Source organism: Notechis scutatus, chromosome 13, assembly GCF_049901735.1.
Source record: "Notechis scutatus isolate UNSWTSFEM ecotype Mainland chromosome 13, rNotScu1.2, whole genome shotgun sequence".
Classification (NCBI taxonomy): Eukaryota; Metazoa; Chordata; class Lepidosauria; order Squamata; family Elapidae; genus Notechis; species Notechis scutatus.
The window spans coordinates 6,940,000-7,010,106 of NC_142021.1; the positions used below are offsets into that span (position 1 = coordinate 6,940,000).

At 43.3% G+C, this 70,107-nt stretch overlaps 4 protein-coding genes across 4 annotated transcripts; all 4 read left to right on the forward strand.

Annotated features, from left to right (window-relative positions):
• Positions 1 to 5,378: 5,378 nt before the first annotated feature.
• TOP3B (DNA topoisomerase III beta) lies at positions 5,379 to 26,109 on the forward strand. The gene is given in 20 exon segments (XM_087942438.1): positions 5,379 to 5,730; positions 7,788 to 7,906; positions 9,199 to 9,330; positions 10,814 to 10,920; positions 11,274 to 11,348; positions 12,432 to 12,628; positions 13,695 to 13,851; positions 14,483 to 14,596; positions 15,898 to 15,988; positions 16,775 to 16,929; positions 18,893 to 18,998; positions 19,394 to 19,540; positions 20,364 to 20,537; positions 21,863 to 21,991; positions 22,812 to 22,961; positions 23,659 to 23,759; positions 24,645 to 24,697; positions 24,699 to 24,844; positions 25,567 to 25,731; positions 25,734 to 26,109. Coding segments are annotated over 19 exon segments (2,586 nt in total). The 5' UTR covers positions 5,379 to 5,730; positions 7,788 to 7,836; the 3' UTR covers positions 26,051 to 26,109.
• A 2,347-nt stretch (positions 26,110 to 28,456) lies between these two features.
• LOC148129611 (protein phosphatase 1F-like) lies at positions 28,457 to 36,054 on the forward strand. The gene is made up of 3 exons (XM_087942832.1): positions 28,457 to 28,620; positions 34,596 to 34,720; positions 35,843 to 36,054. The coding sequence occupies exons 1-3, from the start codon at positions 28,457 to 28,459 to the stop codon at positions 36,052 to 36,054; spliced, it is 501 nt and encodes a 166-aa protein (XP_087798958.1).
• A 479-nt stretch (positions 36,055 to 36,533) lies between these two features.
• LOC148129612 (DNA topoisomerase 3-beta-1-like) lies at positions 36,534 to 39,006 on the forward strand. Its single transcript, XM_087942477.1, has 3 exons — positions 36,534 to 36,656; positions 37,546 to 37,747; positions 38,473 to 39,006. Exons 1-3 carry the CDS (start codon positions 36,558 to 36,560, stop codon positions 38,802 to 38,804), a joined length of 633 nt encoding a protein of 210 aa, XP_087798603.1. The 5' UTR covers positions 36,534 to 36,557; the 3' UTR covers positions 38,805 to 39,006.
• Positions 39,007 to 41,082: 2,076 nt separating this feature from the next.
• On the forward strand, positions 41,083 to 59,117 carry PPM1F (protein phosphatase, Mg2+/Mn2+ dependent 1F). Its single transcript, XM_087942444.1, has 7 exons — positions 41,083 to 41,496; positions 47,711 to 47,835; positions 49,510 to 49,709; positions 50,718 to 50,906; positions 52,577 to 52,720; positions 53,993 to 54,086; positions 57,517 to 59,117. Exons 1-7 carry the CDS (start codon positions 41,333 to 41,335, stop codon positions 57,882 to 57,884), a joined length of 1,284 nt encoding a protein of 427 aa, XP_087798570.1. The 5' UTR covers positions 41,083 to 41,332; the 3' UTR covers positions 57,885 to 59,117.
• The last annotated feature ends 10,990 nt before the right edge of the window (positions 59,118 to 70,107 follow it).

A 70,107-nucleotide genomic window follows, 5' to 3' on the forward strand; every position in this document is an offset into this window, starting at 1 on the left:
GTCTTTTGGGATTTAAGTAGCTGGAATTAAATTTCTGCAAAAGCTGCCTGGTTTCCTTGGGAGAAAGTAGATTCAGGAGCAAACGGTTTGCATTTAAATTGCCAAACTGAAGGGGAACTGCGATTCCTGTTCAAAGCTCTGGCTCATAGGGGACGACAACCGAGTCAATGGATGGAAGGATATTACAGGCCATTGACTATCTTGAGGGGTCCTTGGTGCTCTCTGATTGTTTTCTTGCAGACGTTTCATTACCCAACTAGGTAGCATCATCTGTGCTAGAAGAGGGTGGGGTTTGTGGAGAGGAGGAGGAGGACTGTGGAGTCTTTGGTGCATTCTGAGCTTGGTTGTTTCTTGCAGACGTTTCATTACCCAACTAGGTAACATCATCAGTGTTAGAAACCCTGCACCAAACCTCACTCCTTACTAGCACTGATGATGTTTGGGTCAGTGGTAGGATTCAATTATTTTTTTTACTACCGGTTCTGTGGGCGTGGCAGGGGAAGGATACTGTAAAATCTCCAGTCAGAGGCGGGATTTGCCGGTTCTCTGAACTACTCAAAATTTCCGCTACTGGTTCTCCAGAACTGGTTAGAACCTGCTGAATGCCACCTCTGGTTTGGGTCGTGAAACATCCGCATAAACATAGCCAATAATAAGAACTTCTGGACTGGCCTCTAGAAGTTGTGGGTGCTCCAACACTGGAAATTTGAAAGAAGAGATTGAACAACCATTTGACTGAAATGGTATTGGGATTCCTGTTTGAGCAAGGGTTGGAGTAGAAGACCTGCTATTCTTCTTTCTTTCTTTTATTTATTTGATTTCTCAATCGCTTACAAGATAATAGGTATAAGTATATACATAGTTATGAATACATGAAATGGGTACATGTAAGAAAAATAAAAGAAACAATAGGACAGGGACGGTAGGCACGTTGGTGCGCTTATGCACACTCCCTACAGGCCTCTTAGGAAAGGGGTGAGGTCAACAGTAGACAGTCTAAGGTTAAAGTTTTTGGGGTTTGGGGAAGAAACCAGAGTCAGGTAGAGTATTCCAGACATTGACCCCTCTGTGGCTGAAATCGTATTTCCTGCAATCAAGTTTGGTGCTGTTTACCTTGAGTTTGTATCTATCGTGTGCTCTTGTATTGTTATGGTTGAAGCTGAAGTATTCATTGACAGGTAGGACATTGCAATGTATGATTTTATATACTATACTTAGATCGGACCGAAGGCAGCATAGTTCTAGGTTTTCTAGGTCTCAAATCTCAAGTCTGGTGGCATAAGGTCTTCTGCTATTCTTCTTTTGTAACAGGGATGTTCATTTTTGCGAAGCTTGTTCATTTGGGGAAATTTAAGGTTCAGTATTTGGGATCAAGGAGAGGTTCATTGTCCTGATCTGTTGTTTTAAGTAACTTTCCAATAGAAGGTTGCAAGGAAATCTTCTGGGTTTAAACGAATTATCTTCTACATTCTAAAGCAATGGTACAATTACACAAGCATGAGTCCATGTGGGTTAGGTAAGGGAAATTTCAGTACCTAACTTAATTGTGCTTAAAACTTCCCATATGTACGCTCTTGCTGCCCTCTTGTGGACTACGAAAACAATGTGCAAATGTATTTTTGTGCTTGACTACAATTTATAAACTCCTGGCTTGCAGCTAAAAATAACAGAACTTAATCTATTTTATTTTTCTACAACTTTTCTTCATGACCAGTTTACAAAGAAAGGGATAATTTTCTTAGTTATTTGACGCTCTCCCTTAGATGACTCATAAATATATGGTTGGTGTCAAAAGATTTAAGTCCCAAATTTGTTCAACTTCCTCTGTGTAAGAGGGTGTATAGTTCTGAAACAGCTTTTTGAAATAATAATTTTTGGATTTTGAAAAACATTCTTAATCCGTGTGCTATATTTTTGTGATTTCTCTAGCATCAGTACAAGTGTAACAAAAGCAGGACTCCGTGTATTCAACAGAACGTCAGAGGAGATTAAAAATAAGAGTTTGAACATATGCAGTCAGTGGTTTCTTCTTCTTTTTTCTTTTTCCTTTTTTAATGATATATGAAGGTGATTTCACTGAGAAATATTGGTACATAAAGTGTATTTTGCATCGGTGAACTGCATTTAAACGGTGAGCTGCGTAGAGTTGCTGTGGAGTTGGGTGGCACCAAAACAGAATGAAATAAATATATCTGAAACTGTATAAAACCGTAGATCAAATTGATGTTTATGTGCCACCAAGTTGTTTTTGACTCTTCTTGAAATTTAGGTTGATTTTCTTTGTGATCATCGGTCCCTAATCTGGACTTTCAGCTATATGCAGCTCTGGACTAATCACTCTGAGTTCTAATCCTGCCTTATGCATGAAAGCTGGCTGGGTGACTTTGGGCCCATCACTAGGAGACTGTGAGTTCTAGTCCCATTTTAGGCATGAAAGCCAGTTGGCTGACTTTGGGCCAATCCCTCTTTCTCAGTCCAACCCACCTTGCAGGGTTGTTGTTGTGGGGTAAATAGGAATAGGAATAGAATAGAATAATAGAGTTGGAAGGGACCTTGGAAGCCTTCTAGTCCATCCTCCTGCTTAGGCAGAAAAGGAAGGAGTATCATTCAGGTTTGCCACCTTGAGTTACTTAAAAATAATGGTGGGATAAAAATAAAATTAATTCATAAAACTATATGAACTCATATATGAAATCAATACTTCCCAGTCTCAGATTGGCTTCCGACATTGTTGTTGTTATTGTTGTCATTATTATACTTTTATTAATTAAACAAGAAACTCAGTCAACTGAACATTTAAAAATGTATCACAAATATCATTAACTGGCACTGATAATTGATACAGGTTGCTGCCAGCATCCTAGGTATCAATCAAGTATCTTCTTAAAATGTACGATGTTCTGAGTAGTGCAGTTTTTTGCAGTTCTGCTCGTGTTATAGCAGGAAGCTGTAATTTCTTGATTTTTTTTTATTACTACTAATACTACTACTACTACTATTAATCGCACAGACAGCCAGATGTTCAGACTGGGTTTGGCATTTTTGTCTCCCTATCGAGTCCTTCCCAAGGACCTGGGATAGGTAAATCTGGATGTTTGACGGTGTTACGGATCTCGCTGCAGGATGGAAGCTGTTCCAAGGAAAAAGCTGCCTTCTGCAATTGATGGATGGCAAATGTGTCAATGCCACTTGAACACCTTAAGTGGCATTGACACATTTGCCATCCATCAATTGCAGAAGGCAGCTTTCCTTGTTCAAGTGGTGCTCCAGTTGATTTGGGACTGCACCCAAGGCACCTATGACTATTGGTACTACCCTTGCTTGCCTTTGCCACAGTCGTTCCATTTCTATTTTTAGGTCTTTGTTGTTGTTGTTATTATTATTAAATCTTTGGTGAGATTCACAGCCTTTGGGTCTGGTTGGTAGCTCAACAGCTCGAGTCCTAACCCAAGGACCTAGGAACTGTTCAGGTAGCGTCGGAGGATATAAGCTGTTCCAAGTAGGGTAGTTTTTTTTATAGAATCAGGGTATTCAAGTCTGATAAATTCAGGATTTCCCAATAGCGAGGCAGCCCTTTAGGTATTGCTCCAAGGGCTCCAATTACAATTGGGATAAGACACGATTCTTTTTCCAAAGTTGCTCAACTTCAATTTGTAAGTCCCGATACTTTGTGATTATTTTCTTGCTGTGTGTCTACAATTCGTGCATCACCAGGTATTGCAATGTCAATGAACCAAACCCTTTTATATTATTATTATTATTATTATTATTATTATTATTATTATTATTATTATTATTATTATTATTATTATTATTATTATTATTATAAACAGTGTAAACAGCAAATGAGATAACTATGCTGCGTTTCTTATCACAAATCACTAGTCGAACACTTCCTAAGCATTTAGGACTGCGGGATGTATCGGCAGATTATGTGAGCAGATCCCAGTAAGGTGGCCTTCTGCAGCTGACCAATGGTGATCTTGTCAGCGCCAATTGCTTTCAAGTGCTTGCCTAGGTCTTTAGGCACAGCAGCACCCAGTGTGCCCAGTACCACTGGAACCACCTGCACTGGTTTATGCCAGAGTCTCTGCAGTTCGATTCTCAAGTCCTGATATCTGGTGATTTTTTTTTTTCAAGTTGTTTCTCGTCGATTCTGCTGTCACCAGGTATGGCAATGTCGATGAGCCACACATCATCATCTTCATCATCTCTTTTATTCATTAAGCATGAAACTCAGTCAATTGAACATTTAAAAATGTATCAAAAATATAACGGTCTGGCGCTAACAGTTGATACGGGTTGTTGCCAGCATTCTAGGTATCAACCAAGTAGTTTCCTTAAGATGTACTATTATTATTATTGTTGTTGTTAGTTTAATTTTTTCGCCGCTGTCTCTCTCTCTCTCTCTCTCTCTCTCACACACACACACACACACACACACACACACACACGCACTTTAATTGCACGCGCCCTTTCCAGGTAAGAAATAAATGAAGCTGGGATCAGAGACTCTTCTTCCCGCCAGGTTTGGAACGAACGCCTCGCCGGGCGAAAGGATGCTGCGTCTCCATGGCAACGCGCGCGGAGGACCAGCCGGCAGGAGGGGATACCAGAAGCCGGAGAGCATCTCCGGCCGGCTCGGGGAAAAAGGCGGAGGCGGAGGCGGCGCTGGGCTTCGGCCTGACCCGGCAGTGGAAGCGGCGGAGAAGGCGGCGTCGGAGGCCACCTCCTCTTCCTTCTCCTCCGCCTCCTTAAACCCGCTCTTGGGCTCCGCCTCGCTGGCGTGCATTGAACCAGCGGAGCAAAGCTGGCGGGGGTGCCCCTCTCGGGCTTGGGGAGGGGGCTCCGAATCCAGCGGGGAGCCGCCTTCCCTTGCGCACACCTGTCCTTGCACGTTGCAGGGAGGTGAGCGAGCGAGCGAGCGAGCGAGCCTGCCTTTGCACCTTTCCCACGACTGGTTGGTTGGCTTTCCCACGAGAGACACGCGTCCCCGCGAGTGTACACACCTGTCCTTGCACGTTGCAGAGAGGTGAGCGAGCGAGCCTGCCTGCCTTTGCACCTTTCCACGACTGGTTGGTTGGCTTTCCCACGAGAGACACGCGTCCCCGCGAGTGTACACACCTGTCCTTGCACGTTGCAGGGAGGTGAGCGAGCGAGCCTGCCTGCCTTTGCACCTTTCCCACGACTGGTTGGTTGGCTTTCCCACGAGAGACACGCGTCCCCGCGAGTGTACACACCTGTCCTTGCACGTTGCAGGGAGGTGAGCGAGCGAGCGAGCCTGCCTGCCTTGCACCTTTCCCACGACTGGTTGGTTGGCTTTCCCACGAGAGACACGCGTCCCCGCGAGTGTACACACCTGTCCTTGCACGTTGCAGAGAGGTGAGCGAGCGAGCCTGCCTGCCTTTGCACCTTTCCCACGACTGGTTGGTTGGCTTTCCCACGAGAGACACGCGTCCCCCGAGTGTACACACCTGTCCTTGCACGTTGCAGGGAGGTGAGCGAGCGAGCCTGCCTGCCTTTGCACCTTTCCCACGACTGGTTGGTTGGCTTTCCCACGAGAGACACGCGTCCTCGAGTGTACACACCTGTCCTTGCACGTTGCAGGGAGGTGAGCGAGCGAGCGAGCCTGCCTGCCTTTGCACCTTCCCCACGACTGGTTGGTTGGCTTTCCCACGAGAGACACGCGTCCCGCGAGTGTACACACCTGTCCTTGCACGTTGCAGGGAGGTGAGCGAGCGAGCGAGCCTGCCTGCCTTTGCACCTTTCCCACGACTGGTTGGTTGGCTTTCCCACGAGAGACACGCGTCCCCACGAGTGGGGTAGCTCAGGTGGGGTGGTGGGGCGGGACTCCGAAGGGGGAGAGCGGGATCTGTGCGCGAGAGCAATTCTTGCAGAATTAAATCTTTCTCCGAATGTTGCTCAGGTTTGATCTCTGGCTTCTGAATCCTTTTTTTTTTTAAATAAACAAGCAAACCTTATTTATTAGGATTTTACAAATCTATAAAACGTAAAAATTAAGCTGGAGAAAAGGACACTAGAAAAGAAGGAATTAAAAAAGAAAAAGAAAATTGTAGATATGCCCTTTTCCCCCCATGGAATGATTGGCATCTTATTTTTTGTTCTCTCCTTCCTTTTAACCGTTTTTAATTCTCACCCGGTTCCTGGATTGTAATGGAGAGGAATTGGCAAAAACCTTGGTGATGGCCTATTTTATTCTAAACCAGAGTTGTAGCTGGACCAATGTGCAAGCAATAAATTTTGTAGGGCTTTCTTGGTTTGTGGCAGTTTGATGTCTGTCGCCAAATCTCCAATGCTTGGAAGATTTTTGATGCTGGTGAAATTGATCATAGGCTCTTCTTTTGCCTATTGACATTTATATAAAAAAAAATTATCAAAACAATTCCTAACAAATAACTAACATTTCTAACTAACATAATTCAATAGACATTATTTGGGCAGTGTGATATGTAAAGATCCTACAATAACTTTTGCCGTAGCTGTATTTCTAATTGTAGCCTGGGGAATTCACGCTTTATTAATAGCAAAGCTATTAATTTTTTTTATTACCTATGGTTATGCTTTGTTTTTTTGTCTGAACTGGATCTGTAACCTAGTTAATGCTTATTCCAGAACAAAAATGGCCCCAGTATAGGATAAACCTGGGCTAAACTGTGTGAGGCTTGCTGTGTTAGTGAGAATGCAGATATCGTGTGAATGTTTAGTAGCTTAATCCTAACATAAAATAGAAGTAGCCATCCATTAATAATGGCGAGTCATTGAGAATACAGGTTTAATATATTATGATAATGGTGATGATAGTTGGTTGCAGTCAGCCAGATGTTCAGACTGGATTGGCATTTTTATCCCCCCATCGAGTCTTCCAAGGACCTGGATTAGACAGATGTTGTTTGATGGTGTCAAAACTATTCTTTTGTAGTTGTGGGGATTCAAGTGGTGTTCCAGATGTTTGAGATCGCATCCGGGGCACCTCTATTATTATTGTGCTTGGTTGCACAGCCAGCCAGATGTTTAGACCTTTTTTTTTTATAAGTGGCATTTTTATCCACCTATCAAGTCTTTCTCAAGGACCTGGAATTGGCATATGTGGATGTCAGATGGTGTTAAAGAAATCACAGGATGTCAGCTGTTCCAAATCAAGCTGCCTTTTGCAATTGACTGATGGATTTTGTCAATGCCGGTGGTGTTCAAGTGGTGCCTGGGATTGCACCCAAGGCACCTATGATTATTAATATTATCTTTGAACCAGTCATAAGCTACTTTATTGAATGGTTTTATAACTTTGAATGATGGTTAAATGGTTGGAAGTGAAGGTCTCGCTGAACAATATAGAATTATGTCTTGGAAAGTGTTTATACCCAATAAACATTTGGACACTAAATCTGGCAAATTATACTGGAAGAGAGTTTTCAAAAAGGATAGGTTAGGCACCAGGTGGGCAGATGTTCTGGGCAAGCAAACAGAGAGTCGCTTTGGTCTCGTGGTAAAGGCAGCAGGCTAGAAAATAAGAGACCGTGAGTTAAAATCCTGCCTTAGCTAGGAAAGCCAGTTGGGTAACTTTGGCCCATTCGCCAGGAGACAGTGAGTTCTAGTGCTGCCTTAGCCAGGAAAGCCAGCTGGGTGACTTGTTGTGTATGTTCACTACCTTGTGTTTGTAAAAATAATAAAAATGGGATACAAATAAATAAACTGAGAAGAGAAGCTGAATTGTTCAGCCCACCTTTCCAAAGTGATCCAATAATGTTGTTATTATTTTTCTTGTTTAGGTTGAACTATTTTCTTTCAATGTGAAGGCTTCATCACCATTCTCTGAAGATGAAGATAGTCCTTATGGTAGCCGAGAAGCCCTCTCTGGCTCAGTCCATCGCCAAAATCCTTTCAAGAGGTTTGGACAAAAAAAAATGATACTCTGTTAATGTTAATTACAATTTTGAATGTCAATATTCCAAGCATTACTCACTCATTCATTCATTCAAATTAAATATAACGTCTAAGCATATTTTTTTTGTAAATTTTTTATTTTATTTTATACAATCCATCTTCTGTTTAAACAGTGTGCCATACAAATATCTTGTGCAACAATTACATAACAATTACAGTTTATACAATTAACAGATTTAACAGATAATCAAAGTTGGAAGAGACCTTGTAGGTCATCTAGTCCAACCCCCTGCCCATATTCATTGCTTGGTTTTAATACTCTTCTTACTTAATACGAATCTACATAATATATCTAATTCTAAGTATATTGGTAATGTGTAAGTATAAGGTCTATTTACCCATGTAGCATGGCAGTATTATCCTTCTCCTCTTTTCTACTACCTTCTCTTACTGGCATTGTTATGATTACACTATTATTACCCTGTTGTTTTGCATATAAACGGAGAGCTTTTGTGCCTGAGACAAATTCTTCGTGTGTCTAATCACACTTGGCCAAATAAAAGTGTTATATTTCTATTTCTATAGCCACCCATCTTAATCAATGACTCTGGGTAGCTTCCAATTTAAAAAATAGCTTACTGTGAAAATACTAAAAACATTTTAAAACAATAACAACCACAGAAACTATCAATATATAAATATAATTATTTGGCTTTTATTCAAAATTAAATATGATGAACGTACAATAAATCAAAACATTAATACAATGTTAATAGCAAGTCATTTGCCTTAAAATCGAATCCATTATCGTTGTTTTGATTTTAAGGTAATTTGATGTATGACTTGATGTATGTGCTTATCTTTTTTTTTTTCATTTTGCTTTTTTCTTAAAAAATCTCTCTTAATTATTGGGAGTTAACATGTCCGGCACTGCCTGGATGTAGCCAACTCTTCCTTGTCACCCTTGACCCTGGTTTTCCCCCACCCCCTGGGTGCATCGTAATTCATATTCTCCAATGGGACACATCCATAGCCAAGAGCCATCCATCTTGCTCTCCAGTTAGAATTTTACGTGGCAGAAACTTCAGTCACCTAGTTACAATCTCTGAAAAACTATTTATGGAATGCACTTTCAATTTCCAAGCAAACTCCTTTCCCCCCTCCCTTTCTGTTGGCAACTCTAAAAAGACCATAGAAATATTTTATGAGTTGGCATTGTAAACTTGAAAGGATGTTTGTAAAATCTGGCCTGTTTTGTGGTGCAATATCGTTGTTGTTTTTTCCCCGCCGCTGTAGGAAACATGTCATCTCGCAAAGGATTAAACGGGGCGTGTTCTGTCCATGAATTCACTGGTCCTTTCATTGGACAAACTGTCCACTTCAAGATGACGTCCGTATGTGGTCATGTGATGACGCTGGATTTTATAGGTAAAATAATCATTGTTGGCTATTTTCTTCCACTTTGCTGTAAGCTGAAAGCAAGAAAGATGCAACGCAGGGCCGTTGAAGGGAATGTCAACCCCCAACGCTTTAAAAGTAGATGATCCTCGACTTACGACCACAATAGAGCCCCAAATTTATGTTGCTAAGTGAAACATGTGTTGAGTTTTATCCCATGTGACGACTTTCCTTGCTCCAGTTTTGAAGTGAATCATTGCCTTGGTTAAGTTAGTAACAGGGTTGTTAAGGGACTTCCCCATTGACTTGGCTGGTCTGAAGTTTGCAAAAAACTGACCACATGACAAGAGGACATTGCAACCGTCATAAGTACGAACCACTTGCCAAGCACCTGAATTTTGACAAAGCGACCATGAGGATGCAGCTACATTGTAAGTGTGAGAAATGGCCCTAAGTCCCTTTTTTCAATGCTGTTGTAACTTTGAACGGTCATTAAATGAATGGTTGCAAGGCAAGGACTATCGGTATTCAGGCTACAGAGCGCAGTTTATCAGAAGCCCATGACTTCACAATTAATTTGCCAGAATAGAAATAGAATACAATACAATACAATACAATATGAACAAATAGAAATAGAATACAATACAGTACAATACGAATGAATAGAAATAGAATAGGAATACAATACAATACAATACGAATGAATAGAAATAGAATAGGAATAGGAATAGAAATAGAAATACAATACAATACAATACCATACAATACAAATGAATAGAAATAGAATAGAATACAATATGAATGAATTGAAATAGAATAGGAATAGGAATAGAATAGAATAGAATAGAATACATTATGAATGAATAGAAATAGAATAGAAATAGAAATACAATACAATACCATACAATACAAATGAATAGAAACAGAATAGAATAGAATACAATATGAATGAATAGAAATTGAATAGAATAGAATACAATATGAATGAATTGAAATAGAAATACAATACAATACAATATGAATGAATAGAAATAGAAATACAATACAATACAATATGAATGAATAGAAATAGAAATAGAAATACAATACAATAGAATAGAAATAGAATAGAATAGAATAGAATAGAATAGAATAGAAGAGTTGGAAGGGACCTTGGAGGTCTTCTAGTCCAACCCCCTGCTTTGGCAGGAAACCCTATACCATTTCAGACAAATGGTTATCCAACATCTTTTAAAAAAACTTCCAGTTTTGGAGCATTCACAACTTCTGGAGGCAAGGAGTTCCACTGATTAATTGTTCTCACTGCCGGCAAATTCCTCCTTAGTTCTAACTTGCTTCTCTTAGTTTTCTTAGTTAGTTTCCATCCGTTGCTTCTTGTCTTGCCTTCAGGTGCCTTAGAGAATAGCTTGACTCCTTCTTCTTTGGGGCAGCCCCTGAAATAAATATTATTCTAATTCTTTACAAAGGTGATGATGATGATGATGATGATTGTTCTGTTATCCGTCCTTTTTAGGAAAATACAACAACTGGGATAAAGTTGACCCCGCTGAGCTTTTTAGTAAAGCGCCAACCGAAAAGAAAGAAGCCAACCCAAAACTAAACATGGTGAAATTCTTACAGGTAATGAACTCTTTGGAATTTGCTCAGGAAATTTAAGTATTGATTGACCTGATCGGGAGAGCCACGTTGATCATATTAGACCTGTCTGCACCAACAAGCAAAACCCCACCTGGGGGATGCAAGTAGCACCCAAAACCATGTCCCCTCGGTCCTGCGGAAAATCTTTCCCACGGAACCGGTCCCTGGTGCCCAAAACATTGTGGGCCACTGACTTAGGGGGTCCATTCCATTCAGCCGTCCAAATTGGTAGAAATTCTCAAAAAATGGGATCTCAAGGGTTTGCCACGTACCAAACTGGATAGGCCATTGAACAGTGAATGAAATGTATCTTTTCTTTGATTTTTTTTTTTCAGGTGGAAGGGAGAGGATGCGATTACATTGTTCTGTGGCTAGATTGCGACAAGGAAGGTGAAAACATATGCTTTGAGGTATATCGCATTATCATTTTCTTTTAACGACCCCATAATCCCTGACATCGGGGTGGAGTCTGGGCAACCGAATGAAGCTGAGTGTTTTCTGGCCGGATGCCCTTCCTGTCACCAATGCAGAGTCTTGTTCAGCAGATATATTCTCATTGTGCCCAGAGAGAGAAATATCTGGCTCTACCTAGGATCGAACTCGCAGCCTCCTGTTTGTGAGGCGAGAGCTCCAACTTCGAGGTATATGTCTCATGACCCAAGTGTAACATTTCCCTCAGTTTAACCAGGTTGAGCATCCGACAAGCACGCCGCTAGCCAAATAACGAAATCTTGGCCACGGGGATGCTTCGTTTAGCGACCGTTGAAAGTTACAACGGCACCGAAAAAAGTGACGCAATGACCGGTTTTCACACTTACGACCGCTGAAGCATCCCCCGTGGTCACACGATCAAAATTTGGGCACTGGCACATATGAGAGTCGCGCTGTCCGCCATCATGTGGTTTCCACTTGGGACCTTCCCAGCCAGCTTTCGACAAGCCAAGTCAATGGGGGGGAGGGGGGAAGCCAGATTTGCTTAACGACCACATGATTCACTTAACAACTGCACTGTGTCAGGGCTCCAACAAATCCACCCCCATTCAAATCATAAGTCTCTAGTCCCATCTCTCAGATTTAAAAAAATGATTTATTAGGAGTGATCATGTCGGCGTTAGCTGGGTGCAGCCGACACTAAAATACATAATTCCCTCACCCCCTGGATGTATATTCTCCAATGGGACACATCCATAGCCAAGAGTCATCGATCATGCTCTCCAGTAATATTCTTGTGTGCCAGAAGCTTCGGCTGCCTAGCAATTATCTGAGGCATTTAAGGAATGCACTGCTTTCCTCCACTCCTTTTCTGCTGGTAACTAAAAAGACCAAAGGTGTATTTTTTTAGTTGACACACGGATTGACTTAAAGGGTGGCAAAAAGAGGCCGTACAAGGAGGCAGAACTCAAGAACCGCCACGCTTAGCAACAGAAATGTTGGGCCCATTGTTGGGCACATAAGCTGAGGACTCCCTGCACCCTACACATTTGGCTTCCTAGGTGCTGGATGCAACCCTCCCCGTGATGAATAAACCTCGTGGGGGCGAGAAGACGACCTACCGAGCCAAATTCAGCTCCATCACTGACACGGATATTTGCAACGCCATGAACCAGTTGGGTGAACCCAACCACAATGAAGCTCTCTCGGTGGACGCACGCCAAGAGTTAGACCTGAGGATCGGCTGTGCGTTTACAAGGTTTGTAACCGGATAGCTTGGCTTATTTTCCTGGGCCTTTCGTGGAGGACTGGTTTGGGCCATTCCACGCCCCTCTTTAATCACATTATAGAATAGAATGTAGAATTGGAAGAGACCTTTGAGGTCTTCAAGTCCAGCCCCCTGCTCCAAACAGGGGGACCCAATACAATTTCAGATAGGTGTCCAGTCTCTTCTTAAAAGCCTCCAGTGTTGGAGAATTGACAACTTCTAGAGGCAAGTCATTCCACTGGCTAATTGTTCTGACTGTCAGAAATTTTTCCTTAGTTCAAGGTTGCTTCACTCCTTGGTTAATTTCCACCCGTTGCTTCTTGTCCTGCCTTCAGGTGCTTTGGAGAATAGCTTGACTCCCTCTTCTTTGGGGCAGCCCCTGAGATATTGGAAGACTGCTATCATATCCCCTCTAGTGCCAGTGGTCGGATTCAATTTTTTTTACTACCGGTTCTGTGGGCGTGGCTTGAAGGGCACGGCAGAGGAAGGAAACCACAAAATCCCCCTTCCCTCCCCACCCCACTAGCCTGCTTTCCAGCTCCGTTCTCCTGTGCAGGGCAACCACGAAAGACCCAGCTGATCAGCTGGAACTCAATGGGAGGCAGAGAAAAGATGGGGTTGGCAAGGGCCGGTCAGAGGCGGCATTGGCCGGTTCTCCGAACTACTCAAAATTTCCGCTACTGGGTTCTCCAGAACTGGTCAGAACCTGCTGAATACCCACCTCTGCTCTAGTCCTTTTTTCAACTAAATTAAATGTGCCCAGTTCCTGCAACCGCTCTTCGTAGGTTTTAGCCTCCAGTCCCCTAATCATCTTTGTTGCTCTTCTCTGCACCCTTTTCTAGAGTTCTCAACATCTTTTTGAAGGTGTAGTGAGCAGAACTGGGTGAAGTATTCCGAGGGTGGTCTTACTAAGGCTTTATAAAGCAGTACTACAACTTAATGAGATCTTGATTCTAATCCCTCCGATGATTCAACCTTGGACTGTGTTGGCTTCTTTGGGCAGCTGTTGCATATTGTTCCTCTTATTTTCTTTTCCGTTCTCTATTTATTCCTACAGGTTTCAGACAAAATATTTCCAGGGTAAATACGGCAATTTAGACAGTTCGCTGATCTCCTTTGGACCTTGTCAGACGCCCACGCTGGGGTTTTGTGTGGAGCGCCATGATAAAATCCAGTCGTTCAAACCTGAAACCTACTGGGTGTTGCAAGCCAAGGTAATCTCTGCCTGCTTGGGGCTGGACTAGAACAGGGGTTTGCCAACCTTTTGGACCTCAGGGACCACCAAACTCATAATTTTAAATCCCGCAGACCAGAGACCCTAGGAAAACCCCCCAAAAGCCTGCAGGAAAATCCCCCACCCCATTTTCCTACCGACTGATCATTCTTTATTTGGGATTGCAGGATACCATCTCCAGCTTCGTTCTCAGGGGGAGACAGAGAGAGAGTGAGGGAGAGACTTTTAGCTTCATGCAAGGAAAGCAGCAGAAGTCGCAGAAGTCTTTCTTTCTCTTCCCCCGAACTCCGCCAGAAACGAGTCTTTGCCGGCGCAGCCTCTTGGAGCAGGATGCCTTGCAGGGACCCAAAGACTCATTTCTGGCGGATTTTGGGGCAGAGAAAGAACGGCCGTGATTCACTTAATGAATGGGGCAAGAAAGTTGGTAAAATGGGGTGAAACTCACTTCCCAAACGTTTCACTTAAGAACAGAAATGTTGGGCCTCCATTGGAGTTGTAAGGTCGAGGACCGTTGGGATGTAGCTCAAACGAGAATATCTCCGCAAATCCTGACAGAAGAACTTGAGATGCACTTGGTATTTTGTTTTTTCTAAATATTTTATTCTTATCAGGTTATTCCTGAAAAAGACAGTTGTTTGACCCTGGAGTGGGACAGAGTGAGGATCTTTGACCGAGAAATTGCTCAGATGTTTTTGAACCTAACAAAAATGGCAAAGGAAGCCAAGGTAAGACTATGTTAGCGTTGTCTTAGAAAGGCCACACCTAGAATACTGCATCCAGTGTTGGTCACCACACGATAAAAAAGAGGTTGAGACTCTAGAAAAAGTGCAGAGAAGAGCCACAAAGATGATTAGAGGACTGGAGACTAAAACATACGATGAACGGTTGCAGGAACTGGGCATGGCTAGTCTAGGGAAGAGAAAGGACCAGGGGAGACATGATAGCAGTATTCCAATATTTGAGGGGCTGCCACAGAGAGGAGGAAGGGGTTAAGCTATTTTCCAAGGCACCCAAAGGCCAAACAAGGAATAATGGATGGAAACTGAACAAGGAGAGATTCAACCTGGAAATAAGGAGGAATTTTCTGACAGTGAGAACAATCAACCTATGGAACAGAGGTTGCCTCCAGAAGTTGTGGGAGCTTCATCACTGGAGGCTTTCAAGAAGAGATTGAACTGCCATCTGTCAGAAATGGTGCAGGGTCTCCTGCTTGGGCGGGGGTTTGGACTAGATGACCTACAAGGTCCTTTCCAATTCTGATTATCTGTTATCTGTAAAATAATTTGTGTTCCTTTCAGTGATAAATTTAATCTACCTTGTGCCTTGTGATAATATTGTTGTTTACATTTGATGCTTTAAAGCATTGAATCTAAATAGGTATACAGGAAGTCCTTGACTTACATTAGTTCATTTAGTGACCGTTCAAAGTTATGATGGCACTGAAAAAAGTGACTTATGACCGCTTTTCACACTTAACGACTTTTGTAGCATCTCCATGGTCATGGGAACAAAATTTGGATGCTTGGCAATTGATCTACGTGTTCCCTTTTTATGACCTCTGGTGGCCTAGAGATGGAGCTCTCACCTCACAATCAGGAGGCTGTGAGTTTGATCATAGGTAGAGGCTAATATTTGAGCAGGAGGTTGGATTAGATGACCTCCAAGGTCCCTTCCAACTCTGTTATTCTATGATCTGTGACCTTTTGACAAGCAACGTTAATGGGGCAGCCAGGTTAATTTCACAACCACGTTCCTAACTTAACCCCTCCAATGAGTCACTTAATAACGGTGGCAGAAAAGGTCATAAAAGGGGGCAAAATCCACTTAATGACGGTCTAGCTTAGCAACAGAAGTTTTGGGCTCAGTCATGGTTGTAAGTCCAGGACTCCCTGGATAGCAATGCATAGTTTGCTACCTTCCTCTTGCTGATGTAAAATTGGAGAGAATGACATTTAAATAATTTTTCCTAGAACTTGATTTATCTGGATAAAGTGGCTAAAGAACATCCTTTTTTTTTTTTTTGCAGGTAGAATCTGTGAGTAAAAAGGAGAAAGTGAAACAACGACCCCTCGCTCTTAATACGGTGGAAATGTTGCGGGTTGCCAGCGCTGCGTTGGGTAAATATGGCAGTATTCCTTTCTTTTAAAAAATAATAGCACTAGCCCTTAGATTTATATGCTGCTTCACAGTGCTTCACAGCCCTCTCTAAATGATTTACAGGTTCAGCCTCTTGGCCCCAACAATCTGGGGCCTTGGAAGGATGCAAGGCTGAGCCAACCTTGAGCCGGCCAGGATCGAACTGCTGGCAGTGGGCAGAGTCATCCTGCAATTCTGCATTTTAACCACTGCGCCACCACAGCTCTTGATAATCAACCAGAATAGAGCTGGAAGGGACCTTGGAGGTCTTCTAGTCCAACCCCCCTGCTTAGGCAGGAAACCCTATATCATGCCAGACAAGTGGCTGTCCCGTCTCTTTTTAAAAGCCTCCTGTGATGGAGTAGCCACAACTTCTGAAGACAGCCTGTTCCACTGAATAATTGTTTTAACTCTCAGGAAATTCCTCCTTAGTTCTAAGTTGCTTCTCTCCTTGATTAGTTTCCATCCGTTGCTTCTTGTCTTGCCTTCTGGTGCTTTGGAGAATAGCTTGACTCCCTCTTCTTTGGGGCAGCCCCTCAAATACTGCTATCATGTCACCCACTAGTCCTTCTTTTCTGGCCATACAGGAATTGGTTGCAGGAATTGGCCATACCCAATTCCTGCAACCGTGCGTGTATGTTTTTAAGTCCCTTCATCATTGTAGTTGCTCTTCTCTGAACTTCTTCCGAAGTATCTTTTGTGCGATGTGGTGACTATGGATTTGCAACCCTTTCCCCCCCCCAAAAAACCTGTTTTTTTATCTGTAGGAATGGGACCGCAGCATACGATGCAGATCGCTGAACGGCTCTATACCCAGGGCTACATTAGCTACCCTCGAACAGAAACGACCCACTATCCTGAAAATTTCGATTTGAAAGGGCCTTTGCGACAACAAGCGAATAATCCTTACTGGGCTGAAAACGTAAGTCATCGGCATTCACCTCGTTGCGAAAAGACGCTTCAAAATCAAGGCAGACCTACATTCACCGGGAGTCCTCGGCTTATGAGTGTTCGATCAGTGATCGTTTGCAATTCCAACAGACTTAATCTAGGGCAGTGGTCGCCAACCAGTGGGCTGGGGCTGGGGGTCCGCGAGAAAATTTTGGTGGTCTGCAGAGAAATGCCACCCCGCCCCCCAAAGCAATTAATCCAGGCTGTGCGGGAACACAAGGCTTGCGTCACTTGCATTGCAAACAAGAGGTAGTGAGGGGAGAGGGGAAAGGGTGGAACTTGCCCCCCACTTGCCTCACTTGGCCACCGGGCTGCTTCTTTCCACTTCTTTCTTCTTCTGCTTTTGGCTGCACACAGGAAAGCAGCAAAAGTCTTTCTTTCTCTCCCCCAAACTCCGCCAGAAATGAGTCTTTGGGACCCTGCAAGGCCTCCTGCTCCAAGAGGCTGCACCGGTGCGACTAGCAAAGACTCATTTCTGGTGGAGTTTGGGGGAGAGAAAGAAAGACTTCTGCTGCTTTCCTTGCATGAAGCCAAAAGTCTCTCTCCCTCTCCCCCGGAGAACGGAGCTGGAGACGGTATCCTGTGATCCCAAATAAAGAATGATCGATCGGTAGGAAAATGGGGTGGGGAATTTTCCTGCAGGCTTTTTGGGGGTTTTTCCCAGGGTCTCTGGTCCGCGGGATTTAAAATTATGAATTTGGTGGTCCCTGAGGTCCAAAACGTTGGCGACCCCTGACCTAGGGGGTACTTGCAATCTGCATTCAAATTTCGGATTTTCACCTCTCTGTGGTCACATTGACTGCACGTCGGGCCAACTTTTAGGAAAACTGCAATCATGTCTCCCCTAGTCCTTCTTTTCATTAGACTACGCATACCTTATTCCCGTCACTGTTGTCATATGTTTAGTTAGTCTCCAGCCCCCTAATCATGAATAATCAAACCAGGCAAAACGGCCTTGCACAGCTACCCTAGGTAGTAGGTCCACTCCCAAGTAAGTGTCAAATGTCAATAACACTTTTCAAATGCTTTGGTTAAGACCATAGTTGTAATATTGCATCCATTTGGTTGCCACGATATAAAAAGGATGTTGAAAACTTCTGGAAAGAGTGCAGAGAAGAGCAACAAAGATGATTAGGGGACTGGAGGCTAAAATATTTAAAGAACGGTTGCTGGAACTGGGTATGTCTAGTCTGATGAAAAGAAGGACTAAGGGTGACATGATAGCAGTCTTCCAATATCTCAGGGGCTGCCCCAAAGAAGAGGGAGTCAAGCTATTCTCCAAAGCACCTGAAAGCAGGACAAGAAGCAGCAAAGGATGGAAACTAATCAAGGAGAGAAGCAACCTAGAACTAAGGAGGAATTTCCTGACCGTGAGAACAATTAACCAGTGGAATCGCTAGAAGTTGTGGCTGCTCCATCACTGGAGGTTTTTAAGAAGAGATTGGATAACCATTTGTCTGAAGTGGTGTAGGGTTTCCTGCCTAGGCAGGGGGTTGGACTAGAAGACCTCCAAGGTCCCTTCCAACTCTGTTACCCTGTTCTGTTCCGTTATTTGTTTAGTCACCATTTAAAGTTACAATGGAACTGAAACAAGTGATTTATGACCATTTTTCTCACTTAACGACCGTTGCAGCATTCCCTGGTCACGTGATTAAATTCTTGGCGGCTGGCTCATATTTATGACGGTTGCAATGTCCCGGGGTCAGGTTGTTAACTGCAGTGATTCTCTTAACAACTGTGACAAGGGAAGGTGGTAAAATGGGGTAAAAACGACTCAGCAACTGTCTCGTTTAACAACAGAAATTTTGGGCTCCGTTCCGGTCGTCAGGCGAGTTATTATCTGTCGTTAACTTTCGTCTGCTCCAATCCACTTTTTGGTTCAGCCAGAGGCGGCCCCTGGCTCATGCAGGCTCTGTCTGTGGTTTTCTCCTAAGGTCAAAGCGTTGTTAGTGGAAGGCATCAACAGGCCACGGAAAGGCCACGACGCTGGAGATCACCCCCCCATCACCCCAATGAGAGCTGCCTCTGAAGCAGAATTAGGTGAGTGGTTATCCACGTTTGCAAATCCTCTTAACGTGAACTCAAAAGATCCCTTTATTAGGATGGCTGGCAGCCTCGGGCAAAAAAGGTTCTCGCGCAGGTTAACGGGTCTGTCCGACCGGAAAAGGAATATTTCTCTGCCTATTTATCTCCGTCCCTTGCCTTTAATCGCCAGAGCTGGGGTGGGGCTTCGCTAGTAGCGGTGGCTGTTCCTTCCCGAGGACCGGCCCATAGATTTCCACTGCTCTCCTCTCCTCTCTGCCTTCTGTGCATCCGTGCGTCAGGCACTGCACCCAGCTGTTCCTCCTCTTCCTCATCAGCCACCTCCAGACCTGGGGGCTGTTGACTCTCCACCTGAGGTCTGTTATAACAGCAGCACCTCTGTGTATTTCCAGGGGGTGATGGATGGAGGCTGTACGAGTACATTACAAGGCATTTTATCGCCACTATCAGTGCTGACTGCAAATACCTTCAAACTACTATTGCGTGCAGCGTCGCATCGGAACGCTTCACCTGCATAGGAAAGACGGTTCTTTCGCCAGGTAGGAAATGCTTCCTAGCAACTCAGTTGGGACAGATATTCTTTCTTTTTGTGATCTTTGTTTCTTCTTTCTTTCTTTTTTTCTTTCTCCTTCTCTTTTTCTTTCTCTTTCTTGCCTTTCTTTTTTCCTTCCTTCTCTTTATTTCTGTTTCTCTCCAACCTTTTTGTTTCTTACTTTTTCTTTCTTTTCTTTCTTCCTTTTCCTTCCTTCCCTTCCTTCCTTTCTCTCTCTCTTTTTATTTCTTTCTTTTCCTTCCTTCTTTCCTTCCTCTCTCTCTCTCTTTCTTTCTCTTTCCTTCCTTCTCTTTGTTTCTGTTTCTCTCCTACCATTTTGTTTCTTTTTCTTTCTTTTCTTTCTTCCTTTTCCTTCCTTCCTTCCCTTCCTTCCTTTCTCTCTCTCTCTTTATTTCTTTCTTTTCCTTCCCTCCTTCCTTCCTTCTTTCCTTTCTCTCTCTCTCTTTCTTTCTCTTTCCTTCCTTCTCTTTGTTTCTGTTTCTCTCCTACCTTTTTCTTTCTTTTTCTTTCTTTTCTTTCTTCCTTTTCCTTCCTTCCTTCTTTCCTTTCTCTCTCTCTCTTTTTTCTTTTTTTATTTATTTTCCTTCCCTCCTTCTTTCCTTCCTCTCTCTCTCTCCCTCTCTCCTTCCTTCTCTTTGTTTCTATTTCTTTCTTTTTCTTTCATTTCTTTCCTCCCTCCCTCCCTTGTTCTTTATAAACCTTGAAATACAAAAACGATGAAAAATATTACTAAGCTCTTTTTTAAAAAAAAAAAATCAGGTAAGATCAGTGCAGAATTACAACTTGCTCTTAAAAAAAATTCATCGCAGGGTTTACCGAAGTTATGCCTTGGCAAACTATTCCGTTGGAAGAGAGCCTGCCCACTTGTGACCGAGGAGACCTCTTCCCCGTGAGCGAAGTGAAGCTGTTGGAGAAGCAGACCTGCCCGCCCGATTATCTGACAGAAGCCGAACTCATCACGTTGATGGAAAAACATGGGATAGGTAGGGATGGTCCTTTCTGGTGGCACATTTAAGCATAAGGTGGTGGAAAGGAAATCCTCATCTTTCTTCAGATGATGGTCATCTCACGTTTCTTCCAAGGTTTACGAAGTGTGAAGAGGTGGTGATGGTCAGGTTGACTTGGAAGGATGGGTGTGATTCTGTGATGACCCAAAGGGGCGTGGAACAAGGGCAACACAGTCAGATAATCAGTAGGAGTCCCTTTTGTTAGCTCCAACTTTGCTCCCAATGTCCTGGTTACCTTCTTGGCTGGAGAAAAACTCCCCCAGGAACAGCCTTTGTCTGCAGAGAATCAAGTCCAAAACATGGTCAACACAAACTGTAATTATAAGTCCACTCAAGCCAAAATGAGGCAGTTAGTTTGACAGGGAAGGAGCAAGAATTCCAGAGGTGAAGGCAAAGCAATAACTCAACACGGTTGGGAAGACGCCAGGAACACAGATAAGCAAAGTCAACACAGGATAAACTCACATTTGTCCCAGCAGCTGCCATACTCAGCATTCCTCTCCTTTAAACTCTCTTCCCAGCTGTGGCTAATGAGGGGAATCAGGGCCCTTTCCTCCCCCGTAAGCCACCCAACCCACATAGCTCTCCTCTCCATTCCTCCCTGCGTGCCCCAGGATGAAGAGGGGGTGGGCCTGGGTCTTTCTCTGAACTCCCTCTCCCTTGTTCTACCTCTTCCCTGCTCTGCCCTTTGCCCTTCCCCAGTTTCCTCCACAGCCAACGGAGACACACTCCCACTCCCTGTCAACTGTTCGTCTTCCTCCTTGGATTCAGACTCCAACAGGGGCATGACAGATTAAGTGTGAGAAGAACAGCATTGTTCTTCCATTAATTCATTCACCGTGGTCATTCATATGTGGTGTGGCCAAGTTCTGGTTCCCAGAAGGTCCTTGAAACCATCACCAGAAGTTCTGGAGGGTAAATAACAACACGGAGAATTTGCTTTGAGGATCAAATCTAAATTTCCAAGTTTTGGAGACAAATATCCTTTCAGGTGTCTTGTAGGGAAGAGGGATCTAGTAACTCTCCAGATGCTGCTGAACACCTGTTCTATCTTCAGAGCTGGCCATGTTGATGAAGGTGTTTGGAACTTGTAGTTTGGCCGGATCCTGAGGGCCGCACCTTCAACGGCTTTCATTGTTGTGTCATGAAACCAGCCAACTTAGTTTCAGTCTGCCCCATCTTGTTAAATGGGCATAACCATGCAGCTTCCAGAATCATTTTCCTCCCCCCAGATCCTAGGGGAAAGACTTTGGAACGCACCGAAGGGCTGGATCAAACAATTAATCCTGTATTATTGTTAGGAACGGATGCCAGCATTCCTGTCCATATCAACAACATCTGCCAACGCAACTATGTCACTGTGGAAGGGGGCCGAAGACTGAAACCTACCAACCTGGGCATAGTTTTGGTGCATGGCTATTACAAAATAGGTAATGTGGCATTTTGTGGTGGTGGGAGGGGAGGACAACACTAGGGAAATTAAGGAGTAAATGTGCGTCTCAGGGCCAGTTTATTCGAAGGACCCTCTATCTGACATGGAAAAGTTCCATCTATTTTTCTTGGCAATGGAAGAGTCCTAGAATTCCCCAGATAGCATGCTTTAAGAGAGATGGACTTCAATTCCCAGAATTCCCCAGCCAGCATCTTTAAGATAGTAGACTTCAATTCCCAGAATTCCCCAGCCAGCATCTTTAAGATAGTAGACTTCAATTCCCAGAATTCCCTAGCCAGCATCTTTAAGATAGTAGACTTCCATTCCCAGAATTCCCCAGCCAGCATCTTTAAGATAGTAGACTTCAATTCCCAGAATTCCCCAGCCAGCATCTTTAAGACAGTAGACTTCCATTCCCAGAATTCCCCAGCCAGCATCTTTAAGATAGTAGACTTCCATTCCCAGAATTCCCCAGCTAGCGTGCTTTAAGAGAGATGGACTTCAATTCCCAGAGTTCCCCAGCCAGCATCTTTAAGATAGTAGACTTCAATTCCCAGAATTCCCCAGCCAGCATCTTTAAGATAGTAGACTTCAATTCCCAGAATTCCCCAGCCAGCATCTTTAAGACAGTAGACTTCCATTCCCAGAATTCCCCAGCCAGCATGATATCAACTTCATGGCTGGGGAATTCTGGGTCTCTTCTCCCAGAGATCTCTGCATTTTGGACAAATCCTGGATGCTTCTCCCAGGCTGACCTTTCTTTGAGCATCCCGCAGACTTTTAATCTATCTCATTTTTGCCTCTTCTGACCTGCTCAGATGTGGAGCTGGTGCTACCCACCATCCGTAGCGCGGTGGAAAAGCAGCTCAACCTGATTGCTCAAGGGAAAGCCAACTTCCACCAGGTGCTGGAACACACCTTGGACATCTTCAAGAGGAAGTTCCACTACTTTGTGGATTCCATCGCTGGTAGGTCTCCACTCCTCCCCTGGCTGGCGTTTTAGAATGTGCAAGTCGTTAGAAGGAAAAGAACGTGTGTGAGTCAGGGGTTTATACTGCTGGAGACCTAAGAATTCTGTTCTTTCCTCCTCCTCTTTCCCTCCCTACCTTTGTTTTACATTTTCGGTTGCTTTTTACTTGATTAAAATAGAGATATTTTTTTTTAAAGGAAGAATTTGCAGTCGTAACATGGGAGTTTGGGGAGAAATATTCATCCACCGAATCATAAGTTTCCTTATTAGCAATTGTCAAACGGTTCAGTGGCTTGTTATATCTGGTTATGAATATGAAAGAGTTATTATTATAGGATTGTACAGATATATATCTAAAGTGGATAAAATATAAATGTATAACAGCTATAGATCAGAAGGCTTCCTTCCTTCCTTCCTTCCTTCCTTCCTTCCTTCCTTCCTTCCTTCCTTCCTTCCTTCCTTCCTTCCTTCCTTCCTTCCTTCCTTCCTTCCCTTCCTTCCTCTCTCCTTTCTTTCATTTCTTTTCTATTTATTTGTCACCTTTTCTTATTTTTCTATTTTTCTCTAAATATGTATTATTTTTACTTTGCAAAGTAAAAATCTTTATATAAAATTGTTTTTTTTTTAAACAGAAAAGGTGATAGAGGTGCATATTTTCAAAACTACCTGACCTTTTTGTCCCACCTTCCCTCCAGGTATGGATGAGTTAATGGAAGTGTCTTTTTCACCTCTGGCTGCCACAGGGAAGCCACTCTCCCGATGCGGCAAATGTCATCGTTTTATGAAATACATCCAGGTAAAGAAAATCTGGAGTTTAAGCCAACGTATGGAAAGAAATCTGTGATGGGATTTTTTTTTAATGGTTGCATGCATTTTTTTAATGTATTTATGGGCAGCTTCCTTGTATTTATTGTTTAAATGTAGCACAGGTAATCCTTGATTTAGAAATGGTAAAATGATCTGTTTGTTAAGGAGGAAACTACAATCTCTCTATATAAAAGCGAAATACCACTCACGCATCATCACAAAATCTGCAGAACCGTAAAGCCTTGAACTTGAAATTTGGCACGTATGTTCCTCTTGGCTTCTAGGTGCTCGCTAAGAAAATATTTTGTGAAATGACCATCAGAGCATTTAGAGTATTTCCTATATTATTATTAACACGCTCTGATGCTAAGGAGTTCTACTCCCCTTCCCCACCTGAAAAGAAATCTCTTCCAAATGCAAAACACAAGCAGAGGAGAGGAGTTTCAGTTTCAGTTTCACGGGACCAAGAGGCTTTAGTAGAGAACAGTTGAGCTAAGCCACGCCCAGGCTCCTTGCTGTCTCCTTGCTCACACAGCAAATACTCTTTCACTTTCCAAACAGCCCTTAACTCTCTCATACTGACAGGACGCTAGCCAGATGAATATGGATGGATGCTGGTAGGCAGAGGCAGAATTTTTCCCCACCTTATTTTCCTCCCCAAAAACTAAGCCCGACCACATAGTTTCGTAGCGAATCACGGTTATCCAGCTAGTTGTTTTTATAAAAGACTAAATATCCTTTATGGACTTTTTGTTTTTTAACTAAAAATGGAGTCTAAATGAAATGGTCATTTCAGGATCAGATGGGAACTGGCTTCTCCAGAAACTATTCTCTGCAAAGTTTTGAGCTTTATCCTGTGTTTCTTGTGTTTTAGGCCAAGCCAAGCCGTCTCCACTGCTCGCACTGCGACGAGACCTACAGCCTCCCAGAACGGGACGATCAAACTCTACAAAGAGTTGCGATGCCCCCTGGATGATTTTGAGCTGGTGCTGTGGTCTTCCGGTTCCAGGGGGAAGAGTTACCCCCTGTGCCCTTACTGTTACAATAACCCTCCTTTTAGGGATATGAAAAAAGGTGAGATTTCGCAGAAGGAGATATAAACGTGTATATGTATGGTACTCAGCTTTGTTCGGGTATTTTCCCACGCCATTATAGTGGCTCCAGAGGTTGTGGAGGAGGCTGGGGAAGGGCAGACGCCGGCTGAGCAGTCGGAGGAGGACCCAGGCCCATTCCCTCTCCATCCTAGGGCACGCAGGGAGGAGAGGATAAGGGAGAGACGTGGTCTATTCGGGAGGAGAGGGCCTTGATCCTCTTCATGGGCTGCAGCTGTAACAACTGAATAAGAGGACGGACATGCATACGGGCGAGCGCTGGAAACAAAGCATGGAAATATCTCTAGTTTATGGTCCCTCTCTGAGTTTGGCATCCTTCCCATATCTAGATGGCTCTATTCATAAGTGTGTTATCTGTGGACGTCCTCCAGCCCTTATCTTGCCTGGTTTGTGTTGTTTTTTTCCCTTCTTCTTGTAACTGTTTGTGGGGGAGTTTTTTGTCTTCTGTCAAGAATATTCAGAGCTTGGAAGCAAAGTGAAGGATTAAAAGGGCTTCATCTGTTTTCTGTGACTGTGTTTCTTTTGTATCCCACCCTGGGTCATCACAGTATCTATGAAAACCGGTCCTAAGTGACTTTATTTAGCGCCCTTGTAACTGAACAATCGCTCCGTGAACCGTTGTAAGTCGAGGACTACCTGTGTTTTAAAACCCAGCTTCTCTTCTTGCTCCCCCCCCCATTTCAGGAATGGGTTGCAACGAATGTACCCACCCCAACTGCCAACATTCGCTGAACCAGCTTGGCATCGGCCAGTGCGTCGAGTGCGAAAGTGGCGTGCTGGTGCTGGACCCCATCTCTGGGCCCAAGTGGAAAATGGCTTGCAACAAATGCAACGTGGTGGTGCATTTCTTCAAAACGCGCACAAGGTGCGGGTGTCGGCCGAGACCTGCGATGCCTGCGACGCTGCCCTGATGGACGTGGATTTCAACAAGGCCAAGTCGCCGCTGCCTGGCGGAGAGACCCAGCACGCCGGCTGCGTCTTTTGCGACGTGGTCTTCCAGGACCTGGTGGAATTGAAGCACGCGGCCATGAAGCACCCCATGCACCGGGGCGGGCAGGGGAAACGGCAGGGGCGAGGGAGGGGAGGCAAGGGCCGGCGGCTCGGGGGCCGGCAGCCTCCTAAGAAGCCGAAAGACAAGATGGCGGCCCTCGCGGCTTATTTTGTATGATTCACTGTTGTGCAGAAAGTGTTTCGTAATAAAATCCCCCCCCCCCCCCGAAGAAAGCTGCTTTCGGTTGGTTCTCCTTGGTTGTATTGTGTGGGAAGCCTCCCTCCCCCCTGAAGAATGAAATATTTTGGGAAATATTTTTTAAAAAGGCAGTATATTATATTTCCCCAATGGAGAAACGTATTTTTAGAGGCAGAAAGCAGCTACCCCCCCAGTTCTTTCTTCATAGCCCACAGCGGATGCCAGCCCTTCAGGAGATAAAAGAGCTTGTAAAAAGAGGAAGACAAACATCTAGATGGCTCTATTCATAAGTAAAGTTTATTATAGGACATTTACTGGGAAAGCTGAAAAGAATCATTTTGGTCCAAAGGTTTAAGGCATCAAATTAAAATGAGGGCATCCTCATTTATTGACCGGCTCATTTAGTGACCGTTTGCAGTTATGACGATGATGAAGACATACCTAACGGAAGCCCATCCTCAGGTTTATGACCTTCGCGGGACTGTAAAGCAAAGGAAAGCTGAAACGAGATTGTAAGCGCTGTCGTGGTTCCGTTTAGTGACGGCTTTGCTTAGCAGATGAGTTGCCCATTGATAAACCAGAAATGATGCCAGATTGATGCAGTCCACAAAAAAACCCCACACCCAAAATATGTTTCCATGCGGTGTACTGTGTAGAGAATTATGCCTTTTTTAATTATTATTAAAGGAGACCGCCCCCCGGAAACTCACTGGTATGCCCTCCAAAAGAAAAAGTTTTGCAACTGGGGATTAGAGAAATGTGCCTTATTTTTTATTTTTTTGCATTAAAAGACACCCTCAAGAAATCCACTGGTCTCCCCACTCCCCCAAAATAGGTTTGCATGGGGAGGGGGGGGGTTTAGAGAATCATGCCTTTTTTTTTTTGCATGAAAAGACACCCCCTAGGAAATCTACAGGTATCCCCTCTAAAATATTTTTTAAAAAAACATTTGCAAGGGGCTAGCAGTAGAGAGACATACCATCTATTTTTATTTTTATTTTTTTGTATTAAAGGACACCTCTAGGAAATCCTCCCGTCACCTTTCTAAGAGAAAAGATTTTTGCAGTGTGTGTGTGTATGTTAGACCTGTTTGTCTATCTCTATATTGTATCTCTATATATCTCTATCTGTCTGTCTGTCTATCTATCTATCTATCATCTATATATTATATTAATACCACCTATCATTTCTATATATATTATATCTTTAAAATCTATTTCTATATTATATCTATAATCTATAATATCTATATCTCTTTTATCTGTATCTCTCTCTATATATCATCTATCTATCTTTAAAATCTATCATATCTAATATCTATATTACATCTATATCATCTCTATATCATAATCTCTATATAGCTATATTATATCTATTATCTCTATATCATCTCTGTATAATCTATATGTATATATTATATCTTTAAAATCTATTGATATATCATATCTTGCTATCTGTCTATGCATCTATCATCTATCTTGCTATTTGTCTATATCTGTCTACAGTATATATCTGTCTATGTATCTACAGTATCTAACAGTACCTACCTACAGTTATCTATCTATCTATCTATCTATCTATCTATCTATCTATCTATCTATCTATCTATCTATCTATCTCTTACAGTATCTACCTACCTACAGTACCTACCTATCTATAGTACCTACCTACCTACAGTACCTACCTATCTACAGTATATCTATATCTACCTACCTACAATACCTACCTACCTACCTACAGTACCCACTTACCTACCCACAGTACCTACCTACCTATCTACAGTATCTATCTTATCTATCTACAGTATCTACCCACCTACAGTATCTACCTACCTACCTACCTACCTATCGCTCTCTCCTTAAAGAAAACCCCCAAGAAATCCACGGCTCTCCTCCGCTCTCTCCCCCAAAAAACAGGTTTGCATGGGAGGAGTAGAAAATCGTGGTTTTCCTTTGTCTTTCCTTTCTTTTCTTTTTTTTGCATTAAAGGACACCCCCCTCCCCAGGAAGCCCCCCCACCCGCCTAAGGAAGGGAAAAAAACAACAACCCCAAACTTTTGCTTGGGGTTGTGCGGGTTTTCCTCCCTTTGAACGACCCGCCCAGGAAGCCGGCTGGTTCTCGGCCCCCCGCCCCCTCCAAACAGGAAAAGTTTTGCATTGGGGCGGGGGGAGAGAGAAAAAGCGGCTGGAGCGACGTGGCTTTTCCTTGCACATCGGAGCTGGGGGGGCGCGGGGGCTGCCTTCCTCTTCCAAGGGGGGAGGGCTTGCAGGAAGCCAGCCGGGCTCGCTCCTCTCTAAGCAGCCCCGGGAAAGGCGGCCGTTTTGCAGTTTGCACCCGTCGCCGGGCACCGCCTCCAGCCGGCCTCTTCTCTTCTCTTTCTCGGCCATGGCGCGGCCGGAGCTCGCTTGGCTGGCCGGCTTCCTGCGCGATTGGCCCGGCCCTTTGGGCCCCGCCGAACCGCCGCCCTGGACCGCTTCCACCGCTTTGCTCCGGCCGGACGAAACGGAGGCCGAATTGACCGAACGGGCTCGCGGCTTCCTGGGCAGAAGGTGAGCCGGACACGCGTGGGGGGAAACACACTCCTCCCCCCCCCACCGGCTGGCTGGCTGGTGGATTTCTTTGCAAGGGAAGCGCGTGGAAGGCCACGCGCGGGCGGGGCGGGGGGGGGGGTGCAGGTTTGCATTGCGCGCGCTTTCCCTCCTCCCACGCGGGCGGGTGCAATTTTGTGGGGTTTTTCTTTTTTTTTGCATGGACACGCGTGGGAGGAGTTGGGGTGGCAAGCGTGAGTGGCTCGGCCGGCTAAGCACCACGCGGGTCCATGCAAAAACAAAAACAAAACAAAACAAAAAACCAACAAACCAACCCCCACAAAATTACACACACCCCCCGCGTTGGCCTTGCAACGTGGGATGGGGTGGTAGGGTATGTGGTTCGGCCGGCCTAGTCTCACGCGTGGGCCTTTCTTTTTTGCAAAACGGGCCTGGGATTTTTGCTTCTTTCGGGTTGCTTTGACTAAGGGGGCAGCATGGGGGGGGGGGAAGGGAAGGAGGGACCGAATGGATTGGCTTTGGAGGTCGGGCTGGGTGGAACTTGGCAGGGGGGAATCGGCCCTGGTGTTGGGTTTGTAGGGGGTGGGGTGGTAGAAGAGGGTCTTTGTATTCAGGGTTGAATTGTGGGGTCTCTCTGAGCAGGGTGGTTTTCTTGCAGACGTTTTGTGACCCAACCAGGTAACATCGTCAGGGCTGAAGGGTGTGCAGAGAAGGGGAGGAAGGGGACTGTGGGGTCCCTGGTGCTCTCTGAGCTTGGTTATTTCCTTGTAGATGTTTCATTACCCAGCTAGGTAACATCATCAGTGCTAGAAGGGTGTGGAGTGTGCAGAGTGTAGGTGGAAGAGGAGGGGATTGTTAGGTCCTTGGTGCTTTCTGAACTTGATTTCTTGCAGACGTTTCATTTCCCAACCAGGTAACATCATCAGTGCTAGCTTTGCATTCTTCACCTGGTACCTTGGTTCAAAAATCCAGAATCTCTGGTGTCAACTCAGGTGCTTCATGGAATAACCTAGGAGGAAAAAAGTCACCTAACCCAGGTTAATTCTAACCAGGCCGATCATTCTTATATAAAGTTAGTCAGTTGTTAAGTGAGTCACACCTCATTTTATGACCTTTTGGGGTTGTGATCTACCTCCATCTTCCTTCCCAGCCTCTCTCTGGTTTGTTTTCCGTTGATCAAAATTATGGATGTTTAATTTTGAAGGATACAGTAGAGAATTGATGTATTTGATTATTAATGTTTTAACAGCAGCTAGAATTGTATTTGCTCAAAAATGGAAAAATAAAAAAATTCCGATAGAAGAGGAGGTGATAAAAAAATAATGGAATGTGCAGAGGTGAGTAGAGTGTCATTGGCAATTAGAGAACAAGAAGAAAAAGAATATTATAAAATATGGGATTTATTTTATCAATGGTTAGATAGAAAATAGAGAAATGAAGTATATTATAATATAAATATAACACAATAGTAAATATAATATAATGAAATGATATGCTATAATTGATTATTATGGAAGGAACTATAAAACAAATCAGGACTTGTAAAAGTTGAGATTTGCTCGAAAAGGATGGTGTGAATTTGCAATTAAAGTCTAATGATGATTTAATAATATGATATGGATAGCTGATCTACATAATATGAATTTTAATCTAAACTTAAGAAGGAAAGACGGAAAGAAGGAAGATATTGTGCACAAGAGATACGTACCAACTGATACACTGTACAATTGAAAGGTTTTATTTGTTGTTTCATGTTTGTTTGTTGTTCTTTAATTAAAAAATATGGATGTTGTTATAACGGTGGTTACACTTTGGGCATTTATTTGAAATGGTATAGGGTTTCCTGCCTAAGCAGGGGGTTGGACTAGAAGACCTCCAAGGCCCCTTCCAACTCTGTTATTCTATTCTATTTACAATACTTCCTTACCCTTTGAAGACACAAGGGCCAGGATGAACCGGGGAAGATTTTGTAATTTCGCTTTATGCAATCTTCTTCCTTTTTTGAACTGGCTTGCCCTCAAACCGCCCTTTCATGAAAGGAAGTGTGGAAGTAAACAGAACAATGGTTAGACAAATACTTCTAAGCCAGAGCCCTTGAGGTCTGTTAAATAGCTTTTTAGTTTTATCTCAGGGGTTCTGCAAAGGCTAATCTTGAGGTTGATAAATCCAGAGTCATTGCTGGCTTTAATTCACTTGTGGACATTTAGTGAAAAGTGCAACTTAATCTTGCAAGTTGGATGCTGACTCTGATCTTACAGTACAGGTAATAATAATAACAACAGTAATTTGATAAGAAAGACAAAAAAGGTCTGGATAGTGGATGTGACAGTGCCTGGAGACAGCAGAATAGAAGGGAAAGAACTGGAATTTTCTTGTCCTATTTGAATGGAGCTAGAAGCCAAAAGATATTGGACAAAAATACACACATGGCTGGAAAAAATGATTAAAAAAAATACAGATTTGAAACCTGAAATATTTTTATTAGGAATGCCACCTGAAGGTTACAGCAAAGAAAAAACATATTTAATCCTACATGTGTTAACAGCAGCTAGAATTGTATTTGCTCAGAACTGGAAAAATGGTAAGATACAGGTAGAGGGAAAAGTAATTGAGAAAATATTTGAATATGCAGAAATGAATAGATTAACATTGGTTAATTAATTAATTAATTAGAGAAAAAGAAGAAACGGAATATTATACGGTATGGGATTTATTTTATCAATGGTTAGAAAATAAAACAAATTAAAGGACTTAGATGAATGGATGTATAAAGCACAAAGATAAGATTGTTAAAGAACAGATAGATAAAATGTATAAGAAAATGTGATTATTGATATATTGATAACGAAAGTATTCATTATAATTGTGAGCACATGAAATAGGAGCCTGTTCTCAATGATGGATGACATGGCATATTTCTAACCTGACGTAACTGTAATTTTGGCAAGGTTTTTTATCCTTGAAACAGGAAAGATTTTGAGCTAGTCAAAGCATGCCTGGAATTTTCTTTGTCCTGTTTGAACGGAGAAACAACTCTTACCTTGCAAACATAGCCAGGGGCTATGTTATATTTCTCCAGTTTGGGGAAATGAAATTTTAAAATAGAGTCCTCTATTTACAATCCTTTGTTTAGTCACCTTTCAGTGAAAAAAAAGTGATTTACGACCCATTTTTTCACATTTAGGACCATTATTGCAGCCTCCCCAAGGTTTACAGCAAGGGTCTTCAAACATGGCAGCTTTAAGACTTGTGGACTTCAACTCCCAGAATTCCTGAGCTAACATGACTGGAGGAGGAATTCTGGGAGTTGAAGTCCACAAGTCTTAAAGCTGCCATGTTTGAAGAACCCTGGTTTATAGGATCAAAATTTGGACGCTTGGCAAACTGGACTGTACAGAGAGAGTCTTTGACTTACAACAGCTTATTTAGTGACTGTTTGAAGTTACAGCGTCACAGGGAAAAAAGCGACGTAGGACCGTTTTTCACACTTAACAACCGTTGCCGCATCCCCAGGGTCATGTGATTTACATTCGGAGGCTTGGCAACTGACTCACATTTGTGACGGTTGCAGTTTCCCCGGGGTTCACCGTGATCCCCTTTTGCGACCTCCCAACAAGCAAAGTCAATGGGGAAGCCAGATTCGCTTCACGACCATGTGACTCACTTAATAACGGCAAGTGATTCACTTAACAATGGTGGCAAGAAAGGTCATGAAATGGTGCAAAATTCACTTAACAAAGATCTCACTTAGCACCAGAGATTTTGGGCTCCATTGCGGTCATAAGTTGAGGACTGCCTGTATTTATGACAGTTGCAGTGTCCCGGGGTCATGTGATTCCCCCTTTTTTTGGACTGGGGGGTTGGACTAGATGACCTACAAGGTCCCATTCAACTCTGTTAATCTATCTAAGATGACCTTCTGACCAAGCAAAGTCAATGAGGAAGCCAGATTCACTGAACAACCGTGCTACTCATTGAACAACTGCAATGATTCGTTTAACAACACTGTGGTCAGATAGGTTGTAAAACGGGGCAAAACTCTGTTAGAAACTGCCCTACTCTTTTAGGCTCCATTGGGGTGTAACTCAAGGGCTGCCTGTGTAGGTTTTTAGCATTTTAATATATTTTAATTATTTTTCCATTTGTTGTACAATCCCTGTGCTGCCCAGGGTTGCAGCATAAAAATTAAACAAGGCTGAGTTTTTTCTTGGGTTTCAACAGTGAACAAATCATATCCCTTTAGTGCAATCTACAGCACAGAATATCACACCTGACGAGTGGTGCACAATGTGCTTATCGTGGATTTTTTAATTTTATCTTATCACGGGCCAGATTCTTGTGATATGCAAGGAAGCTACCTCTTCCCCACCTCAAAAAAGGCAATTGTATTATTAGAATCGCATACTTTTCTAAATGTAAATATGATGAATACTATTTTACTGGCATCAAATGTGACTAGAAAGGGGATTTTTTTAAAAAAAAAATATATATAACAGCGGCGTGATTAAAAATGAAGAAGGGGACAAACAATGTAAAATTACAATTTAATATAAATTGGTGAATTGTCATCAGAATTATATAATTCGTTAAACATTTAAAACATTATTAATATATAATTAGTAATAAGAGGAGTGATGTTAAGGCTATAGAGATTGATAAGAGTTAACAGGCTGTAACATTGAATAATCACGATTGATAATTTAACAAAATGTATGGATTAATATCGAATTTTAAAAGATTGCCAACGGTATTAAATATAAAGAATATTGTCATATTTGTACCAAAATGTAAGACACTCCGAAACCACACTGTTCACACAATGATATGTTTGTTGAAATAAAAATAAAATAAAAATATTGCAAAAAAAAAAAGAAAAGAAAAGGGAGGCTGCATTCTTAGACCAGCTATATCTGGTAGTAAATTTTGAAAGGAAAAAGGAAGTTGTTGTTTCCAGTTATTGGGGGGTTGATTGGTTGGTTGAGAAAGGGAGAAGAATAACAGGAAATTCCAAGAATTAGCTCAGCCCTGAAAATAACCTCCTTGCCTTGCAGAGGAAATAATAAAACCATTTCAAGCTGGGATTTGCAAGAAAGTTAGAAACTTGAATGGGTCGTTTGAATTTGTCTAGGGGAATGTGTTGTGAATTGTAACTGACAAGACCTGTGGGGTGGATGTGGGAATTTGTAGGCGCTAAAAGGTCTCCCATAAATACGAGCCGCAACTTTCGTGTTTTCTCTCCGCTTATATAAACCACTAGCCCTGATGAGGTTACCTAGTTTGGCAATGAAATGTCTGCAAGAAAACAACCAAGCTCAGGGAGCCCCAAGCCCTCCTCCTCCTCCCTTGATGATGTTCCTTAGTTGGGTCATGAAATGTCTGCAAGCAAATAGCCAGACAGTCCTCTTCCTACCCCTAGCTTTCCTCCTCTACACAATCCCCACTTCCCTCTAGCACTGATGATGTTACCTAGTTGGGTAATGAAACGTTTGCAAGAAAACAGCCAAGCTCAGAGAGCACCAAGAATCTCACAGTCCTCCTCCTCCTCCTCCTCCTCCTCCTCCTCCTCCTCCTCCTCCTCCTCCCCTCCTCCTCCTCCTCCTCCTCCTCCTCCTCCTCCTCCTCCTCCTCCTCCCTGCAAACCCCACTCCCCTCTAGCACTGATAATGTTACCTAGTTGGGTAATAAAACTTCTGCAAGAAAGCAGCCAAGCTTAGACACCACCAAGGATCTCACAGTCCTCTTCTTCCCTCCCTCCCTCCTGCAAACGCCATTCCCCTCTAGCCCTGCTGATGTTACCTAGTTGGGTAATGCAACTTCTGCAAGAGAGCGACTAACCACAGGGGTCACCAAGGGCCCCTCGTCTCAACCCTGAGATGCAAATATTCTCCTTGATTGGAAACTCTTTGTTTTGCTTGTTTTCTCTCTACGTGTCCCTTTCGTTCACCCCATCTTTTTTTCCCTCCTTCTTTACTTAGGGGTGCGCCTCCTCTTCTTGCAGCCTCCCTGATTCACGCTGCAGTCAGCGCGATTCTGCAAAGTGACCTCGGCAATTTTAAAAAACAGAACCTAGACCAGGATGAAGCCGGCGACAGCGGAACCTGTAAGGGTTTGTCCCTCCCGTGGTTCTTAAATGTCGTTCGCTGTCTCTTGACAAAAAGTTCCTTATTTTGGCTCCGATGTTGTTTCTCTTCTTTTCTCCCTAAACGAATTGAAAATAATTTGAAATTGGTACATCGTTGTTTACACAAGGTTAGCCCTCGGCCTTACAACGGTTCATTCAGGGACCGTCGGACGGCGGCACTGAAAAAAAAAAAAAGCGACGGTCCTATTTCACACTTACGACCGTTGCAGAATCCACCATTTACGACGGTCGCAGTGTCCCGGAGTCAAACGGTCCCCCTTTTTTGGCGACCTTCTGCTGAGCAAAATCCGTGAGGAAGCCAGATTCCATCAAGCACCGTGTTGCTAATTTTAACAACTGCGCTGCTTGCTTAACGATGGTGGGGAGCAAGGTCGTAAAACGGGGCAAAAATCCGCTTAAGGCATGCCTCGCTTAGCTTAGCTGCAGAATTTTTCGCAGAAATTTTCGGCTCAGTTGTGGTTGTAAGTTGAGGGTTACCTGTCCTATTGACCCCATTTATTGGTACCTATTAACAGACTGTGCCTTGTTATCTCCTTGAAGTTGGTAATTACTTATCCTGGTCCATTGTGGAAATTCCTTCATTGTAGTTTGTTCTGGTTTTTTATTTCACCTCTCTCTGCTCATTAAGTTCGGACTGTATTGCTTTTTCTTGAATAAGTTTAATCTCTAACTGAGAATTATTGAACAGTGGGGCCAAGTTGGAGGCATTAAAGGACATTTATTTACGTTTTGGATTTTATTATGTTTGTGTTACACTCCGGGTCATCACAGGGACACATCCCTAGCCAAGAGTCATCAATCATGCTCTCCAGTAATAATCTTGGGTGTCAGAAGCTTCGCCTAGAAATTATCTATGAAAGCATTTAAGGAATGCACTATATCCCCCACTCCCTTTCTTCTGGCAACTCTAAAAGACCAGAGAAATACTTTTGAGTTGACATATCTATTATCTTGTAAGCAATTGACAAATCAAACAAACAAACAAATAAATAAGTTCAGGTTGAAGATAGCCAGGTGAGGCTGTGAAAGTTTCGAAATACTTGTTTTCAAGTGAATTCTTTTTTTTAATTTACCCGCCAGTGTTGGAAGCCGCGCCTTTGCAACGCCATTTCTTTAACAAACTCTTGGAGATTTGCGGCGAGTGGCAGAAAGAGCTTCCCGCCCTGAAGCCGTCCAAGCGCTACCTTCAGATTTCTATCCACGCGACTCGTAACACTCGAAGGAAGATGGAAGACAGGCACGTTTCCCTGCCGGAATTTAACCAACTGTTTGGACTGGAGGTGAGTTTCTAGAAGGAGCCAGAGAGAGGATGCACAGATAGAAAAATTGCCCTCTGTGTTCATGCGAGCATACTTTTGTTTTTGTAACTTCTGACCTTGGTGCTCTTTTGGGCTTGGTTGTTTTCTTGGAGACGTTTCGTTATCCAACTAGGTAACATCATCAGTACACTGATGGTAGTTTGATAATGAAATCTCTGAGAAAAGCTCAGAGAGCACCAATTTCCTTCCTTCCTTCCTTCCTTCCTTCCTTCCTTCCTTCCTTCCTTCCTTCCTTCCTTCCTTCCTTCTTCTTTCTTTCCCTTCCTTCCTTTCTCCTTTCTTTCATTTCTTTTCTATTTATTTGTCACCTTTTCTTATTTTTCTATTTTTCTCTAAATATGTATTATTTTTACTTTGCAAAGTAAAAATCTTTATATAAAATTGTTTTGTTTTTTTAAACAGAAAAGGTGATAGAGGTGCATATTTTCAAAACTACCTGACCTTTTTGTCCCACCTGCCCTCCCTTCCCTCCAGGTATGGATGAGTTAATGGAAGTGTCTTTTTCACCTCTGGCTGCCACAGGGAAGCCACTCTCCCGATGCGGCAAATGTCATCGTTTTATGAAATACATCCAGGTAAAGAAAATCTGGAGTTTAAGCCAACGTATGGAAAGAAATCTGTGACGGGATTTTTTTTTTAATGGTTGCATGCATTTTTTTTTATGTATTTATGGGCAGCTTCCTTTTATTTATTGTTTAAATGTAGCACAGGTAATCCTTGATTTAGAAATGGTAAAATGGTCTGTTTGTTAAGGAGGAAACTACAATCTATCTCTATATAAAAGCGAAATACCATTTACGCATCATCACAAAATCTGCAGAACCATAAAGCCTACAAACTTGAAATTTGGCACGTATGTTCCTCTTGGCTTCTAGGTGCTCGCTAAGAAAAGATTTTTTTGAAATGACCATCAGAGCATTCGTATTTCCTATGTTATTATTAACACGCTCTGATGCTAAGGAGTTCTACTCCCCCTCCCCAACGGAAAAGAAATCTCTTCCAAATGCAAAACACAAGCAGAGGAGAGGAGTTTCAGTTTCAGTTTCACAGGACCAAGAGGCTTTAGTAGAGAACAGTTGAGTTAAGCCACACCCAGGCTCCTTGCTGTCTCCTTGCTCACACAGCAAATACTCTTTCACTTTCCAAACAGCCCTTAACTCTCTCACACTGACAGGACGCTAGCCAGATGAATATGGATGGATGCTGGTAGGCAGAGGCAGAATTTTTCCCCACCTTATTTTCCTCCCCAAAAACTAAGCCCGACCACATAGTTTCGTAGCGAATCACGGGTATCCAGCTAGTTGTTTTTATAAAAGACTAAGTATCCTTTATGGACTTTTTTGTTTTTTAACTAAAAATGGAGTCTAAATGAAATGGTCATTTCAGGATCAGATGGGAACTGGCTTCTCCAGAAACTATTCTCTGCAAAGTTTTGAGCTTTATCCTGTGTTTCTTGTGTTTTAGGCCAAGCCAAGCCGTCTCCACTGCTCGCACTGCGACGAGACCTACAGCCTCCCCCAGAACGGGACGATCAAACTCTACAAAGAGTTGCGATGCCCCCTGGATGATTTTGAGCTGGTGCTGTGGTCTTCCGGTTCCAGGGGGAAGAGTTACCCCCTGTGCCCTTACTGTTACAATAACCCTCCTTTTAGGGATATGAAAAAAGGTGAGATTTCGCAGAAGGAGATATAAACGTGTATATGTATGGTACTCAGCTTTGTTCGGGTATTTTCCCACGCCATTATAGTGGCTCCAGAGGTTGTGGAGGAGGCTGGGGAAGGGCAGAGGCCGGCTAGGCAGTCGGAGGAGGACCCAGGCCCACCCCCTCTCCATCCTAGGGCACGCAGGGAGGAGAGGATAAGGGAGAGACGTGGTCCACTCGGGAGGAGAGGGCCTTGATCCTCTTCATGGGCTGCAGCTGTAACAACTGAATAAGAGGACGGACATGCATACGGGCGAGCGCTGGAAACAAAGCATGGAAATATCTCTAGTTTATGGTCCCTCTCTGAGTTTGGCATCCTTCCCATATCTAGATGGCTCTATTCATAAGTGTGTTATCTGTGGACGTCCTCCAGCCCTTATCTTGCCTGGTTTGTGTTGTTTTTTTCCCCTTCTTCTTGTAACTGTTTGTGGGGGAGTTTTTTTGTCTTCTGTCAAGAATATTCGGAGCTTGGAAGCAAAGTGAAGGATTAAAAGGGGCTTCATCCGTTTTCTGTGACTGTGTTTCTTTTGTATCCCACCCTGGGTCATCACAGTACCTATGAAAACCGGTCCTAAGTGACTTCATTCAGCGCCCTTGTAACTTTGAACAATCGCTCCGTGAACCGCTGTAAGTCGAGGACTACCTGTCTTTTAAAACCCAGCTTCTTCTTGCTTCCCCCCCCATTTCAGGAATGGGTTGCAACGAATGTACCCACCCCAACTGCCAACATTCGCTGAACCAGCTTGGCATCGGCCAGTGCGTCGAGTGCGAAAGTGGCGTGCTGGTGCTGGACCCCATCTCTGGGCCCAAGTGGAAAATGGCTTGCAACAAATGCAACGTGGTGGTGCATTTCTTCGAAAACGCGCACAAGGTGCGGGTGTCGGCCGAGACCTGCGATGCCTGCGACGCTGCCCTGATGGACGTGGATTTCAACAAGGCCAAGTCGCCGCTGCCTGGCGGAGAGACCCAGCACGCCGGCTGCGTCTTTGCGACGTGGTCTTCCAGGACCTGGTGGAATTGAAGCACGCGGCCATGAAGCACCCCATGCACCGGGCGGGCAGGGGAAACGGCAGGGGCGAGGGAGGGGAGGCAAGGGCCGGCGGCTCGGGGGCCGGCAGCCTCCTAAGAAGCCGAAAGACAAGATGGCGCCCTCGCGGCTTATTTTGTATGATTCACTGTTGTGCAGAAAGTGTTTCGTAATAAAATCCCCCCGAAGAAAGCTGCTTTCGGTTGGTTCTCCTTGGTTGTATTGTGTGGGAAGCCTCCCTCCCCTGAAGAATGAAATATTTTGGGAAATATTTTTAAAAAGGCAGTATATTATATTTCCCCAATGGAGAAAACGTATTTTTAGAGGCAGAAAGCAGCTACCCCCCAGTTCTTTCTTCATAGCCCACAGCAGATGCCAGCCCTTCAGGAGATAAAAGAGCTTGTAAAAAGAGGAAGACAAATATCTAGATGGCTCTATTCATAAGTAAAGTTTATTATAGGACATTTACTGGGAAAGCTGAAAAGAATCATTTTGGTCCAAAGGTTTAAGGCACCAAATTAAAACGAGGGCATCCTCATTTATTGACCGGCTCATTTAGTGACCGTTTCCAGTTATGACGATGATGAAGACATACCTAACGGAAGCCCATCCTCAGGTTTATGACCTTCGCGGGACTGTAAACCAAAGGAAAGCTGAAACGAGATTGTAAGCGCTGTCATGGTTCCGTTTAGTGACGGCTTTGCTTAGCAGATGAGTTGCCCATTGATAAACCAGAAATGATGCCAGATTGATGCAATCCACAAAAAAACCCCACACCCAAAATATGTTTCCATGGGGTGTAGTGTGTAGAGAATTATGCCTTTTTTAATTATTATTAAAGGAGACCCGCCCCCCGGAAACTCACTGGTATGCCCTCCAAAAGAAAAAGTTTTGCAACTGGGGATTAGAGAAATGTGCCTTATTTTTATTTTTGCATTAAAAGACACCCTCAAGAAATCCACTGGTCTCCCCACTCCCCCAAAATAGGTTTGCATGGGGGAGGGGGGTTTAGAGAATCATGCCTTTTTTTTTGCATGAAAGGACACCCTAGAAATCTACAGGTATCCCTCTAAAATATTTTTAAAAAAACATTTGCAAGGGGCTAGCAGTAGAGACATACCATCTATTTTTATTTTTTTGTATTAAAGGACACCTCTAGGAAATCCTCCCGTCACCTTTCTAAGAGAAAAGATTTTTGCAGTGTGTGTGTGTATGTTAGACCTGTTTGTCTATCTCTATATTGTATCTCTATATATCTCTATCTGTCTGTCTGTCTATCTATCTATCATCTATATATTATATTAATACCACCTATCATTTCTATATATATTATATCTTTAAAATCTATTTCTATATTATATCTATATAATCTATAATATCTATATCTCTTTTATCTGTATCTCTCTCTATATATCATCTATCTATCTTTAAAATCTATCATATCTAATATCTATATTACATCTATATCATCTCTATATCATAATCTCTATATAGCTATATTATATCTATTATCTCTATATCATCTCTGTATAATCTATATGTATATATCTTTAAAATCTATTGATATATCATATCTTGCTATCTGTCTATGCATCTATCATCTATCTTGCTATTTGTCTATATCTGTCTACAGTATATATCTGTCTATGTATCTACAGTATCTACAGTACCTACCTACAGTTATCTATCTATCTATCTATCTATCTATCTATCTATCTATCTATCTATCTATCTATCTATCTATCTATCTATCTCTTACAGTATCTACCTACCTACAGTACCTACCTATCTATAGTACCTACCTACCTACAGTACCTACCTATCTACAGTATATCTATATCTACCTACCTACAATACCTACCTACCTACCCACAGTACCCACTTACCTACCCACAGTACCTACCTACCCATCTACAGTATCTATCTTATCTATCTACAGTATCTACCCACCCACAGTATCTACCTACCTACCTACCTACCTATCGCTCTTCTCCTTAAAGAAAACCCCCAAGAAATCCACGGCTCTCCTCCGCTCTCTCCCCCCAAAAACAGGTTTGCATGGGAGGAGTAGAAAATCGTGGTTTTCCTTTGTCTTTCCTTTCTTTTTTTTTTTTTGCATTAAAGGACACCCCCTCCCCAGGAAGCCCCCCACCCGCCTAAGGAAGGGAAAACAACAACCCCAAACTTTGCTTGGGGTTGTGCGGGTTTTCCTCCCTTTGAACGACCCGCCCAGGAAGCCGGCTGAGCTGGCCCCCCCGCCCCCTCCAAACAGGAAAAGTTTTGCATTGGGGCGGGGGGGAAGAGAAAAAGCGGCTGGAGCGACGTGGCTTTTCCTTGCACATCGGAGCTGGGGGGCGCGGGGGCTGCCTTCCTCTTCCAACGGGGGGCGGGGGGGAGGGCTTGCAGGAAGCCAGCCGGGCTCGCTCCTCTCTAAGCAGCCCCGGGAAAGGCGGCCGTTTTGCAGTTTGCACCCGTCGCCGGGCACCGCCTCCAGCCGGCCTCTTCTCTTCTCTTTCTCGGCCATGGCGCGGCCGGAGCTCGCTTGGCTGGCCGGCTTCCTGCGCGATTGGCCCGGCCCTTTGGGCCCCGCCGAACCGCCGCCCTGGACCGCTTCCACCGCTTTGCTCCGGCCGGACGAAACGGAGGCCGAATTGACCGAACGGGCTCGCGGCTTCCTGGGCAGAAGGTGAGCCGGACACGCGTGGGGGAAACACACTCCTCCCCCCCACCGGCTGGCTGGCTGGCTGGTAGATTTCTTTGCAAGGGAAGCGCGTGGAAGGCCACGCGCGGGCGGGGCGGGGGGTGCAGGTTTGCATTGCGCGCGCTTTCCTCCTCCCACGCGGGCGGGTGCAATTTTGTGGGGTTTTTCTTTTTTTTGCATGGACACGCGTGGGAGGAGTTGGGGTGGCAAGCGTGAGTGGCTCGGCCGGCTAAGCACCACGCGGGTCCATGCAAAAACAAAAACAAAACAAAACAAAAAACCAACAAACCAACCCCCACAAAATTACACACACACACCCCGCGTTGGCCTTGCAACGTGGGGTGGTGGTGGTAGGGTATGTGGTTCGGCCGGCCTAGTCTCACGCGTGGGCCTTTCTTTTTGCAAAACGGGCCTGGGATTTTTGCTTCTTTCGGGTTGCTTTGACTAAGGGGGCAGCATGGGGGAGGGGGGGAAGGGAAGGAGGGACCGAATGGATTGGCTTTGGAGGTCGGGCTGGGTGGAACTTGGCAGGGGGAATCGGCCCTGGTGTTGGGTTTGTAGGGGTGGGGTGGTAGAAGAGGGTCTTTGTATTCAGGGTTGAATTGTGGGGTCTCTCTGAGCAGGGTGGTTTTCTTGCAGACGTTTTGTGACCCAACCAGGTAACATCGTCAGGTCTGAAGGGTGTGCAGAGAAGGGGAGGAAGGGGACTGTGGGGTCCCTGGTGCTCTCTGAGCTTGGTTATTTCCTTGTAGATGTTTCATTACCCAGCTAGGTAACATCATCAGTGCTAGAAGGGTGTGGAGTGTGCAGAGTGTAGGTGGAAGAGGAGGGGATTGTTAGGTCCTTGGTGCTTTCTGAACTTGATTTCTTGCAGACGTTTCATTTCCCAACCAGGTAACATCATCAGTGCTAGCTTTGCATTCTTCACCTGGTACCTTGGTTCAAAAATCCAGAATCTCTGGTGTCAACTCAGGTGCTTCATGGAATAACCTAGGAGGAAAAAGGTCACCTAACCCAGGTTAATTCTAACCAGGCCGATCATTCTTATATAAAGTTAGTCAGTTGTTAAGTGAGTCACACCTCATTTTATGACCTTTTGGGGTTGTGATCTACCTCCATCTTCCTTCCCAGCCTCTCTCTGGTTTGTTTTCCGTTGATCAAAATTATGGATGTTTAATTTTGAAGGATACAGTAGAGAATTGATGTATTTGATTATTAATGTTTTAACAGCAGCTAGAATTGTATTTGCTCAAAAATGGAAAAATAAAAAAATTCCGATAGAAGAGGAGGTGATAAAAATAATGGAATGTGCAGAGGTGAGTAGAGTGTCATTGGCAATTAGAGAACAAGAAGAAAAAGAATATTATAAAATATGGGATTTATTTTATCAATGGTTAGATAGAAAATAGAGAAATGAAGTATATTATAATATAAATATAACACAATAGTAAATATAATGTAATGAAATGATATGCTATAATTGATTATTATGGAAGGAACTATAAAACAAATCAGGACTTGTAAAAGTTGAGATTTGCTCGAAAAGGATGGTGTGAATTTGCAATTAAAGTCTAATGATGATTTAATAATATGATATGGATAGCTGATCTACATAATATGAATTTTAATCTAAACTTAAGAAGGAAAGACGGAAAGAAGGAAGATAATGTGCACAAGAGATACGTACCAACCGATACACTGTACAATTGAAAGGTTTTATTTGTTGTTTCATGTTTGTTTGTTGTTCTTTAATAAAAAAATATGGATGTTGTTATAACGGTGGTTACACTTTGGGCATTTATTTGAAATGGTATAGGGTTTCCTGCCTAAGCAGGGGGTTGGACTAGAAGACCTCCAAGGTCCCTTCCAACTCTGTTATTCTATTCTATTTACAATACTTCCTTACCCTTTGAAGACACAAGGGCCAGGATGAACCGGGGAAGATTTTGTAATTTCGCTTTATGCAATCTTCTTCCTTTTTTGAACTGGCTTGCCCTCAAACTGTCCTTTCATGAAAGGAAGTGTGGAAGTAAACAGAACAATGGTTAGACAAATACTTCTAAGCCAGAGCCCTTGAGGTCTGTTAAATAGCTTTTTAGTTTTATCTCAGGGGTTCTGCAAAGGCTAATCTTGAGGTTGATAAATCCAGAGTCATTGCTGGCTTTAATTCACTTGTGGACATTTAGTGAAAAGTGCAACTTAATCTGGCAAGTTGGATGCTGACTCTGATCTTACAGTACAGGTAATAATAATAATAACAGTAATTTGATAAGAAAGACAAAAAAATCTGGATAGTGGATGTGACAGTTCCTGGAGACAGCAGAATAGATGGGAAAGAACTGGAATTTTCTTGTCCTATTTGAATGGAGCTAGAAGCCAAAAGATATTGGACAAAAATACACACATGGCTGGAAAAAATGATAAAAAAAAATACAGATTTGAAACCTGAAATATTTTTATTAGGAATGCCACCTGAAGGTTACAGCAAAGAAAAAACATATTTAATCCTACATGTGTTAACAGCAGCTAGAATTGTATTTGCTCAGAACTGGAAAAATGGTAAGATACAGGTGGAGGGAAAAGTAATTGAGAAAATATTTGAATATGCAGAGAATTGAATAGATTAACATTGGTAATTAGAGAAAAAGAAGAAACGGAATATTATACGGTATGGGGTTTATTTTATCAATGGTTAGAAAATAAAACAAATTAAAGGACTTAGATGAATGGATGTATAAAGCACAAAGATAAGATTGTCAAAGAACAGATAGATAAAATGTATAAGAAAATGTGATTATTGATATATTGATAAAGAAAGTATTCATTATAATTGTGAGCACACGAAATATGTACCTAGGAGCCTGTTCTCAATGATGGATGACATGGCATATTTTTAACCTGATGTAACTGTAATTTTGGCAAGGTTTTTTATCCTTGAAACAGGAAAGATTTTGAGCTAGTCAAAGCATGCCTGGAATTTTCTTTGTCCTGTTTGAATGGAGAAACAACTCTTACCTTGCAAACATAGCCAGGGGCTATGTTATATTTCTCCAGTTTGGGAAATGAAATTTTAAAATAGAGTCCTCTATTTACAATCCTTTGTTTAGTCACCTTTCGATGAAAAAAAAGTGATTTACGACCCATTTTTTCACATTTAGGACCATTATTGCAGCCTCCCCAAGGTTTACAGCAAGGGTCTTCAAACATGGCAGCTTTAAGACTTAGGACTTCAACTCCCAGAATTCCTGAGCTAACATGACTGGAGGAGGAATTCTGGGAGTTGAAGTCCACAAGTCTTAAAGCTGCCATGTTTGAAGAACCCTGGTTTATAGGATCAAAATTTGGACGCTTGGCAAACTGGACTGTACAGAGAGAGTCTTTGACTTACAACAGCTTATTTAGTGACTGTTTGAAGTTACAGCGTCACAGGGAAAAAAGTGACGTAGGACCGTTTTTCACACTTAACGATCGTTGCCGCATCCCCAGGGTCATGTGATTTACATTCGGAGGCTTGGCAACTGACTCACATTTATGACGGTTGCAGTGTCCCCGGGTTCACCGTGATCCCCTTTGCGACCTCCCAACAAGCAAAGTCAATGGGGAAGCCAGATTCGCTTCACGACCGTGTGACTCACTTAATAATGGCAAGTGATTCACTTAACAATGGTGGCAAGAAAGGTCATGAAATGGTGCAAAATTCACTTAACAAAGATCTCACTTAGCACCAGAGATTTTGGGCTCCATTGCGGTCATAAGTTGAGGATTGCCTGTATTTACGACGGTTGCAGTGTCCCGGGGTCATGTGATTCCCCCTTTTTTTGGACTGGGGGGTTGGACTAGATGACCTACAAGGTCCCATTCAACTCTGTTAATCTATCTAAGATGACCTTCTGACCAAGCAAAGTCAATGAGGAAGCCAGATTCACTGAACAACCGTGCTACTCATTGAACAACTGCAATGATTCGCTTAACAACACTGTGGTCAGATAGGTTGTAAAACGGGCAAAACTCTGTTAGAAACTGCCCTACTCTTTTTAGGCTCCATTGGGGTGTAACTCAAGGGCTGCCTGTGTAGGTTTTTAGCATTTTAATATATTTTAATTATTTTTCCATTTGTTGTACAATCCCTGCGCTGCCCAGGGTTGCAGCATAAAAATTAAACAAGGCTGAGTTTTTTCTTGGGTTTCAACAGTGAACAAATCATATCCCTTTAGTGCAATCTACAGCACAGAATATCACACCTGACGAGTGGTGCACAATGTGCTTATCGCGGATTTTTTAATTTTATCTTATCACGGGCCAGATTCTTGTGATATGCAAGGAAGCTACCTCTTCCCCACCTCAAAAAAGGCAATTGTATTATTAGAATCGCATACTTTTCTAAATGTAAATATGATGAATACTATTTTACTGGCATCAAATGTGACTAGAAAGGGGATTTTTTTTTAAAAAAAAAATATAACAGCGGCGTGATTAAAAATGAAGAAGGGGACAAACAATGTAAAATTACAATTTAATATAAATTGGTGAATTGTCATCAGAATTATATAATTCGTTAAGCATTGCAAATATTATTAATATATAATTAGTAATAAGAGGAGTGATGTTAAGACTATAGAGATTGATAAGAGTTAACAGGCTGTAACATTGAATAATCACGATTGATAATTTAACAAAATGTATGGATTAATATCGAATTTTAAAAGATTGTCAACGGTATTAAATATAAAGAATATTGTCATATTTGTACCAAAATGTAAGACACTCCGGAACCACACTGTTCACACAATGATATGTTTGTTGAAATAAAAAATAAAATAAAAATATTGCAAAAAAAAAGAAAAGAAAAGAAAAGGCAGGCTGCATTCTTAGACCGGCTATATCTGGTAGTAAATTTTGAAAGGAAAAAGGAAGTTGTTGTTTCCAGTTATTTGGGGGGGGGGGGGAGGGGGGTTGATTGGTTGGTTGAGAAAGGGAGAAGAATAACAGGAAATTCCAAGAATTAGCTCAGCCCTGAAAATAACCTCCTTGCCTTGCAGAGGAAATAATAAAACCATTTCAAGCTGGGATTTGCAAGAAAGTTAGAAACTTGAATGGGTCGTTTGAATCTGTCTAGGGCAGGGGTGGGCAAACTTTTTGGCTCGGGGGGCCTCATTGACTTTTAAAATTTGACAGATGGGCCGCTACCTGGTGTCGAAATGCCTGTCTTTACAAGTCAAAATCAAATGAATGCAATCATTCAATCATTCACATCAAACCTTAATTCTGTACCAATCTTCGGCGGGCCGGATTAAAAAGACCAACGGGCCGGATGTGGCCCTCGGGCCGTAGTTTGCCCACCCCTGGTCTAGGGGAATGTGTTGTGAATTGTAACTGACAAGACCTGTGGGGTGGATGTGGGAGTTTGTAGGCGCTAAAAGGTCTCCCATAAATACGAGCCACAACTTTCGTGTTTTCTCTCCGCTTATATAACCCACATTCCTTACTAGCCCTGATGAGGTTACCTAGTTTGGCAATGAAATGTCTGCAAGAAAACAACCAAGCTCAGGGAGCCCCAAGCCCTCCTCCTCCTCCCTTGATGATGTTCCTTAGTTGGGTCATGAAATGTCTGCAAGCAAATAGCCAGACAGTCCTCTTCCTACCCCTAGCTTTCCTCCTCTACACAATCCCCACTTCCCTTTAGCACTGATGATGTTACCTAGTTGGGTAATGAAACGTTTGCAAGAAAACAGCCAAGCTCAGAGAGCACCAAGAATCTCTCCTCCTCCTCCTCCTCCTCCTCCCTCCTCCCCCTCCTCCTCCTCCTCCCTCCTCCTCCTCCTCCTCCTCCTCCTCCTCCTCCTCCTCCTCCTCCTCCCTGCAAACCCCCTCCCCTCTAGCACTGATAATGTTACCTAGTTGGGTAATAAAACTTCTGCAAGAAAGCAGCCAAGCTTAGACACCACCAAGGATCTCACAGTCCTCTTCTTCCCTCCCTCCCTCCTGCAAACGCCATTCCCCTCTAGCCCTGCTGATATTACCTAGTTGGGTAATGCAACTTCTGCAAGAGAGCGACTAACCACAGGGGTCACCAAGGGCCCCTCGTCTCAACCCTGAGATGCAAATATTCTCCTTGATTGGAAACTCTTTGTTTTGCTTGTTTTCTCTCTACGTGTCCCTTTCGTTCACCCCATCTTTTTTTTCCTCCTTCTTTACTTAGGGGTGCGCCTCCTCTTCTTGCAGCCTCCCTGATTCACGCTGCAGTCAGCGGGATTCTGCAAAGTGACCTCGGCAATTTTAAAAAACAGAACCTAGACCAGGATGAAGCCGGCGACAGCGGAACCTGTAAGGGTTTCTCCCTCCCGTGGTTCTTAAATGTCGTTCGCTGTCTCTTGACAAAAACCTCCTTATTTTGGCTCCGATGTTGTTTCTCTTCTTTTCTCCCTAAACGAATTGAAAATCATTTGAAGTTGGTACATCGTTGTTTACACAAGGTTAGCCCTCGTCCTTACAACGGTTCATTCAGGGACCGTCGGACAGCGGCACTGGAAAAAAAAAAGCGATGGTCCTTTTTCACACTTACGACCGTTGCAGCATCCACCATTTACGACGGTCGCAGTGTCCCGGAGTCAAACGGTCCCCCTTTTTTGGCGACCTTCTGCCGAGCAAAATCCGTGAGGAAGCCAGATTCCATCAAGCACCGTGTTGCTAATTTTAACAACTGCGCTGCTTGCTTAACGACGGTGGGGAGCAAGGTCGTAAAACGGGGCAAAAATCCGCTTAAGGCATGCCTCGCTTAGCTTAGCCGCAGAAATTTTCGGCTCAGTTGTGGTTGTAAGTTGAGGGTTACCTGTCCTATTGACCCCATTTATTGGTACCTATTAACTGTATTCATACTCTTTTTTTTTATTCCTATATCTTGTCAGGGCTCCGGCATCCACCCCCATTTAAATCATGAGTCTCTAGCCGCGTCTGTCAGAGTTTTTTTTAAAAAAAAGATTTATTAGGAGTGAACATGCCCGGTGCTACCTGGGTGTAGCCGACTCCGAGACACATCATTCATTTCACCCTTGACCCTGGTCTTCCCCCCACCCCGGATGTATATTCTCCAATGGGACTGTCATGCCCTTGTTAGAGTCGGACTCTGAGGGAGAGGAGGAACAGCCAACAGGGAGTGGCTCTGGAGGTTGTGGAGGAGGCTGGGGAAGGGCAGAGGGCGGCTGAGCAGTCAGAGGAAGAACCAAGCCCATCCCCTCTTCATCCTGGGACATGCAGGGAGGAACGGAGAAGGAAACAACTTGGCTTACGAGAGAGGAAGTGGCCATGATCCCCCTCATTGGTTGCAGCTGGGGAGAACAGTATATAAGAGAGAGACGGTTAAAGCACAGAGTTGCCAGAAGCAAAGCCTGTTTTATTTTGGGCTGAAGTTATCTTGGTTGGTGCCCTTCCAACAGACTGTGCCTTGTTATCTCCTTGAAGTTGGTAATTACTTATCCTGGTCCATTGTGGAAATTCCTTCATTGTAGTTTGTTTGTTTTGGTTTTTTATTTCACCTTCATCTGCTCATTGAGTTCAGACTGTATTGCTTTTTCTAGAATAAGTTTAATCTCCAACTGAGAATTATTGAACAGTGGGGCCAAGTTGGAGGCATTAAAGGACATTTATTTACGTTTTGGATTTTGTTATGTTTGTGTTACACTCCGGGTCATCACAGGGACACATCCCTAGCCAAGAGTCATCAATCATGCTCTCCAATAATAATCTTGGGTGTCAGAAGCTTCGCCTAGAAATTATCTATGAAAGCATTTAAGGAATGCACTATATCCCCCATTCCCTTTCTTCTGGCAACTCTAAAAGACCAGAGAAATACTTTTGAGTTGACATATCTATTATCTTGTAAGCAATTGACAAAACAAACAAACAAATAAATAAGTTCAGGTTGAAGATAGCCAGGTGAGGCTGTGAAAGTTTCAAAATACTTGTTTTCAAGTGAATTCTTTTTTTAAATTTACCCGCCAGTGTTGGAAGCCGCGCCTTTGCAACGCCATTTCTTTAACAAACTCTTGGAGATTTGCGGCGAGTGGCAGAAAGAGCTTCCCGCCCTGAAGCCGTCCAAGCGCTACCTTCAGATTTCGATCCACGCGACTCGTAATACTCGAAGGAAGATGGAAGACAGGCACGTTTCCCTGCCGGAATTTAACCAACTGTTTGGCCTGGAGGTGAGTTTCTAGAAGGAGCCAGAGAGAGGATGCACAGATAGAAAAATTGCCCTCTGTGTTCATGCGAGCATACTTTTGGATTTGTAACTTCTGACCTTGGTGCTCTTTTGGGCTTGGTTGTTTTCTTGGAGACGTTTCGTTATCCAACTAGGTAACATCATCAGTACACTGATGGTAGTTTGATAATGAAATCTCTGAGAAAAGCTCAGAGAGCACCAATTTCCTTCCTTCCTTCCTTCCTTCCCTATTTATCCCTTCCTCCCTCCCTTTATCTCTTTCTCATCTTTCCTTCTTATCCTCCATCCCTCCCTTCCTTTTGTCCTCCCTTCTCTCTTTACTTCTTTCCTTTTGTTCTAATCTCTCCCTTCTCTTGTTTATCTCCTTCCTTTCTTCCCTCCCTCCCTCCCTCCTTTCTTCCCTCCCTCCCTCCCTCCTTCCTTCCTCCCTCCCTCCTTTCCACAAACTTCACTCCCTTCTAGTACTAATGATGTAACCGAGTTCAATAATGAAACATGTGCAAGAAAACGACCAAGCTCAGAGAGCACTGAGGAAGGATCCCACAGTCTTCCTCCTCCTCCCACTCTGGATACGCCACTCTCTTGTCACACTGATGATATTACCTAGTTGGGTAGTGAAACATGTGCAAGAAAACAAACCCAGAAAGCACCAAGGACCCTTCCTTCTCCTCCTCCTCCTCCACTCTCTTCTAGCACTGATGATGCTACCTAGGTGGGTAATGAAACAACCAAGTCTGCGAGGAAACCACCAAGCTCGGAGCACCAAGGACCTCACAGTTCATCTGAATTGCAGACATTCTCTTCTGTCCTTCCTTACCTTTGTCCAGTTAACCATCTCTGATGGGCCTTGTTGTTGGAAAAACATCTGGGTGTATGTGAGTGTGTGAGAAAAACACACATTTCATTTCTCTCCAAAAGAGACTATTTTTGGGACAACATGGCCCGATTTGTGTTTTTTTTTCCTGTCTTTATTCGCCCTTGCCCCTGAAAGGATGACGTTGATCGCGCCTACTTTGCCGTCTACGATGGTCATGGAGGGATCGAGGCCGCTAATTACGCTGCTGCCCATTTGCATGTCAATGTGGCGCATCACGAGAAGCTTCTGGAAAACCCCGCGGAAGCGCTGAGAGATTCCTTCCAGAAGACGGATGAGATGTTTCTCTTGAGAGCCAGGAGAGAGGTGAGTTGAGGTAGAAGGGTTGAATGGTTGACCAAATGCCGATATATCGTTGACCAAAGAGGACATTTAAAAATTAGGGGGTGAGTTTGAAGAAAGTTGTTCTCTTATCAAGTGCCACTAGGCATGAAAACCAGCTGGATGACTTTGGGCTAAGCACCAGGAGACTGGGAGTTCTAGTCACACCTCAGGCATGGAAAACCAGCTGGATGACTTTGGGCCAAGCACCAGGAGACTGGGAGTTCTAGTCACACCTCAGGCATGAAAACCAGCTGGATGACTTTGGGCTAAGCACCAGGAGACTGGGAGTTCTAGTCACACCTCAGGCATGAAAACCAGCTGGATGACTTTGGGCCAAGCACCAGGAGATTGGGAGTTCTAGTCACACCTCAGGCATGAAATCCAAATGGGTGACTTTGGGCCAGTCCCTCCCTCTCCCAGCCCATCCCACCTCACAGCGTTAGGGGCAAATAGGAAGAGGAAGGTACGTACATAGGATGTGTTCACCGCTTTGAGTTATTTGTAAAAATAATAAACGGTCTTGCTTAACCGCAGAAATTCTGGTCTCACTTTTTGTAAGTTGAGGACTAAACTGTAGGGGGTTAGAATACAATTGGCCGTTGTTAGCCTCAGTGTTGTGTTTGCAGTTGCAAGAAAAAAAGATGCACACTTCAGGATCTGCTGTAAAAAGTTTTCGTTTATTAATGGATTTGCAGCGTGCTTTGTGAAGTATTTTACACACCCACATAATGGCAGGTGTGGTTTTGTGCGTGCAGAGAATAAGGGGTTGTTGTTTTTTGTCACAGTTTCGGTATTAGTGATCACCGATCCAGTGGTTATTCAGCTGGAAACACAACTTGTGCGAGTAGTAACAAAGATCTCTTTGTTTTCTGTCTTTAAAAAAACCAACACTTGTTTTTTTGTTCCAGTTTGCACAGTTTTAAAATCGTGGTTTGCACAGTTTTAAAACCGGAAATTTAGAAGGGAAATTGTCATACATAATAATTAGCCTTGTGCAGAGGCTGAAGTGAAACCCCCCCAGAAAAAAAAATTGTGTTTTTCTCAAAATTATGCATGTCTCCATTATAAAAATTGAAAAGAGAGGAAGAAAGAGGTACCTGCATCCATTTCTGAGTGGCAGCTACTATTTAATAATCGCTGATGGGGCCACATTTGTTCTAACCCAGGCTTCGTCAATCGTAATTAATCACAAACTTGTTTTAAAAGCAAAATCTATTTTATTGCAGTGCTGGGAGTTATTTTCATTCCCAGCCGGAACGAATCCTAAACAGTCCCCCAAAATAAGCACACACCTTCCAGTTCTGTGGAATGCGGCCAAAAACAGAAATATCCAATTAACTATAAAAGAAACCAACCGAAGTGAGAGAGTCAATAGCTCCCAATTTTGGGAGTGGCTGATGAGGAAGAGGAGGAACAGCTGGGTTCAGTGCCTGATGCGTGGATGCGGAGAGGAGAGGAGAGCAGTGGAAATCTATGAGCCGGTCCTTGGGACGGAAGAGCCATCGCTTGCGAGAGTTTGTTGTGTTTGGGGAGCTAGGTCAGAACATGGCCATGTGCTTAACCAACAGGTGTGACTTTTTCTCGTGTGTTATATTTCAGTCTTGGGGGGGGTGGAGAAAAATAACTTCGGCTTTTTCAAAACATGTCTGCAGAAGCTTCGGAGCGGCACCACAGGGGTGTCTTGTTTCCTGGTTGATGACAAGCTGCACATAGCCTGGCTGGGGGATTCTCAAGTGATGCTGGTCCAGCAAGGAAAAGTTATAACTCTGATGGAGCCTCACAAACCAGAACGAGAGGTAAACTTGCCCTGTGTAGCTCTTCACAATTTGTACTCTTATGTTTATTTTGGCTCATCTTGGTTATAAAAACAGTAATTGACCCACTTGGAAAATCCCCCCATTGTCCCAAAACCTGATTTCTTTCTGTATCTTTGATTTATTGTTTAATTGAAGAATAACACTGTTGGAAGGGACCTTGGAGGTCTTCTAGTCCAACCCCCTGCTCAAGCAGGAGACCCTATATCATTCTGGATAAATGGCTGTCCAGTCTCTTCTTGAAAATCTCCAGTGATGGAGCATCCGCAACTTCTGGAGCCTAAAAAAATGAAAAGGGACGCAATTTTTCCTCATCGTATTTTCCAAATCTCTTCTCTCTTTAGAATAGAATAGAATAGAATAGAATAGAATAAACAGAGTTGGAAGGGACCTTAGAGGTCTTCTAGTCCAACCCTCTGCTTAGGCAGGAAACCCTACACCACTTCAGACAAATGTTTATCCAACATCTTTTTAAAAACCTCCAGCGTTGGAGCACCCACAACTTCTGAAGGCAAGTTGTTCCACTGATTAATTGTTCTAAATGTCAGGAAATTTCTCCTTAGTTCTAAGTTGCTTCTCTTCTTGATTAGTTTCCACCCATTGCTTCTTTTCTTGCCTTCAGGCGATTTGGTGAAGAGCTTGGCTCCCTCTTCTTTGTGGCAAACACCTCAAATATTGGAAGACTGCTATCATGTCACCCTTAGTCCTTCTTTTCATCAGACTAGACATACCCAATTCCAGCGACTGTTCTTTATGTGTTTTAGCCTCCAGTCCCCTAATCCTCTTTGTTGCTCTTCTCTGCACTCTTTCTAGAGTCTCAACATCCTTTTTTTACATCGTGGCAACCAAAACTGGATGCAGGATTCCAAGTGTGGCCTTACCAAGGCCTTATAAAGTGGTATTAACACTTCACGTAATCTTGATTCTACCCCTGTGAATGCAGCCTAGGACTGTGTTGGCTTTTTTTGGCAGCTGCTGCACGCTGCTGAACTCATATTTAAATGGTTATCCACTAGGATTCCGAGATCCCTCTCGCAGTTACTACTATTGAGCAGGGTACCACCTATACCGTACCTGTGCATTTGGTTTTTTCTTGCCTAAATGTAGAACCGTACTTTTTTCACCACTGAATTTCGTTTTGTTAGCTAGCGCCCAATGTTCAAGTCTGTCAAGATCCTTCTGTATCTTAAGCCTATCTTCTGGAGTGTTGGCTACAACAAAGCCTTAGTTGTGTGTGCTTCCGTGCCTTCACAGGACGAACGACAACGCATAGAAGATTTAGGGGGTTGCATAACATACATGGACTGTTGGCGTGTCAACGGCACCCTGGCTGTTTCCAGAGCAATTGGTAAGTGTGTTTTCTAAAGCTAGTTGGACAATATGTACAGGTGGCCCTCGCCTTATGACCACAATTGAGCCCAAACTTTTTGGTTGCTAAGCAAGACAGTTGTTAAGTGGGCTTTGCCTCATTTTACAACCTTTCTTGCCGCCATTGTAAAGGGAATCACTTCAGTTGTGAAGTTAGACACATGGTGTCATGCCCCTGTTGGAATCTGATTCCGAGGGGGAGGTCGAGCAGATGACAGGAAGTGGGAGTTGTTGTTGTTGTTGTTGTTGTTGTTGTTGTTGTTGTTGTTGTTGTTCTTCTTCTTCTTCTTCTTCTTCTTCTTCTTCTTCTTCTTCTTCTTCTTCTTCTTCTTCCTCCTCTTCTTCTTTCTTCTTCTTCTTCTTCCTCCTCCTTTTCTTCTTTCTTCTTCTTCTTCTTCTTCTTCTCCTCCTCCTCCTCCTCCTCCTCCTCCTCCTCCTCTTCTTCTTCTTCCTCCTCCTCCTCCTCCTCCTCCTCCTCCTCCTCCTCCTCCTCCTCCTCCTCATTCCATTCCCCATCCCATCCCCAAGGCTTCCTGAAACAATGACATCTCAGAAATAACTTGGCTTGGTGGCTGCCATTGAAACCTGCTCCGTGCATTGCATTGCCATAGTAACTCAAACCTGACAGTTAGTGCACATTGAAGAATTAAATCCGTGCTGTTCGCTCCCAAAGCATCTGCAGTGATATTTTTAATGTTTTCAAAAGACGCCCAGAAGCGCCCGTTAATATTCAAGGCTAACAGTTCTTCAGATCATGAGGTAATGCTAGTGCAGCTAGTTCTCTATATACAACTATCCATTTAACGACCGAGTGAAAAAAAGTGACGTATCCCCAGTCCTCACACTTTACAACTGTCTCAGCAACCACAAGGTCATTTGATCAGAATTCGGGAGTTTGTCAACCGGAGTATATTTAAGTATTTGTGTTGTGTGATTCCCATTTGCGACCTATACCGGCTGGCTCTGACAAGCAGAGTCACTGGGAGAAAACTAGAATTACTTAGCAGCCATGTTGATTGCCTTAACGGCAGAGGTTTGAGTAATGACCGTGGACAAAATGTCATAAAATGAGTCACAACTCTCTTAACGATTGTCTTTCTTAGTAACTCCCTAATGATGCCTTTTTTGAACTAAAAGAAGGAGAAAGAGAAATGATGTTTTGGGTATAAAAGGGGAAAAGATAAATTACCTCAGTTGCGGTCAAATTGGAATTTGGGTATTACTAAAGATAAAATAATTAAGGAGGAGATGAAGGAAATGTTAATTAGAGATATTACGTGGCCCGAGTTAAAAGCAGCAATAGAAAACCAAAAGAACAATAAAACCCCAGGACCCGACGGGATACCAGGGGAACTTTATAAAAAAAAAAATAGGAGAACGAATAAGACCTCTTATGGTGGAAGTATATAATGAGGTCCTACTAGCAGCAAGAGTGCCAGATTCATGGAAGGAGACATTGATATCGTTGATTCCGAAAGAAGATTCAGATTCATGACATATACAAAACTATAGACCAATTTCCCTGTTAAATACTGATTATAAAATATTTACTACAATTATAGCAAATAGATTGAAAAAAATATTGAATAAATATATACATAAAGATCAAAACGCATTTCTTCCTAATAGACAAATCAGGAATAATTTAAGGATAGTATTAAATGTTTTGGAATACTACGAAGCCCATCCGGAAAAACAAATAGCCCTTGTATTCTTGGATGCACAGAAGGCCTTTGACAATTTAAATTGGCAATTCCTAATTCAACAAATTTACAATATGAATCTAGACACTAAGTTTGAAAGCATCGTGACTACAATTTATGATTCACAAAAGGCGAATATTATAATTAATGGAGAGTACACGCGCTCAATAAAAATAGAGAAAGGAGTCAGGCAGGGATGTCCATTATCCCCCCTGCTCTTCATATTATCTTTGGAAACATTGCTTACACAAATTAGACAGAACCCAGGAATAAAAGGATTAAAAATTAAAAAAGAATATAAACTCCAGTCATTTGCGGGTGATATGGTATTTTTCATAGAGGAACCAATTGAAACAGGTCAAGAATTACTGAAAGAGTTAGATCAATTTGGGGAAGTTGCAGGACTTAAAATTAATAGGGAAAAAAATGAAATTAATAACTAAAAATTTAACAGAAAAACAAAAACTAAAATTGGAAAGGATAATGGGATTGCAAATAGTAAAAAAAGTTAAATACCTAGGAATTTGGTTGATGGCTCAATGCAAAACTAATGGAAAATAATTATAATAAGTTAAGCAAGTTAAAAAAAGATTTAAAGATATGGGTTAAATTGCAAATCTCCTTATTAGGGAGGATTGCCACAATAAAAATGAATATTCTGTACATTTCTGTACACCAGTGGCAGTCCAATCTCTTCTTGAAAGCTTCCAGTGATGAAGCTCCCACAACTTCCAAAGGCAACTTCTATTCCATGGGTTGATTGTTCTCACTGTCAGGAAATTCCTTCTTATTTCTAGGTTGAATCTCTCCTTGTTCAGTTTCCATCCATTATATCTTGTCTGGCTTTCAGGTGCTTTGGAGAATAGCTTGACCCCTTCCTCCTCTCTGTGGCAGCCCCTCAAATATTGGAAGACTGCTATCCTGTCTCCTCTGGTCCTTCTCTTCCCTAGACTAGCCAGGCCCAGTTCCTGCAACCGTTCATCGTATGTTTTAGCCTCCAGTCCCCTCATCATCCTGGTTGCTCTTCTCTGCACTTTTTCTAGAGTCTCAGCATCCTTTTTTTATAGTGTGGTGATCAAAACTGGATGCAGTACTCTAGGTGTGGCCTTACTCAGGCTTTACAAAGTGATATTAATACCTCACTTAATCCTGATTGTATCCCTCTGTTAATGCAACCTAAGATGGCTGCCACCCCCACCAGAATTGGAACCTGTCTAGCTTTTATGAACACGGATAGTCCTTGACTTACTAATGGAGCCCAACATTTCTGTTGTTAAGCAAGATCGCCGTTAATGAGCTTTGCCCCATTTTGCGACCTTTCTCGCCACGGTTGTTAAGGGAATCGTTGCCGTTGTTAAATTAGGCACAAGGTTGTTCAGGGAATCTGGCTGCACCATTGACTTTGCTCGTCAGAAGGTCGCAAAAAGAGGACACTGCAACCGTCATAAATCTGGGTCAGTTGCTGAATTTTGATCCCGTAACCGTGGGGCTGCTGTGAAGGTCGTAAGTGTGAAAAACATCCTAAGTCATTTTTTTCAGTGCCATTGTAATTTTGAACGGTCACTAAATGAACTTGTTGCTAAGTCCAAGACTATCTGTACTACATATTAAAAAAACAAAAGGTCACTGTATGAATGGTCGTAAGTCGAGAACTGCTTGTGTTTTATCTCCTGTTTCTCATTCTCTCTCTCTTTTTTTAATTTACAGGGGATCTCCTGCAAAAACCTTACATCTCTGGCTGCGCGGATGGCGCATCGTTTGAGCTGACGGGGACGGAAGATTACGTCCTCCTTGCTTGCGATGGGTTCTTTGATGCCATCCAGCCGGGCGAGGTGGTGGACCACGTCTTGGAGCACTTGACGCAACACCACGGAGATGGCCTTCAGACTGCAGAGAGGCTGGTGGCCGCAGCGAAGGAGAGCGGTTCCACCGACAACATCACCGTCCTGGTGCTGTTTCTACGTGAGCCCAAAGACATTGTGGCCGACTGCCTCAGAGACCCCAAAGCTAGCCCTGTGGATGAGGGCACACCAGGTTCCTTCTTCAGCTTCTTCAACTCTGGAGCAAATAACTAAAAGAGAGTCTGCCTTAAAAGCCACATCTGCAACTCTGCCAAAGCCCGTCATCCAGATGCAAGTTTTTTTGTTTTTTTTTAAATCTGCTCTTCTACGTCAGAAAAACAAATATGGCGCCTGGAATGGACGCCGGGATTTGACATTGGAAAAGAAAACCCATCCAGCTGTTCCTTAGCCCAGGGCCGTGCATGGGGTCAGTGGTGGGATTCTACCAGTTTTGAATGGTCATAGCATTCAAAAACTGCCAATTTACAGCTCTAAAATTGACCTACTGCAGCGCCGGTGAGTAAAACAGCTGAGGCACGGCAGTGTCCTATATTTTCCTGCAAAACAGGAAAATATAGGACAGGCTAAGGCAGGGGCGGGGCCAACAGATTGTCGTTCATTACCAGTTCGTGCAAACTGGTGCAAACCGATAGCAATGCTCCCCCTGCATGGGGTGGTATAATATCAGACTCTACAGCTGGAGAAAGGGTAGAACAGAAGCACCAACCTTCTCTTGAAGACCACATCAGGAGGAGAAAGGGAAGACTTTAAATGTCTTGCCAATGTTGTTTTCCACAGAGAAGGGAGGGGGTTTGAGCAGAGAAGGTGTCGGTGATAATATAGCTTAAGCATATCATTAAAAAAATAAATAGGGTGCAGATGGGCTGGAGGTTGAAGGCCTTCTTGAGAAGTTCCAATGCCCTCCAAGATTCCTTCTGACTCTTGTTCTGTTATCTCGGACGAGAGCCTAAAGTACGTTTTAATCAAGGAGATGTCGTTGGAAACTGCTTAAATCACATTGGGGGTCTTTTGGAAATTAACCATTGAATAAGCTATGGCTTGTTTGCGCCAAGAAATTCAGTATTAAGTTCAGGATTGGGCCGTCCGCCATCTTGTTCTGCGTCTTGTGTTTGTGCTTTTGTATACCAAAGAAAATACTAGCCAAGAATGTCAGCTGCAAGATTTAAGAAAATGAAGATAGATAAGGAAGCGATAAGAATCTACTGCCCCCCTTCCCTATCCCCAATTATTTAATACGTCAAACCTGTATCAAACTCATATATGGTCATACAGTATCCATAAGCTAAGCTGAGATAACCTAAGTTACCGTTAAATTGCCAAACATGGTTTTTTTTTTGTGTAATTGTCATCTGTGTCTTTTTTTAACATTTAACTGTTTTTATTATTTCTCTGCTCACCTGTTATGTTCAGCCTTTTAAAAAAAAATTTCCCAGAGGGTTTATTTTAATCAGATTTTTAGATGTGCGCATTTACTGTTATTTTATCACTGGTATTTTGAAATGGGCTGCTGACAGATGTCATTTACCTGCTGACGAAGAAGTAGAATACAGGTTGCTCTCGACTTAACAACCACAATTGAGGGCAACATTCCTGTTGCTAAGCGAGACAATTGTGAAATGAGTTTTACGAGCCTTTCTTACCACCGTCATTAAATGAATTGCTGCAAGTTAAGTTAAGCTAGGGACACGGTTGTTAAATGAATCTTGCTGTCCCATGGACTTTGCTTGTCAGAAGGCTGCAAAAAGGGATCATCCTAGGACATTGCAACTGTCATAAACATGAGTCAGTTGCCAGGCTTCTGAATTTTGATCAAACCGTTTTGCTGCAACGGTCATAAGCGTGAAAAACGGTCGTAAGTCACTTTTTTCAGTGCTGTTGTAACTTTGAATGGTCACTAAATTGAATTGTTGTAAATCAAGGAATACCTGTGTTGTGTTTCGCTTTTATAGGAGTTTATTTCAGGTGTTTAAAAAAAGCTGCTCAAACCCTCAAGGCAATTTTAAAACCTATGCCGAGATCTCTAAAATTCAGGAACGCTTTTCCCTGTTTAAACGGTGGCTGGGAATGACTGGAAATTTTCCAAAACACAAGAGGCTTTGAGTTAAATGAAACAATCTGCTTGTTTCTTTTGGTCAGGCGCTGTTCCAGGAAAGCATATTTTTTTGAAGCTTAAGCCAAAAGGGGTGCTAGATCTAAAAAGGTTTAAACTTGAATCTGACGATAAAGAAAAAGGAAAAAAAAAACTTTGGTTACGAAGAGCAACAGAAAAACAACTAGGGTAGAATCTTTCAAAATCTGTTGTTATGCTATAATTTCCTTTTTTCCTTATTATTATGTTGTGAAGTTGCAGAGAAACCTAGCTAGAATTGGTGGTTTTTTCTCTCTCTACAACATCCAGCTCTTACGCGATCTGAATCAGGGTTAAACCTCAACTCCTCCCTTATGTCAACTCATAAAATATTTCTGTGGTCTTTTTAGAGTTGCCAAAAGAAAGGAAGGGAGGGAAAGGGGTTTGAAAAAGCAGTGCCGCAGCTTGGAAATCAAAAGTGAATTCCATACATAGTTTTTCAGAGATAGTAACTAGGTGACCGAAGTTTGTGCCATGCAAATATCTTACTGGAGAATATGATTGATGGCTTTTGGCTATGGATGTGTCCCATTGGAGAATACGTATTACGATATACCCAGGGGGTGGAGGGAAAACCAGGGTCAAGGATGACAATGAATGATGTGTCTCAGAGTCGGCTACACCCAGGCAGTGCCGGACATGTTAAAGTTTTGGAAGTTTGGCTCGAGACTCATGATTTAATTGGGGGAACTGCCAAAATCCTGACAGCTAGCCAACTCTGAGACACTTAATTCATTGTCACCTTTGACCCTGGTTTTCCCCCACCCCTCTGGGTGTATCATAATTCATAATCCTGACACCTTAATCCATGTAAGTTGCAATTCCAGGTTCATTAGCTAATGCAGGTCATCCTCTACTTAACTCCCTTACAAGGGAGTATCCGAAATTTCCACGGCTAAGCAAGGGGCCGTTGTTAAGGGAGTTTCGCCCCCTTTTGCGACCTGTCTTGATAGCTGTTGCTAAGTGAATGTGTGCAGTTGTTAAATTAGTCACACGGTGGTTCAGCGAATAGGGCTTTCCCATCGATTTTGCTTGTCAGAAGGTCGCAAAAGAGGATGGTGTGACACACACACACACACACACACACACACAGAGGGATGCTGCAACCGTCATAAATACAAGTCAGTTTGCCAAGCGTCCAACTTTTAATCCCAGGGATGTTGCAATGACCTTAAGTTAGAAAAATGGTCTTATGTCATTTTCTTCAGTAGCCTTGTAATTTCGAACCGTCACTAAACGAACGGCTGTATGCTGAGAACTAGCTTTAGAGCCAATTGCTCAGCAGTGGTATTCTCCAAAGCACATGAGGGCAGGACAAGAAGCAACGGGTGGAAACCAATCAAGGAGAGAAGCAACTTAGAACTAAAAGGAGAGATTTCCTGACAGTCAGAACAATTATTCAGTGGAACAGGCTGTCTTCAGAAGTTGTGGCTGCTCCATCACAGGAGGCTTTTAAAAAGAGACGGGACAGCCACTTGCCTGGAATGGTTTAGGTTTTCCTGCCTAAGCAGGGGGTTGGACTAGAAGACCTCCAAGGTCCCTTTCCAGCTCTATTCTGATTGATTGGTTGATTGATACTGATAAATTGTCTCTTTAAGACTGGGATGAGAAGTTACAAATCCGTATGTCTGAACGGTTGACGTTTAGACTTATTTTCCCTGTGGTGGAGAAAGAAAGAAAGAAAGAAAAAATTAGCCATGCCCATTCTTTCTCGAACCTTCCAAGAAACTACAGAACGGACCAGAAATCTGGTAAACGAGGAGAAAGGTTGCAGAGATGCTTCTCCCTGCTTGCTAATCAGGTTGAGAAGAAAGAGCAAGCGCCGTTTTTAGAAACAATGGGAGGAGGTGGTAATTTTTAAGTAAGTCCACCCTCTGACAGTGGTAATGGAGGGTGAGGGAGGAATGAGAAAGCCTTTAGGAATTATTAGTGCCTGGAAGAAGGGAAGGGAAAGCTACAGATGCCTGCTTCTTTTTGAAAAGATGCATAGTTCTGGATCATGGCTAGCAGACGCACAGAGAGAGATGAACAAGAGTTGGAAGGGATCTTGTAGGTCATTTAGTCCAACCCCCGCCTCCTAAGCAGGAAACCTTGCACCATTCCTGACAGATTGCACTCCAGGCACTTCTTGAAAGCTTCCAGTGATGAAGCTCCCACAACTTCCGAAGGCAACTTCTGTTCCAGCAGTAATGCTTCAAGACCATCTGAAGTATTGGCACACAGCTGTATAAAGCGTTAGTAAGGCCACACTTAGAATACTGCATCCAGTTTTGGTCACCATATGATAGAAAAAGAGGTTGAGACTGGGGAGAGTTTAGAAAAGAGCAACAAAAGGTGATAAGGGAGCTGGAGGCTAAAGAACGGTTGTAGGAATTGGGTGCGTTTAGTCTACTGAGAAGAAGGACTAGGGGGACATGATAGCAGTCTTCCAATATTTGAAGGGCTGCCCCAAAGAAGAGGGAGTCAAGCTATTCTTCAAAGCACCTGAACGGAAAATAACCTAGAGCTAAGGAGAAATTTCCTAACAGTGAGGATACTTAATCAATGGAACGAGTAGCCTTCAGAAATTGTGGGTGCTCCATCATCACTGGAGGCTTTTAAGAAGAGACTTTGACTGCCCCTGGTCTGGCATGGTATGGGTGTCTCCTGCTTGAGCAGGGGGTTAGACTAGAAGACCTCTAAGGTCCCTTCCAACCATATTATTCCATGCTCTATCATTACATGGGTAAATTAATATAAATTATGATAAATTGGAGTGGGTGGTCCATCGCTGGAGGCTTTGAAGAAGAGACTTTGACTGCCCCTGGTCTGGCATGGTATGGGCGTCTCCTGATTGAGCAGGGGATTGGACTAGAAGATCTCTAAGGTGCCTTTCAACTCTTGCTATTCTGTAGAGAGAGAAAGAATGGATCCGGGTTTCTTTTGAGTGGGTTGGTTCCTTGGTTGTTTGTTCCAGTATCGTTTCTCTTCCTTGGCAGGTAACCGTCTGCCTTACACACCTGCTGTTGAAGTGAAACGTTCTCCAGATTGCTGACAGACCTTGACAGGAATGAATGACTTGATTGTTTGAGCAGAACTGGCAGCTCGGGATGGTTAATTACAACATCGGGTTTAATAATTGACACTTAATAGAGCTCAAAAAGTAAGGCGGCGTGTTCTGCCTTCCCCTTTTAAATGTGCTGCCAGCAATTGGAATCTTTATTATAAGAGCTCTGCAGCTTTGCAAGAAGAGCCTAGGTAGGAATGGACTTTGGTCTTGGTCTCAGATTGGTCTTCTGGTAGAATTAAGATCATGTGTAGTGTTGATACCGCTTTATAATGCCTTGGTAAGGCCACACTTGGGATCCTGCATCCAGTTTTGGTTGCTGCGATGTAAAAAAAGGGATGTTGAGACTCTAGAAAGAGTGCAGAGAAGAGCAACCAGGATGATGAGGGGACCGGAGACTAAAACATATAAAGAACGGTTGCAGGAATTGGGTATGGCTAGTTTGATGAAAAGAAGGGCTAGGGGAGACCTGATAGTAGTCTTCCAATATCTCAAGGGCTGCCCCAAAGAAGAGGGAGTCAAGCTATTCTCCAACGCATCTGAAGGCAGGACAAGAAACAATGGATGGAAACTAATCAAGGAGAGAAGCAACCTAGAATTAAGAAATTTCCTGACAGTTAGAACAATTAATCAGTGGAACAATTTGTCTCCAGAAATTGTGAATTCTCCCACACTGGAAGGTTTTAAGAAGAGATTGGATAACCATTTGTCTGAAGTGGTGTAAGGTTTCCTGCCTAAGCAGAGGGTTGGACTAGAAGACCTCCAAGGTCCCTTCCAACTCTGTTGTTCTATTCTAAATTCATGCTTGTGGTTCCTTAGAACAATACTGGTTTTCATCCTACAGGGCAAGTGAGATTATGTAGGGACAAGTGTCTCCTCTGCGGAATCGGAGGAGAATTGATGTTTTGAGAAATGCCGTCTTAGTCCTTTCAATCAGAGTGACCTTGGGCTGACTCCGATCCTGCATGGAAACTATGCTTGAATAGGTTCCCGCCAGAACAAAGTCATGCTCGCTTCGTGGCTCATTGTCAAGGTGCTTTCAGAACGGCTGCAGATGTTGGGTGAACTTCATTCCCTCATGGAGGTGCAGGCAGGTGAAGTTCCACCTGTCCTTCCGGAATGAGACGAGTTCGTATTGTTCTCGGAGGGTTCTTTTAAGGTGGCCAGGTGTGGGTTTCCAGAACCAGAGAGAAAGCCTGTGGTTCAACAACGGGACTGTCATGTAGTCCACCGTTGTGCCGTCCATCTTCCTCCCAAGGAATCAGAATAAGAGGGAGGAATTTCTACCAATTAAGGAGAATATTTGCAGCTCAGGGTTGAAATGAGAGGTCCTTGGTGCTCTCTGAGCTTGGTTGCTTCCTTGCAGACGTTTCATGACCCAAATTAGGTAACATCATCAGTGTTATAAGGGAGTGGGCTTTGTAGAGAGGAGGAGCAGGAAGAAGAGGAGGAGGCGGCCTGTGGGATCGAAGAAGAGGAGGAGGAGGCCTGTGGGAGCAGACTAGGGTCTCCCGCTTGGGCGGGGGGTTGGACTAGATGACCTACAAGGTCCCTTCCAACTCTGATTATCTGTTAACATCTCACTACCCAACTAGGTAGCATCATCAGTGCTAGAAGGAAGCGGGGTTTGCTCTCTATTTATGCACAGTAATTGACAGGGCAAACGATTTGTATATAAACAGAGAGCAAGTCCTACTTCCTACCAGCACTGATGATGTTACCTAGTAAGGGTAATGGACGCCTGCAAGAAAGCAATCGAGCTCGGAGAGCACCAAGGGTCCCTCAGAAACATCTACTCTGGGAAACAGAAGTGAAATCTGGCGGAAAGCAGAGAAAGAACAGGAGATGGCAGAAGTTGGGGTGTGTGTTGTGTAGATAATTCTGGAGCTGGCAGTCCTTCCATGGCAAAACAGTGTAGGCGGATGTATCGTAGGATACACAGAAGATGTCTCCGTTCGGTATATAACATCTTGTCCTCACCGATGGTTGCCATTTGAAAAGCAGATTTGGGCTCAGGTTTTTTTTTTTTTAAATCTACCTGTTCATCAGGAATTCCCTTTGCAAAAGAATCCATCACTCACCTGGTTTCATTCCTTTGAGCCCAGTTTTTTCCCAGGGAACCCTAACAAACCCTGAAGTCTTTGGAGTTTCGCGTCTTGCCATTTGAGAATGTTTATTTCAGCTTCCCTTGATTTCACACCCGAAAGAAGGAAAGGAGATGCAGGTCATCCTCGAGTTACGACCGCCGTGGAGACCAGAATGGCTCTCGCTAAGCGAGGCGGTTGCTACGTGAGTCGCGCCAGAACTTAGAGACCCTTTTTTGGCCAGGCTTGTTAAGGGAATCATTGCAGATGTTCAGGGTCATCAAGTAAATCCAACTAAGGGAGCCGCACACAGTTTTATGACCTTCTTCGCCGTGGTTGTTAAGTGATTCAAGCAGTCGTTGAGTGAATCCAGCTTCTCCCATTGTCTTCGCTTGTCGGAAACCAGCTGGGAAGGTCACAAATGAAGATGACAAGATGCTACATGCTGGTTGCCAAGCACCTGAATTTTGATCATGTGACAGGGATGCTGCAATGGTCATAAATGTGAGGACTGGTTTTAAGCCACTCTTTTTCAGTCCTGTTGTAGCATCGGTGAGAATCTCTTCTTCACCTCCTTCCCTCGTGCCTTCCCTGAACAGGTCCTGCGATAAATTTCTGATTATTCCTTAGAAATACTCATCTCATCTTATTGCACCCATCGATATATGTTACATAATTATAATGTTTAGGAAATGTATATTCGTCTTCCTGCTTTGGAAAGACAGATGTATATAAGCTAGCCTGGGAGGGCTCAGCATCCACCTTCTGTGCCACAAAACCCAGAATTCTGTGCCCTGAATGGTGGATAACCCTGGATTTTAGTAATTGAAGCAATGGATGAAAACTAATCAAGGAGAGAAGCCACCTAAAACCAAAGAGAAATTTCCTGACAGTTAGAACAAGTTGCCTCCTGAAGTCGTGGATGCCCCAAGGTTTTAAAGAAAAGATTGGATAAACATTGGTATAGCTTTCCTGCTTGAGCAGGGGTTGGACTAGAAGACCTCCAAGGGTCCCTTCCAACTCCAATAGCAATTCCGTTATTCTATTAATGATGAACTGGGCATTGAAAGGAAGCAAATATGGCTTAACACATTAAACAAGGGCTGTGTCACCATATGCCTTTTTCAAACGCGTGTCTTTTCAACGCCAAGGACTAGAAACTTGGTGGTTGTTTTTTTACAAAGAATAACAGACCAGATTCTCAGGAGATACATAAATTGTTCATTTCACAGCACGTTTCCATAACTGCAGGAGGACGAAGGCAAGCTCCATGTTTATGGCTGCCAAGAAAAACGACACAGATCCGTCTTCTGAAGTCAACCAAGCCTCAACCTGGAGGAGACTTGGGACTTCAGATACAGGTGGTTCTCGGCTTACAAAATTGGGAGCCCCCAAATATTCCGTTGTTAAGTGAGACATTTGTCAAGTAAGCTTTGTTCCCATTTTACCGCCTTTCTGGACCACCGCCGTGAAGTGAATCCCTCGCTGTGGATAAGTTTGCCACACGGTTGTTGAGTGAAATCTGGCTTCCCCCATTGACTTCGCTTGCCAGAAGGTTGCAAAAGGGACCCCCGGGGATTACGACCGCCATAAATATGAACCAGTTTGCCAAGCGGCTGAATTTTGATCAGGCGATGCTGCAACGGTCGTAAGTGCGAAAAATGGGTCATAAACTGCCTTTTCCACACTGCCGATGTAACTTTGAACGGTCACTAAATTGTCGTAAGTGGAAGACTACCTGGAAAAAAGGTAGAGACTTGCTGAGGATCATCAATATGTTTTGTGCCTGGGAGTCAAACCAGAGGCCATCCAAGTAGCTGTGATTAATCATATATTTGCATCAAGCCATTTATATTCAGCTTTTGGCATATATTATATAACTCCAGAAGTACAGGCAGTCATGTTCTATATCTGGATCCACGTCTACTGATTTTTCTTTTTCTTTTTTTTAAAAAAACGCTTGTCAGTATTAACCCCTTTTAAGGATTGAAAAACGAAAAACTATATAGCTTTATCGGGGCTGTGAATATGAAAGCCTTCTAACTCTTCTCTCCGTTCTGTTGACCTTGAACGAAATCCCACAAGCGAGGCACGCTTTCGTGTTGTCTTTATTTATTGTAGAGACTGGTCTTGGTATCAACAGTCTGGAATAAGAGTGGGGTTTTAGAGAGGGTGAGGTCTGGAATTTGGGCCAGCTAATTTGAACCAAGTTTTCTCTTCTGCAGGAGATCGGATGTGTGCATTGAACTGTAGCTTGGTTTTGAATCATATGCTTTATACAGCTATTATACTGTATATGTGTAAAGCTTTTCTTTCCTCCCTCTTCCCTCCCCTTCCTTTCCTTTCCTTTATTATCTTTCCTCTCCTCCCTTACCCTCTCCTCTCCCTTCCCTTCCTTCCCTCTTCCCTTTCCTCTTTCTTTCCTTTCCTCTCCTCCCTCCCCTCCCTCCCTCTTTCCTTCCTTCCCTCCCCTTTCCTCCCTCTTCTCTTCCCTTCCCTTTCCTCCCGTTTTCTTCCCTTCCCTCCCTCTTTCCTCTCCTCTCCTCCTCCTCCCTTACCTCCCTCTCCCTTCCCTCCCTCTTTCCTTTCTTCTCTCCTCCTCTCCCCTCCCCTCCTCTCTCTCCCTCCCTCCCTCTCTGTCTCTTTCTTTCTTTCATATACATCCTGCAATATTTATGCTGAAATTGAGTAAAGTTACTTGCAAAGGTGTCAGTTCATATTTTCTTTTCAGTATTTGCAAAGAGCCTCACATCCCTTTTTGTGTAAGTGTGGGGGTGAGTGAGACCCCAACTTGTTCCTAAGTGTTAATAAACAACCACAAATTTCGTTTGAAGCTTTCTTCGCTTTGTTGTTTCGAGAGGCTGCAAAATTTGAAGCCCGTTTAAAGGTTTAAAGCTCCTGGCTAGCCCCTGCATGCTTGTGTGTGTTTTTGTGTGTGTTGAGATTCCCTCTCCTCCAGTTGTCACTTCAACAAGCCTGCCTTCTCGACAAATTGTCAAAACACTTCACGCTGACAAAAGAAACAACAACAGGAGAAAGATAACGGGTTTAATACTCTAGGTTTGTTTGCATGCAGCTGGATTCCTTGGGCAGTTAGATTCAGTTCCATTGCCTTCCAGTGCCACAATCACACACACAAACACACAGCCCTTTTCCAGTAAAAGCATATGAGAAGGCATAAAATCTTTGCACTTAAGTCTGAGGAGAATTCTAGAAGGGCGGTCCTGTGGCTGTTTGCAACACAATTTATGTGTGAGTAACTGTGTTCTTGGATCGGAAGGACAAGTGGTAATTTATTCTTCTATTACTGATGCTGCTGTGTTGCAAATAGCTCATATTGAAACTCTGTGTGTGTGTGTGTGTGTGTGTGTGTGTGAGAGAGAGAGAGAGAGAGAGAGAGATGAAGAGACAGAAGGAAGAAAGGAAAGGAGAGATGGAAGGAAAGGAGAAGAGGCAGGAAGAGAAAAGAGAAAGAAGAAAGGAAAAATCAGGCAGAGAGGAGAGAGAGAAACAGCAACTAAAAACAAGATTATCTTCCTATTTTGCTTCTATCCCTTCCTGCAGCCATTCTTCCTGGCATCTCAAAAGGGGAAAAGAGAAGACGTCAACTTCCCCCTCACCCAACACTATTAAGTTTGTTTATTATGAAATTTGCCACCCATCCAACATCTCTGGGCGGCTTACAACATAAAATGGATAGAAATGAATGGGTAACTTTTTATTTCCCATGAATTTTGATCACACGACCACGGGGATGCTGCAATGGTAGTTAAATATGAAAAAAGGGGCCGTAAGTCCCTTTTATAACTTGGAATGGTCACAAAATAAACTGTTGTAAGCCAAGGATTACCTGTATTTAATCAGATTTATTTGCTACAGGGTTCACTGTACAGAACTACTGGGACCACCATTTTTAACAACAGCTAGCTCCCAGAAAGATGGACGTTTTTCAATTAAGTGGAAAAGTTGCTGCTTTGAAGTTTCTCCCCGACTTGTCCACAAGCTGTAAAATATCAAAAACAATGAGGCATTGAAAGCCTGTTACGAAACGTTGACGGTGGGTTTTGTAAAAGACCTTGGTTGTTTTCTTGCAGACATTTCACCACCCAAGTAGGTAACATCATCAGTGCTGACAGAGAAAGGGGTTTGCTGTCTGCTAATTGATTCCTAACCTGAGCATCCTTTAGAACGGGCTAGTTTTTTAGGATTCAGGTTTCAGCCAAGCCAAGATGCAAAAATCTCGTGCTTGCTTTTTTTTTTTCCTTTAAAAAACAACAACCACCACCAGAAATTTTAACTTGCCATGCGGTCAGAAGGATGGAAACCTTTAAACCTCATCCCACATTAATTATGGCCCATGCATCGAAGCCCATTCACACCCAACGGGGGCTTACACGTGCTTTAATAACACACAAAGTCATTTGCCATCTGTTCTTCCCCCTCCTTGTGAAAAAACAATTATGTAAAGGAGGAAATGAAAAATATTTTTGTTGCAAGCAGCATTGTCATCTGTGATTTCTCTAATGTTCCTGAGCAATTTTTTTTTTAATGGGGGGGAACATGGAGAAGAAAATGGTTTCACCATGTTCTTCCATGTGGCGCAGGAAGCTGTCAGAAAGAAGCAGGTGCTTGGCACGTTGAGGATGTTTAAATCCATCTCGATTTTAAATCTGCCTAGCTCACGTTGAATGGCAGTGGTGGGGTCTCTTCTTTAGGGAATCTGGAAGAAGCAAAAGGAGTTGGAAATGACACACTGAGCTACCCAAAATTAGCAATTAAAAAAACCAAAACCCTAAATGTGGGTTTTTTTTAACCCGAAACTGCCCTACTATAGATTTTATAGAAGGAGACTTTAAAAACAAACCTGTAAAATAGTGATACCTGTATAAGATTTGGAAAAGGTTCATATATGTCTTGAACTAGCATTGATAACCTAGCTTGGTTAATGAAATGTCTGCAAGAAAACAAGCCCAGAAAGCACCAAGGATGACCTTCTTCTTCTTCTTCTTCTTCTTCTTCTTCTTCTTCTTCTTCTTCTTCTTCTTCTTCTTCTTCTTCTTCTTCTTCTTCTTCTTCTTCTTCTTCTTCTTCTTCTTCTTCTTCTTCTTCTTCTTCTTCTTCTTCTTCCCTCTCCCCCTCCTCCTCCCCCTCCCTCCTCCTCCTCCTCCTCTTTTCTTC

What these genes read in the sequence shown, in the direction of transcription:
- PPM1F (XM_087942444.1), top strand. Translation starts at nt 41,333, where the DNA reads ATGGCGCGGCCGGAGCTCGCTTGGCTGGCCGGCTTCCTGCGCGATTGG. An exon ending in CTCACAAACCAGAACGAGAG is followed by an intron (nt 52,721 to 53,992) that starts GTAAACTTGCCC and finishes GTGCCTTCACAG; the next exon opens with GACGAACGACAACGCATAGA. An exon ending in GGCTGTTTCCAGAGCAATTG is followed by an intron (nt 54,087 to 57,516) that starts GTAAGTGTGTTT and finishes TTTAATTTACAG; the next exon opens with GGGATCTCCTGCAAAAACCT.
- LOC148129611 (XM_087942832.1), top strand. Translation starts at nt 28,457, where the DNA reads ATGGCGCGGCCGGAGCTCGCTTGGCTGGCCGGCTTCCTGCGCGATTGG. An exon ending in CGCGGCTTCCTGGGCAGAAG is followed by an intron (nt 28,621 to 34,595) that starts GTGAGCCGGACA and finishes TTCTTTACTTAG; the next exon opens with GGGTGCGCCTCCTCTTCTTG. An exon ending in AGCCGGCGACAGCGGAACCT is followed by an intron (nt 34,721 to 35,842) that starts GTAAGGGTTTGT and finishes TTTACCCGCCAG; the next exon opens with TGTTGGAAGCCGCGCCTTTG.
- LOC148129612 (XM_087942477.1), top strand. Translation starts at nt 36,558, where the DNA reads ATGGATGAGTTAATGGAAGTGTCTTTTTCACCTCTGGCTGCCACAGGG. An exon ending in GTTTTATGAAATACATCCAG is followed by an intron (nt 36,657 to 37,545) that starts GTAAAGAAAATC and finishes CTTGTGTTTTAG; the next exon opens with GCCAAGCCAAGCCGTCTCCA. An exon ending in TTTTAGGGATATGAAAAAAG is followed by an intron (nt 37,748 to 38,472) that starts GTGAGATTTCGC and finishes CCCCCATTTCAG; the next exon opens with GAATGGGTTGCAACGAATGT.